This window comes from Dendrobates tinctorius, unplaced genomic scaffold, assembly GCF_039654945.1.
Source record: "Dendrobates tinctorius isolate UK_male_01 unplaced genomic scaffold, ASM3965494v1 ptg000189l, whole genome shotgun sequence".
NCBI classification, from domain to species: domain Eukaryota; kingdom Metazoa; phylum Chordata; class Amphibia; order Anura; family Dendrobatidae; genus Dendrobates; species Dendrobates tinctorius.
In genome coordinates, this window is record NW_027361856.1 from 7,246,512 (window position 1) to 7,317,295 (window position 70,784).

The window sequence follows — 70,784 nt, forward strand, 5'->3', positions numbered from 1 at the left end:
CCTCACCCCCATTCCTGACCTGTATACTCTGCTGTATCTTTCCCTCACACCCCGGTCCTGTCCTGTATACAACGCCTTGTCTTCCCCTCACCCCCGTTCCTGTCCTGTATACTCCGCTGTGTCTTTCCCTCACACCCTGGTCCTGTATACTCCACTGTGTCTTCCCCTCACACCCCCGGTCCGGTCCTGTATACTCCGCTGGTCTTCCCCTCACACCTGTTCCTGTCCTGTATACTCTGCTGGTCTTTCGCTCACACCCCGGTCCTGTATACTCAGCCTGTCTTCCTTTCACACCCCCGGTCCGGTCCTGTATATTCTGCTGTGTCTTCCCCTCACACCCCCGGTCCGGTCCTGTATACTCCGCTGTGTCTTCCCCTCACACCCCCGTTCCTGTCCTGTATACTCCGTTGGTCTTCCCCTCACACCCCGGTCCAGTCCTGTATCCTCCGCTGGTCTTCCCCTCACACCTTGCTCCTGTCCTGTATACTCCGCCGTGTCTTCCTCACACCCCGGTCCTGTCCTGTATACTCCACCATGTCTTCCCCTCACACTCTGATCCTTTCCTGTATACTCCACCATGTCTTCCCCTCACCCCCGTTCCTGTTCTGTATAGTCCGCTGGTCTTCCCCTCACAACCCCGGTCCTGTCCTGAATACTCCGCCATGTCTTCTCTCACCCCATTCCTGTCCTGTATACTACGCCGTGTCTTCCCCTCACACCACTGTTCCTGTCATGCATACTAAGCCAGTCTTCCCCTCATACCCCAGTCCTGTCCTGTATACTCCACCATGTCTTCCCCTCTGGGGAAGAGTCTTGATGAGATCATTTGCATATTCCCAGTGCCTTCTGGGATAAGTGAAGAGTCTCCGCGAGCTCAACGATCACTGGCTTTTGGCCGTTGCAGCTGAAAAGAGGAAATCGGAAAACCAGGGGAAGAGTCTTGAGGAGATCATTTGCATATTCCCAGTGCCTTCTGGGATAAGTGAAGAGTCTCCGCGAGCTCAACGATCACTGGGTTTTGACCGTTGCAGCTGAAAAGAGGAAATCGGAAAAACCGCGCGCCGAATTTTGGCTCATCTTTCATCGTTTTTAAGAAATCTCAAGATGGAAGAGGCCAGGAGCCATTTGGTGAGCTGCATTTCTTGCTACATGTTCACAGATTTACCAGTGGAAAAGCCAAACTTCACATGCCACAAATGCAAGCTTGTGTCCCTGTTGGAGGAAAAGTTGCAAAATCTCGAAGAGAGGTTAGCTACGTTGAAGATCATTAAGGAAGGTGAAGAGTTCTTGGACAGAGCAGAATTATCTCTTCATGTTACAGAAAGAGAAGAAATTCGAAGTGCACCTGAAGAAACAGAGGAATGGAGACATGTGACCCAGAGAAGCAGGAGGATCAGGAGGCAGTCAGCACCCATACTGCTCAGGAACCAGTACCAGGCTCTCACGCAGGAAAACGATGAAGAAATACATCAGGATAAGACTTTGCCAACAAACAGCAACCTTGTCCGCCTTCAGAGTCCTCCTGGATGGAGAAAGAAAAATGTTGTGAAGAAGAAACGGAGAGTGGTGGTCAGGGGGGATTCCCTGTTGAGAGGAACAGAGGCCGCTATCTGCAGACCGGATATAACTTCAAGAGAAATGTGCTGTCTTCCAGGTGCAAAAATTAAAGATGTGTCTGACAGGATATCAGGACTCTTCAGACCTACAGATGACTACCCATTCCTGCTACTACATGTGGGGACAAATGACACCGCAAGAAACGACCTGGAAACCATCTGCAGAGACTTTGAAGACTTAGGCAAGAAAGTGAAAGAACTGGGAGCGCAGGTGGTCTTCTCTTCCATCCTCCCAGTGGATGGCCATGGAACAAGGAGGTGGAATAAGATTCTGCAGGTGAACAACTGGCTACGTCGATGGTGCCGTCAGCAACGATTTGGATTTCTGGATCACGGAGTGAACTACTTATACGATGGACTACTTGCTAGAGATGGGGTGCACCTGACGAAGACTGGAAAGCAGGTATTTGGAAGTCGCCTTGCTACACTTGTAAGGAGAGCTTTAAACTAGAACAACATGGGAAGGGAAGCAAAAGACCAGAAAAAGCCATACACCTGACAAATGCTATTGAGAACTCTGCTATTAGAAGTGGAAAGGAAGAACAAAGACGAAAGAATCTAATTAATAAAAATATTGGAGAAAGAGAAACCAATCACAAACTAAGATGTTTCTATACTAATGCACAAAGCAAGGGGCAACAAACAAGGAGAATTGGAACTACTAACACAGGAAAAGAAATATGATGTCTTTGGAATCACTGAAACTTGGTGGGACAATACACATGATTGGAATACAAGACTAGAAGGATACAACTTATTTGCAAGAAACAGACTTGATAAACGAGGAGGAGGTGTCGCATTGTATGTTAGAAACGCGTATATCTGCACAGAGATTGAAGCTTCAGTGACTGGGAGTTCTGTGGAAATTGTTTGGGTAAGAATACAAGGACAGAACAATGGAAAGGACACCATTGTAGGCATTTACTACAGGCCACCTGTGCAAGCTGAAGATATGGATGAACTCTTTATGCATCAAATGGCCAAGTTCTCCAAAAAATATGACATAGTTGTCATGGGAGATTTCAACTATCCAGACATTTGTTGGGAATCTCTCTCAGGCAAAACTAACAGGTCAAGGAAATTCTTATCCTCTCTTGCTGACAACTTTATCTTCCAAAAGGTAAGGGAGAAAACAAGGGGAACTGCTACCTTGGATCTAATCCTTATAAACAGGGAGGAAATGGTTGAGGAGGTAAAAGTGGCTGGGACCCTAGGAGGTAGCGACCATGCTATTTTAGAATTTTGGATAACTAGAGGCGGAAGACCTGTGAAGACTCAGACGTCAAGGTTAGATTTCAGAAAGGCAGATTTTAAGGGATTCCGAAAGAGAATTGGAGGGATCCAATGGCTGGATATCCTTAAAGACAAAAATGTCCAGGAAGGATGGGAAATCTTGAAAAATGAAATTCTCAAAGCACAGTTGTTAACAATTCCGAAAAGAGGGAAGAATAGGAAGCATTTAAGGAAACCAGGATGGATGAACACAGAACTTAAGCACATGCTAAAAAGGAAGAAAAAAATGTTTATAAAATGGAAAGAGGGAGGCATATCTAAAGAAGAATATAATGCTGTCTGCAGAACCTGCAGGGCACAAATCAGATTATGTAAAGCTGAAAATGAATTGAGGCTTGCAAGAGATGTCAAAAGCAATAATAAAGGATTTTGGGGATATGTCAAAAGTAAAAGAAAAGTCAAAGATGCTATAGGATTTTTACAGGATGAAAATGATGAAATGGTAAGACAGGATGTTGAGAAGGCTGAACTTTTAAATTCCTATTTTGCATCTGTTTTCTCTCAGAAAGGAAATGTAACATCAACTTTTATTCACTGTCCTATTAAGGGAATAGAAGAATCCAGGATATCTATAAACAGAAAGATAGTGAGGAAACACTTAGCTAACCTAAATGAATTCAAGTCTCCAGGTCCAGATGAATTACACCCCAGAGTACTGAAGGAGATAGCAGAAGACATTTTTGAACCCCTCTCCATAATCTTTGAAAATTCTTGGAGAACAGGAGAAGTGCCAGAAGACTGGAGAAGAGCAAATGTTGTTCCTATCTTCAAAAAGGGGAAGAAGGTGGACCCAGGCAACTATAGGCCGGTGAGTCTGACTTCTATACCAGGAAAGATCTTTGAACAAATTATTAAACAACATGTATGTCAATACCTGGATAAGAATGAAGTGATTAAACAGAGTCAGCATGGGTTTGTAACTAATAAGTCATGTCAGACTAATTTAATTTCCTTCTATGACGGTATTACTGATTGGGTGGATCAAGGAAATGCTGTAGATATAGTATGTCTTGACTTCAGCAAAGCATTTGACAAAGTCTCTCATACAATCCTTATTGAAAAAAAAGTATGGAATGGACAAGGCAACTGTTAGGTGGATTCATAACTGGCTTAGTGATCGGACCCAAAGAGTGGTCGTAAATGGCTGCACATCCAGTTGGAAGAATGTCTCAAGTGGGGTACCACAGGGCTCTGTCCTGGGCCCTGTATTGTTCAACATCTTTATCAACGATTTAGATGAAGGAATTGAGGGTAAACTGATTAAATTTGCTGATGACACAAAGCTAGGAGGGCTAGCTAATACTAGAGAAGAGAGGATTCAAAAAGATTTAAATAAACTGGAGAAGTGGGCAGCAACTAACAGAATGGTTTTTAACAGGGAGAAATGCAAAGTACTACATCTGGGCAATAAAAATGAAAAAAGCATATATAGAATGGGAGGAATAGGGCTAAGTGACAGCACATGTGAAAAAGACTTGGGTATACTAATAGATCACAGACTGAATATGAGTCAACAGTGTGATGCAGCAGCAAAAAAGGCAAATGCAATACTAGGATGTATTAACAGAAGCATACAGTCTAGATCACGTGAAGTAATTAATTCCCTCTACTCCTCTTTGGTCAGACCTCATCTGGAATATTGTGTCCAGTTTTGGGCACCACATTTTAAAAAAGACATCAACAAACTGGAGCAAGTTCAGAAAAGAGCGACCAGAATGGTGACCGGTCTGCAAACCCTGTCTTATGAGGAAAGGTTGCAGGATTTGGGAATGTTTAGTTTGCAAAAGAGAAGACTGAGAGGAGACTTAATAGCTGTCTACAAATATTTAAAGGGCTGTCACATTGTAGAAGGATCAACTTTATTCTCATTTGCACAAGGAAAGACTAGAAGCAATGGGATGAAACTGAATGGGAGGAGACACAGATTAGATATTAGAAAAAACTTTTTGACAGTTAGAGTGATCAATGAGTGGAACAGGCTGCCACGAGAAGTGGTGAGTTCTCCTTCAATGGAAGTCTTCAAACAGAGGCTGGACAGACATCTGACTGGAATGATTTAGCGAATCCTGCTTTGAGCAGGGGGTTGGATCAGATGGCCCAGGAGGTCCCTTCCAACTCTACGATTCTATGATTCTCACCCCCCGTTCCTCTCCTGTATACTCCACCATGTCTTCCTCTCACCCCTGTTTCTGTCCTGTATACTCCGCTGTGTCTTCCCCTCACACCCCCAATCCTGTATACTCCGCCTTGTCTTCCCCTCACCCTCGTTCCTGTCCTGTATACTCCGCTGTCTTTCCCTCACACCCCGGTCCTGCATGCTCAGCCTGTCTTCCCCTCACACTCCCGGTCCGGTCCTTTATACACCCCTGGTCTTCCCCTCACACCCCGGTCCTGTCCTGTATGCTCCGCCTTGTCTTTCCTTCACCCTTGTTCCTGTCCTGTATACTCCGCTGCGTCTTTCCCTCACACCCCGGTCCTGTATACTCAACCTGTCTTCCCCTCACACCCCCGGTCCGGTCCTGTATTGTTGTGAACACTCTTAACCTGACTTCTGAGATTGGGCTCCCTCTGGTGGTGGCTGCGGGTAGTGGAGCTGGCCGGTGTTGACAGAAGTCCATCACCTGAAGACGATGAGTGGAAGTCAGGTGTTGCAGACTGGGAAGATTTAAGTGAGCAAGCTTCCCTCAGTTGCTGCTGACTTGTTTTTCTTCCTGTACATCTTGAAGTCCGCTTGTCCCCTGCTTGGTCCTGCATTGTTCAGATAAGTTATTTGTTTGCTGGAATCTTTTTGCATTTCATCCAGTTTTGTCTTTCTCTGCTTTCTGCTTTGCTGTGTGGGTTCAGCATTGTTCCCTGCTGGGACCGATGCTGGGACCCCGCTCCATATGCCACAGCTTATGTCAGTGTGTTCAGTATTGCTAATCCCGTTATAGCAGTGTCTTTGGTTTTGCTTCCAGTTGACACCCGAATGCTGATCTAGTGGGGGAGAGGTCGTGTGTCCTCAGTATTTTTGCAGATCAGACGTGTTGGATTTTTTAGGGTTTTCGCATGATTGCAAACAGTATCTTTTCTGTCCTGTGCTATCTAGACAGTTTGGGCCCCATCATTTGCTTACTCTATTTTCTGCCTATGTTTGTGCCTCATCTTGTCTCACCGGCAATATATGTTTGGGGGCTATCTGTTCCTTTGGGGTTCTGCTCCGGGGCAGTTTAGCTTCCCCCTTTCTTGCTTTAGGCTTAGTTAACTCTTTGGCTCTGCCGAGGCGTCTAGGGCATCGTAGGTACATCCCACGGCTAATTCTAGTTGTGTTGTTAGGTTTAGGGGTCTGCAATCCGCTAAGTTGCCAACCTTTCTGGTGTTCTGGTTGCCTAGCTTATTTCCCGGTTATCCTCCTCGGTGACCTAATCATAACAGAATCACCAGCCTAAACTGTAAATTCTAGGGTGCTCTAAAGAAGGGAAAAATTGTAAAAAAAGAAAAAAAGTGTCTTAATTTTTCTTATATATTTTTTCTTCTATTTCTCTGGGGGCCGTACGAGGATTTTTTCTTTAATGGAGACTAAGCAATTGTCCGATTGTGTTGAGCAGCTTGCTGCTGAAGTTCGGGGAATTTCTGCCTATCTCGCTCAATCGTCTGCTGTAGAACCAAAAATCCCTATTCCTGAAGTATTTTCTGGGGATCGGTCTAAATTTTTGAACTTTAAGAATAATTGTAAACTGTTTTTTCCCTCGACACCTAATTCCTCGGGGAACTTGGTGCAGCAGGTTAAAATTGTCATCTCCCTGCTGCGTGGCGACCCCCAGCACTGGGCCTTTTCTCTGACACCTGGGGATCCTATTCTGACTGTTACGCCCCCGGGCTTCACTTACCCGGCGGCGCGCACTTCCCTGCGCGCTCCTACTCTCTGGCGCGTCCCCGCGCCCGTCCTCCGGTTCTCCCGGTGGCAGGCACCTGCGCACTGCCTCCCTCCAGGCGGGCAGCCCCCTGGGTAACATGACGCGCTGGCCCCGCCTCCAACATGGCGGCGCCCAGCGCTACTTATGGCCGGCGTCTGGACAGGTAAGACGCCTGTTCTTCTAACGCGGTGACGCTGTCTTTGCGGCACTCTCCGTGTTCCAGGCCCTATTAACCTGCCTCTGTTTGCGCTGTGCTCCTGTCCTTGCACCCTTATTCTTTCCCCTGCCTTCTCTGCCTTTGTCAGTTCCCCCTCTGCTCTCGTGCATCCTCAGTTGTTCCTTCCCGGTCCTGCTCCTCACATCCTTCCGCTTTTTGTTTCTTCTTTTGCAGCCTCCAGCCATTCGCACCCGCTACGCTCCGGTCCTGAGCTCTGCCTGATCCTTACGCTCTCTGTGCTCCCCTGTGCTCACTGTACGGATACGCCTGTGCCTCCACTCCTGCCTAGTCCTAGTCGCCCCTTTGGTTCCGGCTGTCACGGTTCCATCCCCTGGGGGTCTGCCCCTAACACTCCCTGTATAGGGGGTGGTCCTCACCTGGGCGCTTGCCCTCGGGGGCTCTGGAGCCGTGACCCAGAGGGTCCACTTCCGGGTTGCCTCTCCCGCTACAGCAACCATAACAGTAAGAACAGGCCATGGACCCCGCTGGAGCCACAGCTGCCCAAAAGGAGTTGGTTTTCCTCCGGGAGAACCAGACGCGCATGAAGTGCTTTATGAAAACACTGGACTCGCGTCTTTCCGCACTCCAATCGTCTGACCCTGGTAACGCCGCTCAGTTGGCGGGCTTACAACAAGAATTGGCGCAGCAGCGTGATACCCAGTCCCATATCCTCAGCTATATGGCTTCGGTGGACGGTCGGTTGCTCGCTTTGCACTCGGCCGCCTCTGCCTCTCCTGCTGCAGGTTCCCATCCTCCTCCACGGCTGGCCAAACCACCCCGGTATAGCGGTGACGCTAAATTATGTCGGGATTTTTTAAATTAGTGCCGCCTTCATTTTGAATTAATGCCCCAGCAGTACCCCACTGTCCGAGCCAAAGTGGCCTTCATCATCTCGCACCTAGAGGGAGATGCTCTGGCTTGGGTCAATCCCCTCTGGGAGCGTGATGACCCGGTGGTTACCCAGTTATCCGTTTTTATGGACACTTTTCGTCGGGTTTTTGACGAACCAGGTCGGTTAGCTTCCACCACCGAGGCTCTATTCAGCCTCTGCCAAGGTTCACTAACCGTGGGCCAGTACGCCATACAGTTCAGGACCTTGTCCGCCGACTTAGGTTGGAATAACGAGGCGTTGGTGGGCGCCTTCTGGCGAGGTCTCTCGAGTCGTTTTAAAGATGAGCTCGCTGGTCGAGATACCCCTACAGCTTTGGAGGATTTGATTTCCCTGGCCACACGGATAGATCTCCGGTTTCAGGAACGGGCCAGGGAGAGAAGGGCCTCTCGTCCTTTATCTTCTCTTCGCAGACCACTCAGTCCCTGACCCAGGATTCTCTCCTCAGCCTCCACCCCTGAACCTATGCAGGTGGACCGCCTGAAGCTCTCTGACCAGCGTCGCAGGGAGAGAACCCTCCAGGGCCTTTGGTTCTACTGCGGCAGCAGCTCCCATTTGCTCCGAACCTGTCCTGACCGTCCGGAAAACTTCTCCGCCTAGGCCAGGTAAGAGAGGCCTTCCTGGGCGTTTTTGATACTTCTCAACCGCTCATTTGTCTGTCCTTTTGCATGTTGAAGGAAACGGGCTTCTCTGGTGGCCTATGTGGACTCGGGTGCCGCCGAAAATTTTATTAGGCTTGAGGTCAACAAATTTTCTGTTCCTGTGAAACCCTTAGTGAACCCCCTAAGCCTCGCTTCCGTAGATGGTCGACCCCTGCTAGAGACAGTTACTCATGTCACTTATGAGATAGAGTTGCAGGTAGGAGCCCTACACAGGGAGAAAATTACGTTTTTTGTCTTGGCAGGTATTTCCCATCCAATCCTACTCAGTCTTCCTTGGTTACGACTTCACGAGCCCACCTTAGACTGGCATAGCGGCAACGTTTTGCGCTGGGGGAGTCTTGTCGGGCTCGGTGTCTGCTGCCGATGCGTCCTGTGGGTACCCCCCTTCCCTCTCCTGTTCTCTCCGGATTACCGTCTGCCTACAGTGCCTTTGTGGATGTTTTCGTTAAGAAAGAGGCCGAAACTCTACCACCGCACCGACCCTATGACTGCCCCATTGAGCTCGCTCCCGGCACCACTCCACCTCGGGGTAGGATTTATCCTCTCTCCTCGGCGGAGACCCAAGCCATGTCTGAATACATCCATGACAACCTGGCCAGGGGCTTCATTCGCAAGTCATCGTCCCCTGCAGGAGCGGGCTTCTTTTTTGTAAAGAAGAAGGATGGATCGTTGCGTCCCTGCATCGATTACCGTGGCCTGAATCACATCACCGTGAAGAACAAATATCCACTGCCACTCATCTCTGAGCTCTTTGATCGGCTGAAAGGAGCACGTGTGTTTACAAAGCTTGACCTACGAGGGGCCTATAATCTGGTTCGCATACGTGCTGGAGATGAGTGGAAGACGGCGTTCAACACACGTGACGGGCACTACGAGTATTTGGTTATGCCCTTTGGGCTCTGCAACGCACCTGCAATATTCCAGGAACTTGTTAATGATGTCTTTCGAGATCTTCTCTACTCCTGTGCTGTAGTCTACCTGGACGACATCTTAGTCTTCTCTCCAGATCTGGCCACACATCGCCGAGACGTTCGCCAAGTCCTCCAACGTCTTAGGGAGAACCATCTTTTTGCCAAGTTGGAGAAGTGCCTCTTTGAGCAGACTTTGTTGCCGTTTCTTGGTTACATCGTCTCGAACTCAGGGTTAGAGATGGACCCTGAGAAAGTCTCGGCAGTTCTCAAGTGGCCGCATCCCCTCGGACTAAAGGATATCCAGCGGTTTTTGGGGTTTGCCAATTATTACCGGCAGTTTATCCCCCACTTTTCTTCGTTGACTAAACCCATCTCGGCTCTTGTTCGCAAAGGGGCCGATCCCAATCATTGGCCCTCTGATGCTGAAGCTGCCTTTGAAACCTTGAAGCAGGAGTTTGCGAAGACTCCGGTACTCCATCGTCCAGATACCAGCCGACCATTCATTTTAGAGGTTGACGCCTCTTCGGTGGGAGCAGGAGCAGTCCTTCTGCAGAAGACCTCCTCCGGGCGTACTCTCACCTGCGGATTCTTTTCAAAGGCTTTCTCCGCTCTCGAACGTAACTATGCTGTTGGAGAACTTTTGGCCATAAAGATGGCTCTTGAAGAATGGCGCCATCTTCTCGAGGGTGCTCTCCATCCGTTCATCATTTTTACGGATCACAAAAATTTGGCCTATCTTCAGTCCGCCCAAAGGCTCAATCCTCGGCAGGCCAGATGGCCCTTGTTCTTCGAACGCTTTGACTTCGAACTCCACGACTTCGAACTCCACTTCTTCGAACTCCACTTCCGACCCGGGAATAAGAATATCAAGGCAGATGCTCTGTCACGGTCGCTCCAGCCAGTGGATAAGGAGGAGGGTCCAGCACATCTCATCGACCCTGCCAAAATCCTTACCGTGGCCCCTCTAAGCCTAGTCTCCCCACCATCTGGTAAAACCTTTGTTCGGAGTGGAGATAGACTCAAGGTTCTTCATTGGAGCCACTCGTCAAAATTTTCAGGACATTCTGGAGTTAAGAAGACTCTCTCGCTTGCCTCCCGCCATTTTTGGTGGCCTTCGCTTCGCAGGGACGTCCAGGATTTCATCGCCTCCTGCCCTTTGTGTGTCCGGAACAAGGTACCACGACATCGTCCTTCGGGACTCCTACATCCGTTACCTGTACCTACCAATCCATGGACTCATATTGCTATGGATTTCATCACCGATTTGCCCTCCTCTTCCAAATGTACGGTTATTTTGGTAGTCCTGGACCGAGTTTCCAAAATGGCTCACTTTATCGCTCTACCTGGTCTTCCTACAGCTTCTGAGTTGGCAAGGATCTTCCTGCTCCATGTCTTTCACCTCCATGGTTTTCCACAGCATATTGTCTCGGATCGAGGAGTCCAGTTTACCTCGTTTTTGGCGAGCCCTCTGCGGGTTGCTGAAGATCACTTTGGATTTTTCCTCTGCCTACCACCCCCAGTATAATGGTCAAGTCGAGCGAGTCAACCAGGCTCTAACATCCTATCTCCGGCATTTTTCCAATGCGCACCAGGATGATTGGGTTTCACTTCTTCCTTGGGCTGAATTTGCATATAGTAACCATCCAAGTGAAGCCTCCTCCAAATCTCCCTTTTTTGTGGTTTTTGGTCAGCACTCCGGCATTCCCCTTCCTGTGTCCCCTACCTCGGGTGTACCGGCAGCGGACTCTTTGTCTGTGGACTTCTCTCAGATCTGGAGGGAGACCAAAGTAGCCCTCAAGGGTGCCAGCCTAAGGATGAAGAGGTATGCTGACAAGAGTCGGCTAGACGCACCTCCGTATCGCCCAGGGGATAGAGTTTGGTTGTCTTCTCGGCATGTCAGGTTGAAGATTCCCTCCTATAAATTAGGTCATTACATTGGCCCCTTTGAGATCTTAAGTCGCATCAACGACGTGGCCTACAAATTGAAATTGCCCGCCTCACTAAGGATTCCCAATACCTTTCACGTATCTCTCCTCAAACCTGCAGTATTTAACCAGTATCACTCCGTGCCTTCCCAAATTTCCCAACATTGTAGCTCGGATAACACCTTTGAGGTTCGGGATATATTGGCTATGAAGACAGTTAAGGGAAAGACCCTGTTTTTAGTGGATTGGAAGGGTTTCGGTCCTGAGGAGAGATCATGGGAACCCCAGGAGAATATTGATGCCCCTCGCATTATAAGACGATTTCTCTCCAGCGTGAGGAGAGGGGGGACGTAAAGGGGGGGTACTGTTATGCCTCCGAGCTTCACTTACCAGGCGGCGCGCACTTCCCTGCGTGCTCCTGCTCTCCGGCGTGTCCCCGCACCCGGCCACCGGCTCTCCCGGTGGCAGGCGCCTGCGCACTGCCTCCCTCCAGGCACGCAGCCCCCTGGGTAACATGACGCGATGGCCCCGCCTCCAACATGGCGGTGCCCAGCGCTACTTATGGCCGGCGTCTGGACAGGTAAGACGCCTGTTCTAACGCGGTGACGCTGTCTTTGCGGCACTCTCCGTGTTCCAGACCCTATTATCCTGCCTCTGTTTGCGATGTGCTCCTGTCCTTGCACCCTTATTCTTTCCCCTGCCTTCTCTGCCTTTGTCAGTTCCCCCTCTGCTCTCCTGCTGTACTGTCTCCTCAGTTGTTCCTTCCCGGTCCTGCTCCTCACATCCTTCCGCTTTTTGTTTCTTCTTTTGCAGCCTCCAGCCATTCGCACCCGCTACACTCCGGTCCTGCGCTCTGCCTGATCCCTACGCTCTCTGTGCTTCCCTGTGCTCACTGTATGGATACGTCTGTGCCTCCACTCCTGCCTAGTCCTAGTCGCCCCTTTGGTTCCGGCTGTCGCGGTTCCATCCCCTGGGGGTCTGCCCCTAACACTCCCTGTATAGGGGGTGGTCCTCACCTGGGCGGTCCACTTCCGGGTTGCCTCTCCGTACCTTCCCGCTACAGCAACCGTAACACTGACTAATGTGGATGTGTTTTTTCAAGTCCTGGGGTTGTTGTATGATGAACCTAATGCCATTGATCAAGCTGAGAAAACTTTATTGGCATTGAACCAGGGTCAGGAAGCGGCAGAGTTATATTGTCAAAAATTCCAAAAGTGGGCGGTCTTTACTAAATGGAACGATGACGCCCTAGCAGCTCTTTTTCGGAAAGGTCTGGCAGAAACCGTAAAAGATGTTATGGTGGGATTTCAGGTCCCCTCTGGTCTTAACGACTCTGTCATTAGCCATTCAAATTGATCGACGTTTACGTGAACGTAAAACTATGCAAGAGGTGGTGTTGCCTTTCGAACAAACTTCTGAGCCCATGCAATGTGATAGGGTTTTGTGTAGGGCGCAACGTCAAGAGTTTAGAAGCCGTAATAATAAGTTATGCTTCTTTTGTGGGGACGTCTCTCATACTATTTCTGTCTGCCCTAAGCCGGAAAAACATTTTGCTCACTCATTTGCTGTGGGCAGTGTACAGCCTAAATTCCTTTTGGCGGTTTCCTTGATCTGCTCCTTATCTTCATTTTGTGTTAAGGCTTTAGTTGATTCAGGAGCAGCCCTGAACCTGATGGATTTTGACTTTGCCAAACGTTGTGGTTTTCCCATGGTACCCTTGCGGAATCCTATTCCTTTAAGGGGTATTGATGCTAATCCTTTGGCAGAGAATAAACCCCAGTTTTAGACCCAGGTGATAATGCGAGTTGCCCCGAACCACTAAGAGAATTGTAAATTTTTGGTGTTGCATAATTTACATGACATTATTGTACTGGGTTTTCCTTGGTTACAAACCCATAATCCTGTTTTGGAATGGAAATCTGTGTCTGTGGTGAGTTGGGGTTGTCAATGTGTTCTTAGTGACACGTTTTCTCCACCTCTCCCCAGTCTCATGATGTTCCTATTTGGGTGATTTTCTGATGTATTTAGTGAGAGTAAGTCCTCGTCTTTGCCTCCTCATAGGAGTTATGATTGTGCGATCGAGTTAGTACCCGGTTGTAAATTTGCTAAGGGTCGGTTTTTCAACTTATCTGTACCTGAACATGATGCTATGCGATCTTATATCAAGGAGTCATTGGAGAAGGGTCATATCAGACCATGCTCTTCACCTTTAGGTGCTGCTTTTTTTTTTGTGGCCAAGAAAGATGGCTCATTAAGGCCATGCATTGACTATCGCTTCCTTAATAAAATCACTGTTAAATATCAGTATCCGCTACCCCTGATTTCTGATTTATTTTCCAGAGTTAAAGGTGCTAGTTGGTTTACCAAGCTTTACCTTAGGGGGCGTATAATCTTATTCGCATCAAGCATGGTGATGAATGGAAGATGGCGTTTAAAACCCCTGAGGGACACTTATGCCCCTTCCGTCTTCCAATCTTTCATGAACGATATTTTCCGGGACTTTCTGGATAAGTTTTTGATTTTATTTGGACCATATCTTGATTTTTTCCAGTGATTGGGATTCTCATGTGGAACATGTTCGGACTGTGTTCCGGATTTTGATAGAAAATGCTTTGTACGTTAAGGGATCGAAATGTCTCTTTGGCATACAAAAGATTTCGTTTTTGGGATTCATTTTGTCCCCGTCTGCTATGGAAATGGACCCGGCCAAGGTCCAGGCCATTTATGATTGGGTTCAGCCCACTTCTTTGAAGGCTCTCCAGAAGTTTTTGGGTTTTGCTAATTTCTATCGTAAATTCATAAGTAATTTTTCTGGTATTGTTAAACCACTGACTGATTTGACCAAAAAGGGCGCTGATGTGGTGAATTGGTCTCCAGAAGCAGTCTCCGCGTTTCAGGAGCTTAAGCGGAGATTCACTGCTGCTCCAGTCTTACGGCAACCTGATGTTTCACTCCCATTTCAAGTGGAGATAGATGCTTCTGAGATTGGTGCAGGAGCCGTTTTGTCTCAAAGAGATCCGGTAACCTCTAAGATGAATCCCTGTGCCTTCTTTTCTTGAAAATTTTCCCCATCTGAACATAACTATGATGTGGGGAATCGGGAATTGTTGGCTAGGAAGTGGGCATTTGAAGAGTGGAGACATTGGTTGGAGGGAGCCAGACATCAAGTTGTGGTCCTCACAGACCATAAGAACTTGATCTATCTTGAAACAGCCAAGAGATTGAATCCTAAACAGGCTAGATGGGCCTTGTTTTTCACGCGTTTTAATTTTGTGGTCTCCTTTCTTCCGGGCACTAAGAATGTTAAGGCGGATGCCCTCTCTAGGAGTTTCTTTGCGGATTCTCTTGATGTGACCGATCCTACTACCATTCTAAATGAGAGTGTGGTTCTTTCCGCCATTTCTCCCGATTTGGGACTTGCCCTGGAGGAATTTCAGGAGGACAAACCTGAACGATGCCATATGGGGAAATTGTATGTCCCTGACCAGTGGAGGAAAAGAGTAATGTCTGAAATTCATTGCTCCACCTTAGCTGGTGATTCTGGCATTTTTGGTACCAGAGATTTGGTGAGTCGATCTTTTTTGGTGGCCTGCCTTATCTCGTGATGTCAGGAATTTTGTGCAGTACTGTGGGACTTGTTCTCGGTCCAAACCCTGTTCTTGTTCTAGTGTTTTGTTAATTCCCCTGCCGGTCCCCAGGAGGCCATGGACCCATATCTCAATGGATTTTATTTCTGATCTCCCTGTCTCTCAGGGAATGACTGTTATCTTTGTGATCTGTGATAGATTTTCTAAGATGCTCCATCTTGTACCACTCCCAAAGTTGCCATCTTCTTCTGAGTTGGTGCCCCGGTCTTTACAACAGGTGGATTGTTTGCACAGGATTCCTGAGAACATTGTGTATGACAGAGGAGTCCAGTTTGTTTCCAGATTTGAGAGCTTTATGTTCTAAACTGGAAATTCAGTTATCTTTCTCCACTGCATTTCACCCTCAGACCAATGGGCGAACTGAGAAAACAAACCAGTCTTTGGAAACCTATTTGAGATGTTTTATATCTGCCGATCAGGATAACTGGGTCTCATTTTTGCCCTTGGCCGAATTTGCTCTAAATAGGGCTAGTTCTGCCACTTTGATCTCTCTTTTTTCTGCAACTTTAGGTTTCATCCTCGATTTTCTTCAGGGCAGGTGGAGGCTTCAGCCTATCCAAGTGTGGATTCAGTGGTAGAGAGAATGCAGCAGATTTGGGATCAAGTAGTGGATGCGTTGTCTCAGGTGAAGGCCCAACGGTCTGTCAACTGGTATAGGACCATTGGTCCCCGGTTTAAAGTGGGTGACATGGTTTGGTTGTCCTCAAAAAATATTCCTGTGAAAGTTGTGTCTCCAAAATTCAAGTCAAGGTTCATTGGACCTTATAAGATTTTGGAAATCCTTAATCCTGTTTCTTTCCGTTTGGCTCTTCCCGGAACGTTTAAGATTCACAACATTTTTCATAAGCCTTTGTTGAAAAGGTTTGTGGAGCCAGTAGTTCCCATGGCTGTGCCCCCTGATCCTGTATTGGTTAAGGGTAATCTGGAGTATGAGGTAGAGAAGGTATTGGATTCTTGTCTGGCTAGACAGGAGACTCCAGTACTTGGTCAAGTGGAAAGGCTAGGGTCAGGAGGATAATTCTTGGGTGTCTGCTTCTGACATTCATGCAGAGAGATAGGTTCGCGCCTTTCACCGGGTCCATCCTGATCGGCCTGGCGGTATGAGGGTTCGGTGACCCCTCTTCAAGGGGGGGGGTACTGTTGTGAACACTCTTAACCTGACTTCTGAGATTGGGCTCCCTCTGGTGGTGGCTGCAGGTAGTGGAGCTGGCCGGGTTGACAGAAGTCCATCACCTGAATACGATGAGTGGAAGTCAGGTGTTACAGATGTAGGTAGGGTAACCGACAAGGGGGTGTTCCGCTTCTTGCCGCAGACAGACTCGAGACAGAGACAGGATCGTGTCCAACAGGTCTTCTTTATTAGCCATCGTCACGACGACCACAGCAACACACGACAGCAGTTTACACTCTTCGCACACAGGTCGGGGTACCTTCACTTCCTTCTGACGACCCCCGCGGATCTTTCACTGCAGTCGCCCTAGGCCTATCTACTGCAGCGCTCCACCAGTCCGAGTCCGTTCACCTTGTGGAACCCACAGGCTGTCTCTGTCTGCGGCTTCTGTAGTTTGGGCCACCCCCCGTGACCGTCTCAGCTGTCAGTCCCCTCCGGAACTTCTTTCCTGTCTTTTCTCCTCAGCAGGGCTTCCTGTCTCCTGTGCTCCTCTCGCTGACTGACTTTTCCAGAACCTTCTCTCCCTCTTTTATATCCGTCTCGTTTGGGTAACCCCGCCCCCCATGACTTGGCAGTTTCTTTAGCCAATGGCTGCTGTCTAGTCCTATGTTCACAACTCTCCACTGCCCTCTTGTGGTCAAACTCCAATATTACACTATACCTTTGCCTTCCTACTGCAGACGGTCCGTACATCAGTCCACCTTCCCTACACAGACTGGGAAGATTTAAATGAGCAAGCTGCCCTCAGTTGCTGCTGGTGATTTGTTTTTCTTCCTGTACATCTTGAAGTCCGCTTGTCCCCTGCATCGATCAGATAAGTTATTTCTTTGCTGCAATCTTTTTGCATTTCATCCAGTTTTGTCTTTCTCTGCTTTCTGCGTTGCTGTGTGGGTTCAGCATTGTTCCCTGCTGGGACCGATGCTGAACCCCACAGCTTATGTCGGTTTGTTCAGTATTGCTAATCCCGTTATAGCAGTGTCTTTGGTTTTGCTTCCAGTTGACACCAGAATGCCGATCTAGTGGGGGAGAGGTCGTGTGGCCTCAGTATTTTTGCATATCAGACGTGTTGGGTTTTTGCGTGATTGCAGATAGAATCTTTTCTGTCCTGTGCTATCTAGACAGTTTGGGCCCCATCATTTGCTTACTCTATTTCCTGCCTGTGTTTGTGCCTCATCTTGTCTCACCTGCAATATATGTTCAGGGGGCTATCTATTCCTTTGGGGTTCTGCTCCGGGGCAGTTTAGCTTTCCCTTTTCTTGTTTTAGGCTTAGTTAACTCTTTGGCTGTGCCGAGGTGTCTAGGGCCTGGGCATCGGAAGTACGTCCCACGTCTAATTCTACTTGTGTTGTTAGGTTTAGGCGTCTGCAATCCGCAAAATTGCCAACCTTTCTGGTGTTCTGGTTGCCTAGCTTACTTCCGGGCTATCCTCCTCGGTGACCTAATCATAACACTGTATACTCTGCTGGTCTTCCCCTCACACCCTTGTCCTGTCCTGTATACAACGCCTTGTCTTCCCCTCACCCCTGTTCCTGTCCTGTATACTCTGCTGTCTTTCCCTCACACCCCGGTCCTGTATACTCAGCCTGTCACCCCAGGTCGGGTCCTGTATACTCCTCTATGTCTTCCCATCACACCCTCGGTCCTGTATACTCCGCCTTGTCTTCCCCTCACACTCCGGTCCAGTCCTGTGTACTCCGCTGGTCTTCCCCTCACCCTGTTCCTGTCCTGTATACGCTGCTGTGTCTTCCTCTCACCCCCCCGGTCCTGTATACTCCTCTGTGTCTCCCCCTCACACCCCCAACCCAGTCCTGGCTGTATACTCCGCCTTGTTTTCCCCTCACACTCCGGTCCTGTCCTGTATACTCCGCTGGTCTTCCCCTCACACCCCCAGTCCTGTCCTGTATACTCCGCCGGTCTTCCCCTCACACCCCCAGTCCTGTCCTGTATATTCCGCCGGTCTTCCCCTCACACCCCCAGTCCTGTCCTGTATACTCCGCTGGTCTTCCCCTCACACCCCCAGTCCTGTCCTGTATACTCCGCCGGTCTTCCCCTCACACCCCCAGTCCTGTCCTGTATACTCCGCTGGTCTTCCCCACATCCCCAGCCCAGTCTTGGCTGTATACTCCGCTTTGTCTTCCCCTCACACCCCCAGTCCTGTCCTGTATACTCCGCCGGTCTTCCCCTCACACCCCCAGTCCTGTCCTGTATACTCCGCTGGTCTTCCCCTCACACCCCCAGTCCTGTCCTGTATACTCCGCCGGTCTTCCCCTCACACCCCCAGTCCTGTCCTGTATATTCCGCCGGTCTTCCCCTCACACCCCCAGTCCTGTCCTGTATACTCCGCCGGTCTTCCCCTCACACCCCCAGTCCTGTCCTGTATACTCCGCCGGTCTTCCCCTCACACCCCCAGTCCTGTCCTGTATACTCCGCCGGTCTTCCCCTCACACCCCCAGTCCTGTCCTGTATACTCCGCTGGTCTTCCCCTCACACCCCCAGCCCAGTCTTGGCTGTATACTCCGCTTTGTCTTCCCCTCACACCCCCAGTCCTGTCCAGTATACTCCGCCGGTCTTCCCCTCACACCCCCAGTCCTGTCCTGTATACTCCGCCGGTCTTCCCCTCACACCCCCAGTCCTGTCCTGTATACTCCGCTGGTCTTCCCCTCACACCCCCAGCCCAGTCTTGGCTGTATACTCCGCTTTGTCTTCCCCTCACACCCCCAGTCCTGCCCTGTATACTCCGCCGGTCTTCCCCTCACACCCCCAGCCCAGTCTTGGCTGTATACTCCGCTTTGTCTTCCCCTCACACCCCCAGTCCTGTCCTGTATACTCCGCTGGTCTTCCCCTCACACCCCCAGTCCTGTCCTGTATACTCCGCCGGTCTTCCCCTCACACCCCCAGCCCAGTCTTGGCTGTATACTCCGCTTTGTCTTCCCCTCACACCCCAGGCCCGGTCCTATATATTCCTTCGTGTCATGTCCTCTGCAGACTGCAGTCATTTCTCATTGTCAGCGGGTCGCGACTCGCTTTCGCGGCCGATTTTCAGTAAGCAGACTCAGGCTCCGCCCATCAGTCATTAGCACTGCCCCGTTTCCTCCCTCCGCTGCTCCCGTCCTGGTGGCCGGCCTCGCTGGCCTCACAAATGCCGGGCCGCTGACAGCGGAGGATGAGGGCCGGCTTCTGGCTGCTGATATACTGGCTGGTGGTGGGATATCCTGGCTGGACCCAAGGAAGGCCGACAGGTCAGTGATGGAGGCAATAAGTGTGACAAGTGTGTGTGTGAGATCTGTCACTGTGTGTGTGTGTGTGTGTGTGGGGAGAGGAGATCTGTCACTGTGTGTGTGGAGAGGAGATCTGTCACTGTGTGTGTGGAGAGAGGAGATCTGTCACTGTGTGTGTGTGTGGAGAGAGGAGATCTGTCACTGTGTGTGTGTGGAGAGAGGAGATCTGTCACTGTGTGTGTGTGGAGAGGAGATCTGTCACTGTGTGTGTGTGGAGAGGAGATCTGTCACTGTGTGTGTGTGTGGAGAGGAGATCTGTCACTGTGTGTGTGTGTGTGTGTGTGTGTGTGTGTGTGTGTGGAGAGGAGATCTGTCACTGTGTGTGTGGAGAGGAGATCTGTCACTGTGTGTGTGGGGAGAGGAGATCTGTCACTGTGTGTGTGTGGAGAGGAGATCTGTCACTGTGTGTGTGTGGAGAGGAGATCTGTCACTGTGTGTGTGTGGAGAGGAGATCTGTCACTGTGTGTGTGGAGAGGAGATCTGTCACTGTGTGTGTGTGTGGAGAGAGGAGATCTGTCACTGTGTGTGTGTGTGTGTGTGGAGAGGAGATCTGTCAGTGTGTGTGTGTGTGTGGAGAGGAGATCTGTCACTGTGTGTGTGTGTGTGTGTGATCTGTCACTGTGTGTGTGGAGAGGAGATCTGTCAGTGTGTGTGTGGAGAGGAGATCTGTCACTGTGTGTGTGTGTGGGGAGAGGAGATCTGTCACTGTGTGTGTGTGTGGAGAGGAGATCTGTCACTGTGTGTGTGTGTGGAGAGGAGATCTGTCACTGTGTGTGTGTGTGGAGAGGAGATCTGTCACTGTGTGTGTGTGTGGAGAGGAGATCTGTCACTGTGTGTGTGTGTGGAGAGGAGATCTGTCACTGTGTGTGTGGAGAGGAGATCTGTCTGTGTGTGTGGAGAGGAGATCTGTCACTGTGTGTGTGGAGAGGAGATGTGTCACTGTGTGTGTGGAGAGGAGATCTGGCACTGTGTGTGTGTGTGTGTGTGTGGAGAGGAGATCTGTCACTGTGTGTGTGTGTGGAGAGGAGATCTGTCACTGTGTGTGTGTGTGTGTGTGTGTGTGTGTGTGTGTGTGTGTGTGTGGAGAGGAGATCTGTCACTGTGTGTGTGTGTGGAGAGGAGATCTGTCACTGTGTGTGTGTGGAGAGGAGATCTGTCACTGTGTGTGTGGAGAGGAGATCTGTCAGTGTGTGGAGAGGAGATCTGTCAGTGTGTGGAGAGGAGATCTGTCACTGTGTGTGTGTGTGTGTGGAGAGGAGATCTGTCACTGTGTGGGTGGGGAGAGGAGATCTGTCACTGTGTGTGTGTGTGGGGAGAGGAGATCTGTCACTGTGTGTGTGGAGAGGAGATCTGTCACTGTGTGTGTGTGTGTGTGGAGAGGAGATCTGTCACTGTGTGTGTGGAGAGGAGATCTGTCACTGTGTGTGTGGAAAGGAGATCTGTCACTGTGTGTGTGGAAAGGAGATCTGTCACTGTGTGTGTGGGGGGTTAGGAGATCTGTCACTGTGTGTGTGTGGGGGGGTGATTAGATCTGTCACTATGTGAGTGGGGGGGTTAGGAGATCTGTCACTGTGTGTGTGTCTGGGGGGGTTAGGAGATCTGCCACTGTGTGTGTGGGGGGTTAGGAGATCTGCCACTGTGTGTGTGTGTGTGGGGGGGGGGGTTTAGAAGATCTGCCACTGTGTGTGTGTGTGGGGGGTTTAGGAGATCTGCCACTGTGTGTGTGTGTGTGGGGGGTTTAGGAGATCTGCCACTGTGTGTGGGGGGGGTTTAGGAGATCTGCCACTGTGTGTGTGTGTGTGTGTGGGGGGGGGGGGTTAGGAGATCTGTCACTGTGTGTGTGTGGGGGGGTTAGGAGATCTGTCACTGTGTGTGTGGGGGGGGTTAGGAGATCTGTCACTGTGTGTGTGGGGGGGTGATCTGTCTCTATGTGTGGGGAGGGGGATGAGGAGATCTGTCACTATGTGTGTGGGGAGGGGGGTTAGGAGATTTATCACTGTGTGTGTGGGGGTTAGGAGATCTGTCACTGTGTGTGTGTGGGGGGGGAGGTTAGGAGATCTGTCACTGTGTGTGTGGGGGTTAGGAGATCTGTCACTGTGTGTGTGGGGGTTAGGAGATCTGTCACTGTGTGTGTGGGGGGGTGAGGAGATCTGTCACTGTGTGTGGGGGGTGAGGAGATCTGTTGCAGTGTCTGTGTTGGTGCAGTCCTCTGTGTGTCTACGGATGCGGACCTATCGTGGTGGGTTGGTGCAGACCTGTGGTGGTGTGTGTGTTGGTGCAGTCCTCTGTGTGTTTACGGATGCGGACCTATCGTGGTGGGTTGGTGCAGACCTGTGGCGGTGTGTGTGTTTGTGCAGTCCTCTGTGTGTCTGTCGGTGCTGACCTGTCTTGGTATGTTGGTGCAGTCCTCTGTATGTATGCTGGTGTGTTGGTGCAGTCCACTGTGTATGTCGGTGTGGACTCTCCGTGGTGTGTTGGTGCAGTCCTCTGTGTGTGTGTGTGTGTGTGTGCTGGTGCAGTCCTCTGTATTTGACGGTGTGAACTTGTCACGGAGTGCTGGTGCAGTCCTCTGTGTGTGTGCCGGTGCTGACCTGTCATGGTATGTTGGTGTAGTCCTCTGTGTGTGTGCTGGTGTGGACCTGTTGCGGTGTGTTGGTGCAATCTTCTGTGTATGTCGGTGTGGACTCGTCGCAGTGTATTGGTGCAGTCCTCTGTGTGTGCTGGTGCGGACCTGTCGAGGTGTGTGTCTGCCGGTGCTGACCTGTCGCGGTGTGTTGGTGCAGTCCTCTGTGTGTATACTGGTATGGACCTTTTGCGGTGTGTTGGTGTAGTCCTCTGTGTGTATGCTGGTGTGGACCTGTTGCAGTGTGTTGGTGCAGTCCTCTGTGTGTATGCTAGTGTGGACCTGTTGCGGTGTGTTGGTGCAGTCCTCTGTGTGTATACTGGTATGGACCTGTTGCGGTGTGTTGGTGTAGTTCTCTGTGTGTATGCTGGTGTGGACCTGTTGCGGTGTGTTGGTGCAGTCCTCTGTGTGTATGTTGGTGTGGACCTGTTGCGGTGTGTTGGTGCAGTCCTCTGTGTATGCTAGTGTGGACCTGTTGCGGTGTGTTGGTGCAGTCCTCTGTGTGTATACTGGTATGGACCTGTTGCGGTGTGTTGGTGTAGTCCTCTGTGTGTATGCTGGTGTGGACCTGTTGCGGTGTGTTGGTGTAGTCCTCTGTGTGTATACTGGTATGGACCTGTTGCGGTGTGTTGGTGTAGTCCTCCGTGTGTATGCTGGTGTGGACCTGTTGCGGTGTGTTGGTGTAGTCCTCTGTGTGTATACTGGTATGGACCTGTTGCGGTGTGTTGGTGTAGTCCTCCGTGTGTATGCTGGTATGGACCTGTTGCGGTGTGTTGGTGTAGTCCTCTGTGTGTATACTGGTATGGACCTGTTGCGGTGTGTTGGTGTAGTCCTCTGTGTGTATGCTGGTGTGGACCTGTTGCGGTGTGTTGGTGTAGTCCTCTGTGTTTATACTGGTATGGACCTGTTGCGGTGTGTTGGTGTAGTCCTCCGTGTGTATACTGGTATGGACCTGTTGTGTTGTGTTGGTGTAGTCCTCTGTGTGTATACTGGTATGGACCTGTTGCGGTGTGTTGGTGCAGTCCTCTGTGTGTCTGCCGGTGCGGATCTGTCGCGGTGTCCTGGTGCTGTTTCTTTGTTCACACAGACATGCCTTCCTTATGCTCCAGATGTGACCGGTGTCGGGGGCGTTCGATGAGGGGATTTCTTCTATCCTTCTCTCGTTATGAGTCGGGGGGAACAGGTTTATGCTGTCAAGTGCAGCCAGTTATGAGGGGGCGCTGGGCGGGACCCTCAGTCTGGGTTTCCCAGGTCCCCATTAGCGCCGGATGTGGATGAGACAATCTGCTCCACCTAGTGATGTGCTCTCTCTGGTCTGTAACCCCTCCAGTGCTGGAGCAGAGGCCAAGCAGTAGTGCCGGGAGGAGTGGGGGTCCGTCTGCACCTGGGGAGCTAGATTTTATTTATATGTGGAGAGATACTGTACATAGTGGATATTTTTCAGTCCCGACCATTGTGGCCGACCATTGTGGGGACACAGCCCCCGACTCCAACATAACCCTGGTCCTTTTTGTTGTAGATGAGGACCCCTCTGCATCTCTTCAGACACCGTACTGGGAAGTGTACTTGGAGCTGAGCCTCGCCAGCCGCCCGCTGGCCCTGGAGGACGCTCTGCAGGTGGGCCCATCACATGTGTAGGTTGCTGCACTCACCTGTTTGTATGCGTTACAGGAGTGGTGCAGGTCAAGTGTGGCCCCTCGGGGGCGCTCTTCTGCCTCCTCTGGAAGGAATGAGGCACTTCCTCTATCAGTGACCATGGCTGTCAGAAATGTCCGCTGCCGGCTGACTTCATAGGGAGGGGTTCCTTCCTCTGCACCCTGGAACAATGATAACAGAAGAAAGGGGGAAGGGAGGCGCTCCACCCGTGGCATGTCCTATGATCACCCTCACTGCTGAGGCTGCCACTGGCCGTCTTGTACCTGTGGTGTATAGAGACTGTCCGCTGTACACAAATATGCCAGAAGCCAGCCTCGCGCGTCCGTCGCCGTGCCAGAAGGGCCAGTCTCGCGCGTCCGTCGCCGTGCCAGAAGGGCCATCCTCGCGCGTCCGTCGCCGTGCCAGAAGGGCCAGCCTGGTGTGCGCTGTACCACGTATGGGATAGCCTGCCATACATACCACTGCCTCCCATAGCCTGGTCATTTATATCTCCAGTGTAGATAGTGCGCTCTGTTGTCCTCTAGTGTGAGTCTCTGTAATCTTTTCTCCTTCAGGCTCTTCCTGATCTGCTGCAGCTGAGAATGGAAATAAATGGAAGCTCCATCGTCCTGGAACTGCAACGTAACCGGTGACTTGGGGACGTATATGTGGGGGAATGTGTCTGGGAATATGGGGGGGCCGGAGGTGGGGTGTCTGGGGATATTTGGGGGGCTGATCTGGGGATATGGGGGGGGGGGTTGGAATGTGGATGTACGCGTCTGGGTATGTTGTGGGGTATGAGGGGGAAGCAGTGTGGGTAGACATGTCTGGGGATATGGGGGACAGAGTCGGGGTGGATGTGTCTGTGGATATGAGGGAGACGGAGTGTGGGTGTACATATCTGGGGACAGAGTGTGGGGGGGATGTGTGGGGATATGAGTGAGACTGAGTGTGGGGGAGACGTGTCTGGGATATGAGGGGGAGGTAGTGTGGGTTGACGTGTCTGGGGATGTGGGCACGGAGTGTAGATGGACGTGTCTGGGTATGTTGGGGGATATAGGGGGCCGGAGGATGGGGGGACGTGTCTGGGGATATGGGGGAGACGGAGTGTGGGGGGACGTGTCTAGGGATATGGGGGGACGGAGTTTGAGGGGACGTGTCTGGGAATATGGGGGGGACGGAGTGTGGGTTGACGTGTCTAGGGATGTGGGGGTCGGTGAGTGGATGTGTCTGGGGATGTGGGGGGCATGGAGGGTGGGCGGACGCGTTTGAGGGCATTGGTGGGATATGTGAGGGCCGGAGGATGGGGAGGACATATCTGGGGATATTTGGGGGGGCGAAGTGTGGTGGACATGTCTGGGGTTATGGGGGTTGGTGGGTGGATGTGTCTGGGGATGTGGTGGGCACGGAGTGTAGGTGGACATGTCTGGGTATGTTGGAGGATATAGAGGGCCGGAGGATGGGGATATGGGGGGGACGGAGTGTGAGTGGACGTGTCTGTGGATATGGGGGGACTGAATGTGAGTGGACGTGTCTGGGGATATGGTGAACTGAGTGTGAGTGGACGTGTCTGGGGATATGGGGGGAACGGAGTGTGAGTGGACGTGTCTGGGGATACGGGAGGAACGGAGTGTGAGTGGACGTGTCTGGGGATATGGTGGGAACGGAGTGTGAGTGGACATGTCTGGGGATGTGGGGAGAATGGAGTGTGAGTGGAATTGTGTGGGGATATGGGGGGACTGAGTGTGAGTGGACGTGTTTGGGGATATGGGTAGACGGTGGGGCAATGGGGGTGCACTTGGCTCTATGCCGTAGGTGTAAGTTGGGTTCCAGGGATGCGGACAGCTTGGGTTGGGGGTCCAGACACAATGATGGGCGTTTCTACTTACTATGTGTCCCGGGCGTTGTGTTTCCTCTGCTCGCCCTTTGAGGAGGTTGGAGGCAGGGGGACTGAGGACCCTGTCCATAGGAAGCCGGCAGGAAGCCACTGCAGGCCGGATACTGGTGCCCAGCCTGTAAGCTGACCTCATGCTTTTCACAGCTATGGCTTTGTTACAGTGTGTCAGTCTGGGAGTTATAATGTGGAGACGAGGATGTAAGCTGCGGAGGACACAGCCAATTGTATCTATATATCTCTATGGCGGGTATATACTGTATAGTGCTGTACAGGGTCCACCACCACTCCATATTAACCCCTTCTTCTCTTTCAGACAGCTGGTCCCCGATGTCCACACACTAAGCTATTACCTTCCTGATGGGACGGGTGTGAGGGAGCAGAGGCTGCCAAAAGTGAGGGCTCATAGGTTACACCCAGGGCTTGGCCAGAGACATGTTACTCATCTGAGCAGCTTATCACCATACCAACCAGAGCTTGGCTTGGTGAGGGGCCAAAAGGCTGCGGGACCCCCGAATATGGGATGATTTCTCTCCTCTTCTTCCAGGTAAGCTGCTATTATCACGGAAGGCCGGCGGGAGGTGAGGGTCCCTGGAGCAGCCTCAGTCTGTGCTCCGGAATCAGGTATATAACCAATAGCAGTGAAGTAACATGCCGCTCCTCAGTGCACTTCATACGGGGGTGATGCTCCTCAGATGCAAGAAAATTAAATTGATCCAGCTCCTGATACGTTACAGATAAAATCCAAGATTTATTCTTGTTCATTTAAAAAAGAAATATCCAAAAACATCTGCTAAAACATATTTGGAAAAAAGGGGGGGGGGACATGGCAGGAAAAAAGGACATATATTCACCATACACGTTTCAAACAGGACATGTTCTTAGACTTGGTTTGAATGAACATCAAGTCTAAGAACATGTCCTCTTTGAACAGCGGCCCTCTATCTATGGGAACGATGCTGCTCCTCAGTGCACTCGGCCTTTTATATACGGGGGGATGCTGCTCCTCAGTGTGCGCTGGGCCCTCTATATACAGGGGCGGTGCTGCTCCTCATTGCTCTCGGCCCTCTATACACGGGGGCGATACTGCTCCTCAGTGCGCTCGGCTCTCTATATATGGGAAGGATGCTGCTCCTCAATGCGCTCGGCCTTTTATATACGGGGGGCGGTGCTGCTCCTCAGTGCGCTTGGCCCTCTATATTCAGGGGGTGATGCTGCTCCTCAGTGTGTTGTGCCCTCTATATACGGGGGCGGTGCTGCTCCTCAGTGTGTTGGGCCCTCTATATACGGGGGCGGTGCTGCTCCTCAGTGCGCTCGGCCCTCTATATACAGGGGGTGATGCTGCTCCTCAGTGCGCTGGGCCCTCTACATACGGGGGCGGTGCTGCTCCTCAGTGCTCTCGGCCCTCTATATACGGGGGGTTGCTGCACTTCAGTACGCTCGGCCCTCTATACACGGGGCGATGCTGCTCCTCAGTGCGCTCGGCCCTCTATATACAGGGGGTGATGCTGCTCCTCAGTGCGCTCGGCCCTCCATATACGGGAGGCGATGCTGCTCCTCAGTGCGCTCTGCCCTCTATATATGGGAAGGATGCTGCTCCTCAGTGCGCTCGGCCCTCTCTATATGCGGTAATGCTGCTCTACAGTGCGCTCGGCCCTCTATATACGGTGGTGATTCTGCTCCTCAGTGCACTCTGTCTTCTGCATACTGTGGTTGTGCTACTTTTCGGTGGTCTCAGCCCTTTGCATATGGAGGCGATACCGTTCCTCAGTGCTCTCCGCCCTTTGCATACAGGAGTGGTGCTGATCCTCATTGCTCTCGGCCCTTTGCATACAGGGGTGGTGCTGTTCCTTGGTGCTCTCAGCCCTTTGCATACAGGGGTGGTGCCGCTCTTCAGTGCTCTCAGTCCTCTATATATTGGGGTGGTGCCGCTCCTCAGTGCTCTTGGCCCTTTGCATACAGAGGTGGTGCCGCTCCTCGATGCACTCGACCCTTTGCATACAAGGGTGGTGCCGCTCCTCAGTGCTCTTGGCCCTCTATATATGAGGGTGATGCTGCTTCTCAGTGCACTCTGCCCTCTATATACGGTGGTGGTGCTGCTCCTCTGCGCATGGCCATCTATATACAGGGGCGGAGCAGCTCTTCAGTGCGCTAGGCCATTCTATATACAGGGGTGATGCTGCTCCTCAGTGCGCTAGTCCATCTATATACAGGGGCGGTGCTGCTCCTCAGTGTGCTGGGCCTTCAACAGTTGTGGCCAAAAGTATTGACACCCTTCAATTTTGTCAGATAATACTCAGTTTCTTCCTGAAAATGATTGCAATCACAAATTCTTTGGTATTATTATCTTCATTTAATTTGTCTTAAATGAAAAAACACAAAAGAGAATGAAGCAAAAAGCAAAACATTGATCATTTCACACAAAACTCCAAAAATGGGCCAGACAAAAGTATTGGCACCCTCAGCCTAATGCTTGGTTGCCCAACCTTTAGCCAAAATAACTGCGACCAACCGCTTCCGGTAACCATCAATGAGTTTCTTACAATGCTCTGCTGGAATTTTAGACCATTCTTCTTTGGCAAACTGCTCCAGGTCCCTGATATTAGAAGGGTGCCTTCTGCAAACTGCCATTTTTAGATCTCTCCACAGGTGTTCTATGGGATTCAGGTCTGGACTCATTGCTGGCCACCTTAGAAGTCTCCAGTGCTTTCTCTCAAACCATTTTCTAGCGCTTCTTGAAGTGTGTTTTGGGTCATTGTCCTGCTGGAAGACCCATGACCTCTGAGGGAGACCCAGCTTTCTCACACTGGGCCCTACATTATGCTGCAAAATTTGTTGGTAGTCTTCAGACTTCATAATGCCATGCACACGGTCAAGCAGTCCAGTGCCAGAGGCAGCAAAGCAACCCCAAAACATCAGGGAACCTCAGCCATGTTTGACTGTAGGGACCGTGTTTTTTTTCTTCGAATGCCTCTTTTTTTCTCCTGTAAACTCTATGTTGATGCCTTTGCCCAAAAAGCTCTACTTTTGTCTCATCTGACCAGAGAACATTCTTCCAAAATGTTTTAGGCTTTTTCAGGTAAGTTTTGGCAAACTCCAGCCTGGCTTTTTTTATGTCTCGGGGTAAGAAATGGGGTCTTCCTGGGTCTCCTACCATACAGTCCCTTTTCAGTCAGACGCCGACGGATAGTACGGGTTGACACTGTTGTACCCTCGGACTGCAGGGCAGCTTGAACTTGTTTGGATGTTAGTCGAGGTTCTTTATCCAACATCCGCACAATCTTGCGTTAAAATCTCTTGTCAATTTTTCTTTTCCGTCCACATCTAGGGAGGTTAGCCACAGTGCCATGGGCTTTAAACTTCTTGATGACACTGCGCACGGTAGACACAGGAACATTCAGGTCTTTGGAGATGGACTTGTAGCCTTGAGATTGCTCATGCTTCCTCACAATTTAGTTTCTCAAGTCCTCAGACAGTTCTTTGGTCTTCTTTACTCCATGCTCAATGTGGTACACACAAGGACACAGGACAGAGGTTGAGTCAACTTTAATCCATGTCAACTGGCTGCAAGTGTGATTTAGTTATTGCCAACAACTGTTAGGTACAACAGGTAAGTTACAGGTGCTGTTAATTACACAAATTAGAGAAGCATCACATGATTTTTCGAACAGTGCCAATACTTTTGTCCACCCTCTTTTTTTTTTTATGTTTGGTGTGGAATTATATCCAATTTGGCTTTAGGACAATTCTTTTTGTGTTTTTTCATTTAAGACAAATTAAATGAAGATAATAATAACAAAGAATTTGTGTTTGCAATAATTTTCAGGAAGAAACTGAGTATTATCTGACAAAATTGCAGGGGTGTCAATACTTTTGGCCACAACTGTATATACGGGTTCGGTGCTGCTCCTCAGTGCGCTCGGCCCTCTATATACGGGGTGGGTGATGCTGCTCTTCAGTGTGTGATGGTCAACGTGTGACTGGACACACCGCCTCCAGCAGGGCGAATTTCTATGGCACACGTGACCCTGGATACACTGCCTCCAGCAGGGCGAATTTAAATAATATAACGTGCAGCCGGATACACCGCCTCCAGCAGGCGAATTTCAGTAGTACACGTATGTCTGGATACACCGCCTCCAGCAAGCGAATTTCAGTAGTACACGTATGTCTGGATACACCGCCTCCAGCAGGGCGAATTTCAGAAAAAAGGGGAAAACCAGGAAAGCAATTACAATGGAGGGCTGTTGTGAGTTCATTCTCTGGTTCACCCGTTGTGAGTTCTCCTTCCAGACTCCCTCTGGTGGTAACAGGAGGTAGAGAGGCTGATTTGATCGGTGGAGATCTGCCACCTGAGAATGAGGATGACGATTGGATCTCAGGAGTCTCATATTGGATTTAAGACAGCTGACGCCCTATTCAGTTGCTGGTGATTCCTTCTGGCTTGTCAGCTCTTGGTTTTCAACTCTGTTCCAGTCATCTAAAGCTAAGTTTTTCTGCTAATGTTCACACTTGATTTTGTTGGTCTATTCAGTTTTTTGGTGTGGTCAGCCAGCCCCTGCTGGGGGCTGTGCTGAATTTCCACTCTAATTTTTCAGTATTTTGCCAATTGGCTTTTTGTCCCTTACTAGTTCGGTCTCTTTTTGCTCTGTCTCATAATATTTCAGAGTGCTGATAAAGTGGGAGAAGTCTAGTGACTTCAGGGTTAATTTTGCTATCAGAAGTGTTGGACATGATTTTGTAGGGTTTTTTGCAGGCTGCAGACTGTGTCTCTCCTTTCCTTTTCTGTCTAGTTAGTTTGGGCCCCATCATTTGCTCAGCCTATTTTCCTGCCTGTGTTTGTGCCTTCATCTTGTTTCACCGTCAATACATGTGTGGGGGCTATCTATTCCTTTGGGGTCTGCTCTGGGGTAGTTGGTTTTCCCTTTTCTTGCTTTAGGTTTATTTAGTCCTCCCGCCGTGACGAGGCATCTAGGAACATCGTAGGCACGCTCCACGGCTACTGCTAGTTGTGTGGTAAGATCAGGGATCTGCAATCTGCATAGTTACCAACCTCTCTGGTTTTCTGTGACTTAGCTTGTTTAGCTGTTTTCTCCTCGGTGACCCATTCTTAACAGAATCACCAGCCATACCGCAGATTCTAGGGTACTCAAAAGCAGGAAAAAGTTGTTAAAAAAAAAAAGGGTCAATTTTTTTTTTTTATATATTTTTTCCCTTTTTTTCTCTGGGGCCGTAGGAGAATTTTTTTTTTTCTTTTTCCTAATGGAGATTAAGCAATTGTCTGACCGTGGAGCAGCTGGCTGCTCAACTGCAGGGAATTTCCACCTACCTCATTCAGTCACATGCTGCTGAACCTAAGATCCCTACTCCTGATGTGTTTTCTGGGGATCGGTCTAAATTTCTGAATTTTAAGAATAATTGTAAATTATTTCTGGCCTTGAAGCCTAACTCATCGGGGAGCTCTGTGCAGCAGGTTAAAATTGTAATCTCCTTGCTGCTCGGCGATCCCCAGGATTGGGCTTTTTCTCTGACACCTGAAAATCCTATTCTGACTAATGTGGATGCATTTTTTCAAGCCTTGGGGTTGTTGGATGATGAACCTAATGCCGTTGGTCAAGCTGAGAGAACCCTGTTGGCATTAAACCAGGGTCAGGATTCTGCAGAGTTATACAGTCAAAAATTCCAAAAGTGGGCGGTCCTTACTACATGGAATGATAGTGCATTGGCAGCTCTCTTTCGGAAGGGTTTATCAAAGACCGTAAAAGATGTTATGGTGGGATTTCCTGTTCCCTCTGGTCTGGATGATTCTATGTCATTAGCCATTCAAGTTGATCGGCGTTTACTTGAACGTAAAACTACACGGGAGGCGCTGCCACCTTTTGAACAAACGTCTGAACCTATGCAATGTGATGGGGTTTTATCTAGGGCGCAACGTCAGGAGTTTAGAAGGCGTAATAAGCTGTGTTTTTTCTGTGGAGACGCCTCTCATATTATTTCTGTCTGCCCAAAATGAGAGAAACGTTTTGCACACACATTTGCTGTGGGCAGTATACAACCTAAGTTCCTTTTGGCAATTACTCTGATCTGCTCCTTATCCACGTTTTCCACGAAGGCTTTTGTGGATTCAGGAGCAGCGTTGAATCTGATGGATTTGGACTTTGATAAACGTTGTGGTTTTTCCATGACGCCGCTGTGGACGCCTATTCCTTTGAGGGGTATTGATGTGACTCCTTTGGCGGAAAATAAACCTCAGTTTTGGACCCAGGTGACAATGCGAGTTGCCCCAGACCACCAAGAAAATTGTAAATTTTTGGTGCTGCATAATCTGCATGATACTATTGTTCTGGGGTTTCCTTGGTTGCAAACTCATAATCCAGTTTTGGATTGGAAATCTGGGTCTGTGGTGAGTTGGGGTTGTCAGTGTGTTCTTAGGGACGCTCCTGTTTTCTCCACCTTTCCTCAGTCTCATGATATTCCTGATTAGCCGATTTTTCTGATGTATTTAGTGAGCGCAAGTCTGCGTCTTTGCCTCCTCATAGGAGTTGACTGTGCAATTGAGTTGATGCCTGGGTGTAAATTTCCCAAGGGTCGGCTTTTCAACTTATCAGTACCTGAACATGATGCTATGTGATCCTATATTAAGGAGTCATTGGAGAAGGGTCATATTAGACCATCCTCGTCACCTTTAGGTGCTGGGTTTTTTTTTTGTGGCCAAGAAAGATGGTTCATTAAGACCGTGTATTGATTATCGTTCCCTTAACAAGATGACTGTTATAAATATCAGTACCCGTTACCTCTGATGTCTGATTTATTCTCCAGAGTTAAGAGTGTCTGCTGGTTTACTAAGCTTGACCTCAGGGGGGGCGTATAATCTTATTCGCATCAAGCATGGGGATGAATGGAAGACGGCGTTTAATACTCCGGAGGGACATTTTGAGTACCTGGTGATGCCTTTTGGGCTCACTAATGCCCCTTCTGTCTTCCAGTCCTTTATGAATTATATTTTTCGAGACTTTGTAGATAAGTTTTTGATCATCTATCTGGATGATATTTTGATCTTTTCTAGTGATTGGGATTCTCATGTGGAATACGTCCGGACTGTATTCCGGATTTTGAGGGAGAATTCCCTGTTTGTTAAGGGATCGAAATGCCTCTTTGGTGTTCAGAGGATTTCATTTTTGGGATTTATCTTATCTCCATCGACTATTGAAATGGACCCAGCCAAGGTACAGGCCATTTATGATTGGGTTCAGCCTACTTTTTTGAAGGCCCTCCAGAAGTTTTTGGGTTTTGCTAATTTCTATCGTAAATTTATAGGTAATTTTTCTGGTATTGTCAAACCACTGACTGATCTGACCAAGAAGGGTGCTGATGTGCTGAATTGGTCTCCTGAGGCTATCTCAGCATTTCAGGCGCTTAAGCAGAGATTTACTTCAGCTCCAGTTTTACGGCAACCTGATGTCTCACTTCCATTTCAGGTGGAGGTAGATGCTTCTGAGATTGGTGCAGGAGCTGTTTTGTCCCAAAAAGACCCTGTGACTTCTAAGATGAATCCCTGTGCCTTCTTTTCTCGAAAGTTCTCCCCATCTGAACGCAACTATGACGTGGGGAATCAGGAATTGTTGGCCATGAAGTGGGCATTTGAGCAGTGGAGACATTGGTTGGAGGGAGCTAGACATCAAGTTGTGGTCCTCACCGATCACAAGAATTTGATTTATCTGGCGTCGGCCAAACGCTTGAATCCTAGACATGCTAGATGGGCTTTGTTTTTCACGCGTTTTAATTTTGTGGTCTCTTTTCTTCCGGGCACTAAGAATGTTAAGGCAGACGCCCTTTCTAGGAGTTTCTTTGCCTATTCTCTTAGTGTGACCGAGCCTACTACCATCCTAGGTGAGGGGGTAGTTCTTTCTGCTATTTCGCCCGATTTGAGACGCGCCCTGGAGAAATTTCAGGAAGATAAACCTGAGCGTTGCCCTATGGGAAAATTGTATGTTCCTGACCAGTGGAGAAAGAGAGTGATGTCTGAAATTCATTGCTCCGCATTGGCTGGTCATCCAGGTATTTTGGTACCAGAGATTTGGTGAGTCGGTCCTTTTGGTGGCCTGCCTTATCTCGTGACGTCAGGAACTTTGTACAGTCCTGTGGGACTTGTTCTCAGTCTAAACCCTGTTCTCGTTCTAGTGGGTTACTGATGCCCTTGCCGGTGCCCAAGAGGCCATGGACCCATATCTCAATGGATTTTATTTCTGATCTTCCTGTCTCTCAGAGAATGACTGTTATCTGGGTGATTTGTGATAGATTTTCGAAGATGGTCCATCTTGTACCACTCCCAAAGTTGCCATCTTCCGCCGACTTGGTGCCTTTGTTTTTACAACAGGTGGTTCGGTTACATGAGATTCCTGAGAATATTGTGTCCGACAGAGGAGTCCAGTTTGTTTCCAGATTCTGGAAAGCCTTTTGTTCCAATCTGGGAATTCAGTTATCCTTCTCCTCCGCGTTTCATCCCCAGACCAATGGACAGACTGAGAGAACAAGCCAGACCTTGGAGTCTTATTTGAGATGTTTTATATCTGCTGATCAGGATGATTGGGTCTCATTTTTGCCCTTGGCCGAATTTGCAATGAACAATAGCGCTAGTTCTGCCACTTTGATGTCACCCTTTTTCTGTAATTTTGAGTTTCATCCTCGATTCTCTTCAGGGCAAGTGGAATCTTCGTCCTGCCCAGGTGTGGACACTGTGGTTAAGAGAATGCAGCAGATATGGGACCAAGTGGTGGATAAGTTGTCACTCTCTTAGGAAAAGGCCCAGCGATTTTCCAACCGGCATAGGACCATTGGTCCCCGGTTTAAAGTGGGTGATATGGTTTGGTTATCGTCTAAGAATATTCCTATGAAGGTCGCATCTCCTAAATTTAAGCCAAGATTTATTGGTCCTTATAAGATTTTGGAAATTCTTAATCCTGTTTCGTTTCGATTGGCTCTTCCAGTTACGTTCAAGATCCATAACGTATTTCACAAATCTCTGTTGAAGAGGTTTGTTGAGCCAGTGGTTCCTATGGCAGCACCTCCTGACCCTGTGTTGGTTGAAGGCAATGTGGAATATGAGGTAGAGAAAATATTGGATTCTCGTTTGGTTAGACGGAGACTCCAGTATTTGGTCAAATGGAAGGGTTATGGTCAGGAGGATAATTCTTGGGTCTCTGCCTCCGATATTCATGCCAATAGATTGGTTCGTGCTTTTCACTGGGCCCATCCTGATCGTCCTGGTGGCGTGGATGAGGGTTCGGTGACCCCTTCTCCAGGGGGGGTACTGTTGTGAGTTCATTCTCTGGTTCACCAGTTGTGATTTCTTCTTCCAGACTCCCTCTGGTGGTAACAGGTGGTAGGGAGGCTGATTTGATCGGTGGAGATCAGCCACCTGAGAATGAGGATGACGATTGGATCTCAGGAGTCTCAGATTGGATTTAAGACAGCCGACGCCCTATTCAGTTGCTGGTGATTCCTTCTGGCTTGTCAGCTCTTGGTTTTCAACTCTGTTCCAGTCATCTAAAGCTAAGTTTTTCTGCTAATGTTCACGCTTGATTTTGTTGGTCTATTCAGTTTTTTGGTGTGGTCAGCCAGCCCCTGCTGGGGGCTGAGCTGAATTTCCACTCTTATTTATCAGTATTTTGCCAATTGGCCTTTTGTCCCTTACTAGTTTTGTCTCTTTTTGCTCTGTCTCAGAATATTTCAGAGTGCTGATATAGTGGGAGAAGTCTAGTTTCTTCAGGGTTAATTTTGCTATCAGAAGTGTTGGACATGATTTTGTAGGGTTTTTTGCAGGTTGCAGACAGTGTCTCTCCTTTCCTTTTCTGTCTAGTTAGTTTGGGCCCCATCATTTGCTCAGCCTATTTTCCTGCCTGTGTTTGTGCCTTCATCTTGTTTCACCGTCAATACATGTGTGGGGGCTATCTATTCCTTTGGGGTCTGCTCTGGGGCAGTTAGTTTTCCCTTTTCTTGCTTTAGGCTTATTTAGTCCTCCGGCCGTGACGAGGCATCTAGGAACATCGTAGGCACGCTCCACGGCTTCTGCTAGTTGTGTGGTAAGATCAGGGATCTGCAATCTACATAGTTACCAACCTCTCTGGTTTTCTGTGACTTAGCTTGTTTAGCTTTTTTCTCCTCGGTGACCCATTCACAACAGATGGCCCTGCGATAGGGAACGGGGACTTGGAGACCTCCTGCACTCCCCTGAGTCAGTGTCTCTACACTCCTAACATTCCCTAGGCCGGTTCCGCACCGAGCGCCGATCAGGAACCTAAAAATCCTAGCTCGCCCTGCACCTAGCCCTTTCTAGTGAAATGGACGGTGCAGAAGCTAATCCCACCACTGCACTGAAACACACCAAAGGAAAGTTACAAAACAGGGGTAACACCACTTAGCTTTGCTCTGTTGCTCTTGCTCCCAGCAACAGAGTCCACCACCAAAATGCAGCTTTACTCCAGAATAGCTGCTGCTTCACCAGCTTTGTCAGAGCTGCAAGGAACTCTCTCTAGCTCCTTCCACACCAGGGCTCTGACTGAGCTGCCAGGAACTCTCTCTAGATCCTTCCTCCACCAAGGATGGTTGAAATGAGCAATATCACCAACAGTGATTGCAACCACCTGATACTCTTTTATAGGTAAGAGCCAGCAATCACACCTGCTTCATCATCACGTGCACTAAACTAAAGTAACTAGAGTGCAATGACCCTAACGGCCACCGGGGGCAAAACTAGAACTGAAATCACCACAGTGCAATGACCCTAATGGCCACCGAGGGCAAAACTACCTTAAAGCCAAAGGCTTGAAGGAAGAAAAAAAGGTTACTAGTGCATTTATCTGTCATAATCCAACCTGGATCATGACACAGTGCTCTCGGCCCTTAATACAGGGGGTGATGCTGCTCCTCAGTGCACACGGCCCTCTATATATGGGGGTGATGCTGCTCGTCAGTGCGCTCGGCCCTCTATTTATGGGGGGTGATTCTGCTCCTCAGTGCGCTCGGCCCTCTGTATACGGGAGCAATGCTGCTCCTCAGTGTGCTCGGGCCTCTATATACGGGAGCGATGCTGCTCCTCAGTGCGTACAGGGTGGTGCCCCTCCTTGGTGCTTTTGGCCCTTTGCATGCGTGGTGGTGCCCCTCCTTGGTGCTCTTGGTCCTCAGTTTACAGGGGTGATGCCGCTCCTAGGTGCTCTTGGTCCTCTGCTTACAGGCAGGGTGCTGCTGATCGGTGCGCTCCTCTGCCCCAAACCAATACATCATAGCTGAATATTTAAAAACTAAAGATTTGGTCCTAGTGCCTGTATATACCTCATGTCACACCTCTCTCCAGGGGGACCATCGTTCTTGCAACAAAGCAAAGGTTCAAAATTGAGCCGGTTCTGGGCGATCCTCGGTACAAGCACATAGTGAGGCACATTGGGGAGTGGCAGAAAACGATGTGTGTAGTGGAAGATGAAGATCTGTCTGTGACCAGAAGGGCTGGGCGAGTGCTGCTTAGCCTAGGAGATGAGAAAACGGGCCCACAGCGGCAAGAGGCATCTTACAGGGTGAGAGGGTTGTGGAGTACATTGGGTTTACAGAGCAGATAAAGCACATGGCATGTTCTTGATGATAATGTCCTGTATCTGCAGATGGAGCGTGAGGTCAAGTATGTGGAGCTTGTGATGGTGGCGGATAACAGCGAGGTGAGTGTGACCCAGTGGCCTTACTAGTGTCAGCTACTTCCCCATGTCTTTAACGTCCGCTCCCACCTCACTGTTACACTGTTTCTGCTTCTCTACTAGTATAAGATGCTGCAGGAGGATCTGCGACGAATTCATGTTCGGATGCTGGAGATTGCTAACTGGATGGACGCAGTGAGTTTTGAAGCACTCCTTGGGGCCTGTCTCCCTTGTTTCCAGTTCTGTAACCTCACATGTCCCCCCAGTTTTATCGGGCTCTGAATGTCCGGGTGGTACTGGTCATGGTGGAGGTGTGGAGCCAGAAGGACCTGATTCCAGTCAGCGATGACCCTGCCGAGATGCTAAACTCATTCCTGTCCTGGAGAGAGAAGAACCTGATCAGCAGGGTGCCTCATGACAACGCACAGCTGCTGACGTGCGTTTTTCTCCATTTGTGATGTTGTCTGTGCCCTACTCTTATTACCCCTCTTGTCTCCCGATGTGTGACGTCGATTATCCCTTGTGTCTTCCTGTTTGTGACGTCATCTGCGCTCCTCTAATTATCCCTTGTGTCTCCCTGTGTGTGACGTTGTTCGTGTGCTCCTCTTATTATCCCTCGTGTCTCCCTGTGTGTGACATCCTCTGTGCACTCTTCTTATTAACCCTCTCGTCTCCACAGGGGTGTGACATTTAAACACTCATCCGTTGGGATGGCCACAGTGAACTCCATCTGCTCGGTGGATCGATCTGGCGGTGTGACGGTGGTAAGTGATGATTTGGGGGTTCTGGTGGTCCGCCATGGCTCTTCCTCACTTTCCTACCCCTCACAGGATCACTCGGTCAGCGTTCTGGCGGTGGCATCCACCATGGCACATGAGCTGGGTCACAATCTGGGCCTGAATCATGACGTTGCAGATGGGGCATGCGGACAGCCCAGGACGGGGAAGCAGTGGATAATGACCCAGTCCACGGGGTGAGTGTGGACCCCTGTAGCGTATGAGAGGCCTAGTTGACTGCAGCGCTCTATGTGATGTGCCTGTAATATTGGCAGGTTCATGCCAGGCCTGGAGTTCAGCAACTGCAGCCTGGAAAGCCTACTTCATAGTCTGCGCCAAGGGGGAGGAGCCTGTCTGTATAATGTGCCCAACCCAGGCCGTATGTACGGGAAGCCACTGTGTGGTAATCTGCTGGTAGAGAATGGCGAAGAGTGCGACTGTGGCCTGGTGCAGGTGAGAAGGGATCGCCTCATGGCTCATCTAAACCTCTGTGGGCTCTGCTTCTACCTTCTTCCTGGCTCCCTCTGTGGCCCTGCCTGTCCTTCCCTCTGTGGCCCTGCCTGTCCTTCCCTCTGTGGCCCTGCCTGTCCTTCCCTCTGTGGCCCTGCCTGTCCTTCCCTTCCTCCCTCCTTGTGGTCCCGGCCCCGTCCGCCCGTCCCTCCCTTCTTGTGGTCCCGGCCCCGTCCGCCCGTCCCTCCCTCCTTGTGGTCCCGGCCCCGTCCGCCCGTCCCTCCCTCCTTGTGGTCCCGACTCCGTCCGCCCGTCCCTCCCTCCTTGTGGTCCCGGCTCCGTCCGCCCGTCCCTCCCTCCTTGTGGTCCCGGCTCCGTCCGCCCGTCCCTCCCTCCTTGTGGTCCCGGCTCCGTCCGCCCGTCCCTCCCTCCTTGTGGTCCCGGCTCCGTCCGCCCGTCCCTCCCTCCTTGTGGTCCCGGCTCCGTCCTCCCGTCCCTCCCTCCTTGTGGTCCCGGCTCCGTCCGCCCGTCCCTCCCTCCTTGTGGTCCCGGCTCCGTCCGCCCGTCCCTCCCTCCTTGTGGTCCCGGCTCCGTCCGCCCCTCCTTGTGGTCCCGGCTCCGTCCGCCCGTCCCTCCCTCCTTGTGGTCCCGGCTCCGTCCGCCCGTCCCTCCCTCCTTGTGGTCCCGGCTCCGTCCGCCCGTCCCTCCCTCCTTGTGGTCCTGGCTCCGTCCCTCCAACCTTGTGGTCCGGCTCCGTCCGCCCATCCCTTCCTCCTTGTGGTCCCAGCTCCGTCCGCCCGTCCCTCCCTCCTTGTGGTCCCGGCCCCGTCCGCCCGTCCCTTCTTCCTTGTGGTCCTGGCCCCGTCCGCCCGTCCCTCCCTCCTTGTGGTCCTGGCTCCGTCCGCCCGTCCCTCCCTCCTTGTGGTCCCGGCTCCGTCCGCCCGTCCCTCCCTCCTTGTGGTCCCGGCTCCGTCCGCCCGTCCCTCCCTCCTTGTGGTCCCGGCTCCGTCCGCCCGTCCCTCCCTCCTTGTGGTCCCGGCCCCGTCCGCCCGTCCCTTCTTCCTTGTGGTCCCGGCCCCGTCCGCCCGTCCCTTCTTCCTTGTGGTCCCGGCCCCGTCCGCCCGTCCCTCCCTCCTTGTGGTCCCGGCCCCGTCCCTCCCTCCATCTGTACCCGGCCGTCCCTCCGTCCCTCCCTCCCTCCGTCTGTACCCGGCCCCGTCTGTACCTGGCTCCATCAGTCCCTCTCTCCGTCTGTACCCAGCCCCGTCCGTTCCACCCTCCCTCCGTCTGTACCCGGCCCCGTCCGTCGTTCCCGTCCTCCGTCCGTCTGTACCCAGGCCCGTCCGTCCCTCCCTCTGTCTGTCTGTACCCGGCCCCATCCGTCCCTCCGTCTGTACCCGGCCCCGTCCGTCCCTCCCTCCCTCTGTACCCAGCCTCGTCTGTCCGTCCCTACGTCTGTACCCGGCCTCGTCTGTCCGTCCCTCCCTCCGTCTGTACCCGACCCCGTCCGTCCCTCCCTCCTTCTGTACCCGGCCTCGTCGGTCCCTCCCTCCGTCTGTACCCGGACCCGTCCGCCCATCCGTCTGTACCCAACCCCATCCGTCCGTCCCTCCCTCCCTCCCTCCGTCTGTACCCGGCCCCGTCCGTCCCTCCCTTCGTCTGTACCCGGCCCCGTCCGTCCCTCCCTCCGTCTGTACCCGGCCCCGTCCGTCCCTCCCTCCCTCCGTCTCTACCCGGCCGCGTCCGTTCCTCCCTCCCTCCGTCTGTACCCGGCCGCGTCCGTTCCTCCCTCCCCTCTGTCTGTACCCGGGTCGGTCCCTCCCTCCCTCCGTCTGTACCCGGCCCCGTCCGTCCCTCCGTCTGTACCCGGCCCCGTCCGTCCCTCCGTCTGTTCCCGTCCTCGTCCGTCCCTCCGTCTGTTCCCGTCCTCGTCCGTCCCTCCGTCTGTTCCCGTCCTCGTCCGTCCCTCCGTCTGTTCCCGTCCTCGTCCGTCCCTCCGTCTGTTCCCGTCCTCGTCCGTCCCTCCGTCTGTTCCCGTCCTCGTCCGTCCCTCCTTCTGTTCCCGTCCTCATCCGTCCCTCTCTCCCTCTGTGGCCTTGTCCCTCCCATTCATCCTTTGTTGCTCTGTCCATCCCTTCCTCCTTCTTTTCTCAGCCCTGTCTGTTGCTCTCTCCCTCCTTTTGTTCCCGCCCTGTCTGTCCCTCCCTCTGTGGCCCTGTCTTTCCCTCCCTCTGTGGCCCTGTCCTTCCCTCCCTCTGTGGCCCTGTCCTTCCCTCCCTCTGTGGCCCTGTCCTTCCCTCCCTCTGTGGCCCTGTCCTTCCCTCCCTCTGTGGCCCTGTCCTTCCCTCCCTCTGTGGCCCTGTCCTTCCCTCCCTCTGTGGCCCTGTCCTTCCTTTCCTCTGTGGCCCTGTCCATCCTTCCCTCCCTCTGTGGCCCTGTCCATCCTTCCGTCCCTCCCTTTTTCATTGCCATGTCCCTCCCTCCCTCTGTGGCCCTGTCCCTCCCATCCATCCTTTGTTGTTCTGTCCATCCCTCCTTCCCTCCTTCTTTTATCGGCCCTGTCTGTCCCCCTCTCCCCCATTTTGTTCCTGTCCATCCCTCCCTCCTTCTGTTCCTAGCCCTGTCTGTCCTTTCCTCTGTGGCCCTGTCCCTTCATCCCTCCCTTTGTGGCAGCCCTGTCCCTTCTTCCTTGTGGTCCCGGCCCCGTCCGCCCGTCCCTCCCTCCTTGTGGTCCCGGCTCCGTCCGCCCGTCCCTCCCTCCTTGTGGTCCCGGCTCCGTCCGCCCGTCCCTCCCTCCTTGTGGTCCCGGCTCCGTCCGCCCGTCCCTCCCTCCTTGTGGTCCCGGCTCCGTCCGCCCGTCCCTCCCTCCTTGTGGTCCCGGCTCCGTCCGCCCGTCCCTCCCTCCTTGTGGTCCCGGCCCCGTCCGCCCGTCCCTTCTTCCTTGTGGTCCCGGCCCCGTCCGCCCGTCCCTTCTTCCTTGTGGTCCCGGCCCCGTCCGCCTGTCCCTCCCTCCTTGTGGTCCCGGCCCCGTCCCTCCCTCCATCTGTACCCGGCCGTCCCTCCGTCCCTCCCTCCCTCCGTCTGTACCCGGCCCCGTCTGTACCTGGCTCCATCAGTCCCTCTCTCCGTCTGTACCCAGCCCCGTCCGTTCCACCCTCCCTCCGTCTGTACCCGGCCCCGTCCGTCGTTCCCGTCCTCCGTCCGTCTGTACCCAGGCCCGTCCGTCCCTCCCTCTGTCTGTCTGTACCCGGCCCCATCCGTCCCTCCGTCTGTACCCAGCCCCGTCCGTCCCTCCCTCCCTCTGTACCCAGCCTCGTCTGTCCGTCCCTACGTCTGTACCCGGCCTCGTCTGTCCGTCCCTCCCTCCGTCTGTACCCGACCCCGTCCGTCCCTCCCTCCTTCTGTACCCGGCCTCGTCGGTCCCTCCCTCCGTCTGTACCCGGACCCGTCCGCCCATCCGTCTGTACCCAACCCCGTCCGTCCGTCCGTCCCTCCCTCCCTCCGTCTGTACCCGGCCCCGTCCGTCCCTCCCTTCGTCTGTACCCGGCCCCGTCCGTCCCTCCCTCCCTCCGTCTGTACCCGGCCCCGTCCGTCCCTCCCTCCCTCCGTCTCTACCCGGCCGCGTCCGTTCCTCCCTCCCTCCGTCTGTACCCGGCCGCGTCCGTTCCTCCCTCCCCTCTGTCTGTACCCGGGTCGGTCCCTCCCTCCCTCCGTCTGTACCCGGCCCCGTCCGTCCCTCCGTCTGTACCCGGCCCCGTCCGTCCCTCCGTCTGTTCCCGTCCTCGTCCGTCCCTCCGTCTGTTCCCGTCCTCGTCCGTCCCTCCGTCTGTTCCCGTCCTCGTCCGTCCCTCCGTCTGTTCCCGTCCTCGTCCGTCCCTCCGTCTGTTCCCGTCCTCGTCCGTCCCTCCGTCTGTTCCCGTCCTCGTCCGTCCCTCCTTCTGTTCCCGTCCTCATCCGTCCCTCTCTCCCTCTGTGGCCTTGTCCCTCCCATTCATCCTTTGTTGCTCTGTCCATCCCTTCCTCCTTCTTTTCTCAGCCCTGTCTGTTGCTCTCTCCCTCCTTTTGTTCCCGCCCTGTCTGTCCCTCCCTCTGTGGCCCTGTCTTTCCCTCCCTCTGTGGCCCTGTCCTTCCCTCCCTCTGTGGCCCTGTCCTTCCCTCCCTCTGTGGCCCTGTCCTTCCCTCCCTCTGTGGCCCTGTCCTTCCCTCCCTCTGTGGCCCTGTCCTTCCTTTCCTCTGTGGCCCTGTCCATCCTTCCCTCCCTCTGTGGCCCTGTCCATCCTTCCGTCCCTCCCTTTTTCATTGCCATGTCCCTCCCTCCCTCTGTGGCCCTGTCCCTCCCATCCATCCTTTGTTGTTCTGTCCATCCCTCCTTCCCTCCTTCTTTTATCGGCCCTGTCTGTCCCCCTCTCCCCCATTTTGTTCCTGTCCATCCCTCCCTCCTTCTGTTCCTAGCCCTGTCTGTCCTTTCCTCTGTGGCCCTGTCCCTTCATCCCTCCCTTTGTGGCAGCCCTGTCCCTCCCTCTATTTCCGTCCCGGTCCGTCTCTCTCTTCATCTGTATATCTGTCTGTCCGTCCCTCCTTTGTTCTGTTCCCGGCCCTGTCCTTCCCTCCCTCCCTCCTTTTGTACTCAGTCTTGTCCGTCGAGGGAGGCTTCTATGACCCTGTTTTTCCATCTTTCCCTTTGTGGCTGCCCCATCCCTCCTTACCTCTGTTACCGGCTCTGTCCTTCCTCTGTGGCCCTGGCCATCCTTCCCTCTGTCACCCTGTCCTTTCATCCCTTCCTTTGTGTCTGCCCTGTCCATCCCTCCCTCTGTTTCCGGACCGATCCGTCCCTCTCTTCCTCTGTGACCCTGTCCGTCCCTCCCTCTTTCTGTTCCCGACCCTGTTCCTCCCTCCCTCCTTCTGTTGCCAGCCTTGTACATCCCTCCCTCTGTGGCCCTGTCCGTCGCTCCCTCTGTGGCCCTGTCCATCCCTCCCTCCCTCTGTGGCCCTGTCCATCCTTCCGTCCATCTCTTTTTGATTGCCCCGTCCCTCCCTCTGTGGCCCTGTCCCTCCCATCCATCCTTTTGTTGCTCTGTCCATCCCTCCCTCCTTCTTTTCTCGGCCCTGTCTGTCCCCCTCTCCCTCATTTTGATCCCGCCCTGTCCGTCCCTCCCTCCTTCTGTTCCTGGCCCTGTCTGTCCTTCCCTCTGTGGCCCTGTCCCTTCATCCCTCCCTTTGTGGCTGCCCTGTCCCACCCTCCATTTCCGTCGCGGTCTGTCCCTCTCTTCCCGTCCCGGTCCGTCCCTCTCTTCGTCTGTATATCTGTCCGTCCCTCCCTTGTTCTGTTCTCCGCCCTATCCTTCCCTCCCTCCCTCCTTTTGTTCTCAGCCTTGTCCGTCTCTCCCTCTGTGGCCCTGTTTTTCCATCTTTCCCTTTGTGGCTGCCACGTCCCTCCCTCCCTCTGTTCCCGGCTCTGTACTTCAGTCTCTTCCTCTGTGGCCCTGTCCGTCCTTCCCTCTGTCTCCTTGTCCTTTCATCCCTTCCTCTGTGTCTGCCCAGTCCATCCCTCCTTTTATGTCTACCCTGTTCATCCCTTCCTATCCCTCCCTCTGTTTCCAGACCGGACCATTCCTCTGTGACCCTGTCCGTTCCTCCCTCCTTCTGTTCCTGACCCTATTCGTCCCTCCCTCCTTCTGTTGGCAGCCTTGTCCATCTATCCCTCTGTGGCCCTGTTTTTCCATCTCTCCCGTTTTGACAGTCCCATCCCTCTGTTCTTGGCTCTGTTCTTCCGTCTCTTCGTCTGTGGCCCTTGCTTCGACCTCCTCCCTAGCTCGCTCTGTGGACATCCCACACTGTCTGCTGTCCATAGCTTGTGATCGGTTCCCCTGTGCCCGCAGGAGTGCGTGGACCCGTGCTGTAATGCCAGCACCTGCCGGCTGATGCCCGGGGCTGAGTGCGCCTCGGACAGCCTGTGCTGCGAGCAGTGTAAGGTAAGCCGCCATCGTTCTACTCTGGGTTTAACATGTCTGTGCCCAGGCTCCGTTGATTAGTGTCATGTCACTGCCCTCTGCAGGTGAAGCCCCCTGGGACTCTGTGTCGGCAGGCATGGGGAGAGTGCGATCTCCCAGAGTACTGCAATGGCGCATCTCCCCACTGCCCCGCCAATGTCTACCTGCAGGATGGGGAGCCCTGTGCCACTAGAGGGGCACACTGCTACCAGGGGGAGTGCCAAAGTCTCCACAAACAATGCCAGGATCTGTGGGGCGCAGGTAAGAATGAGTAGTATTGGGGAGTCACGGCAGGAGGGCTGTGGAGAATAATGGGGTGCTCTTCCTGTTTCTGCAGGGTCATCTCCAGCATCTGCTTCCTGCTTTGCTTTAGTGAATGTGAGAGGAGATAAATATGGAAATTGTGGCCAGACATCAAACGGCTCCTACCTGCCCTGTGCCTCCAGGTATGCTGGCCTGATGCAGGTCTCCACAGAGCCTGACAGCAGGTGATCGCCCCTAGCTAATCTGTCCATCTCTGTAGGAACGTCCTCTGTGGCAGCATTCAGTGTGTTGGCGGCAGACAACGCCCCCTGCTGGGTGCCAGTGTGGAGATCATTCCCATAAAGCTCTCAGTGAATGGGACGGAGATCTCCTGTCAGGGCACCTACGTTAATCTGGGGGATGATGTGTGGGACTCTGTTCTGGTGAAATCTGGCACAGTCTGCGGCCCGGGGAGGGTAAGTACAGACTGGTGCACCACAGTGGGAAATGCCAGCTACAAAGGATAGGGGAGACCAGACCAGAGGGTGGTCCGTGGGGTCCTTATTGCACCCCCCCGTGATGTCCGTTCTGCCGGTCCTCGCATCACTGTCCTCCCGTTGCTCCTCTAGGTTTGTGTCAATCAGCAGTGCCGAGATTCTGCAGAACTCAAGGTCCAGGCATGCCGGAGCCGATGTGGTGGACATGGGGTGAGTGGTGGCGGGCCCTTTATGTTTTACCTTCTGTCCCTGGCCACAGTCATCTCCCCCCTCGCCATCTGTCGCAGGCTGCCCTCATAACTTATCCCCCTCCCCATGTTCCCGTATATTCTCCCCTTGTTACCTCCTGGCTTTACCCTCCCTTGTCACCTTCCGCCATCATCTTTCTTCCCCGTGTTGACTTCAGCCCTTGTCAGTCCTCCCTTTGTTGCTTGCTGCTCTCGTCCATTATCCTCGTATCACCATCCACCCTTGTCCGTCCTCCCCATGTCGCTTTCCGCCCTCATCCTCGCCGCGTCACCGTCACTTCCCCTCTTTTTCACCTCTTGTCTTAGGCCACCCTTGTCAATCCTCTCTCCCTCCCACGTCCTGAATCAACTTCAGTCTCCCCCCGTGTCGCCGAGCGCCCTCGCCAGTCTCCCCGTGTCGCCGAGCACCCTCGCCAGTCTCCCCCGTGTCGCCGAGCGCCCTCTTGTCACTTTGTCCCTCTTGTCCCTCCTTTTGGCCACCCTCATCCGTTCCCCCCCGTGTCACCTTCCGTCACTCCCTCCGGCCGCTCTCTTACCTTCCTCTTGTCTCCATTTGCCCACATCTGTCCCCCTCATTTCGCCCTCTGTCCCTCCAATCAGGTGCCATTCTCCTCACGCCAGCTCTGATTTCAGGTGTGCAACAGTAATGGGAACTGTCACTGCTCCCCTGGCTGGGCTCCTCCGCTGTGCGGCTCGTCTGGCCATGGTGGCAGTGTGGACAGTGGTCCAGTGGCCCTGGAGGATGGTAAGATTCTGTCTGTTCTTTGACCAGTGTGTCCTCCATTATTATCAGGGTCTGTATTTATGCTTTCTGTCTCCAGCCCGCAGCTCAGTTGCCGGCACAGTGGTCCTCGTTATCCTGGTCATCCTCCTCCTCGCTCTCCTCCTATTCTGTTACTGGAAGCGTGGACTTTTACAGAGGAGGCTTGGGAATATCTTCACCCAGAGCGGGAAATGTCAGTACAGGTGAGGACGCCATATAAACATATACTCTGTATGTGTGCCAGGGTGCAACCCCCCTGATCTGTATCTCCTTCTCTCCAGGGTGACCCTGACGAGCGCCCAGCCCCGACCACAGCGCCCGCCGCCGCCTCACAGGACGCAGACTACAGAGCTGCAGCTGATATCCGCGGGGTCCCAGGTGAGGAGGAGAAGACGCTGCTCTATCCTGTAGGGATGGGAGGAGCAGAGGGGAACAACTCTCATGATCTACGTCCTTCCCGGGGGTCTCGGTCATAGTAATCACACTCCTGTCCATGCATTTACTTGGCGTGTCCTATATGTGTTCACCCTGACTATCGACTAACCTGGCGCGATATTAATGTCTGACTGTTCTCTTCTCTACCTCCATCCGATCTGTCGCCTCTGTGTTCTCCCATCCTGTTCATCTGTCTCCATGTATTGCTCAGTCTGATAATGACATCCTAGAGTGGCCCGATCCTCCATCCAAGCCTCTGCCGCCCGACCCTGTGCAGAAGCATTGCCAGGTAATGTAGGGGAGTGCGGTGTGTCCTGGTAGCCCGGTCCTCTGCAGAGCTTCTGTACCTGCATGCTGCTGCTGCTTCTGTATAATCCCCGACTACGGCACATAAGTGCTGCTCATTGCCCGGCTCAGACTCTCTGCATGGCTTTTAAGTCATTCTCACCACTTTCTTCATCCAGGCTGTTGCTGCTCAGGACAGGCCGCCTGTCCCAACTCGGCCCCTTCCTGAGGACCCTCTCCCACATCGGGCCCAGGTAACAGGCAGGGCGCTGTGTACACCTGTGTAGGGGAACCTGGGAATGGGAGGCTTAATGCGTATCCAGTCTAAGAGGCAGATAATACACAGGACGTATGGTCAGAGATGTTGGGGTGAACGCATATCATGTATATAGAGAAGATGTGGCAGATAACTGCAAGAGAACAAAGAGAACAGGGCCACGTGCTAACCGATTAGCGAGCGGGAAGACGAGACTATATAAATGAAGACAAGTACCCCAAGATCCACATACCATGGAGACCACCAAGTTCTAAAATCATCATTAGCCTAATGGATTTCCAACAGCAACTAATCTTCACAAGTCTTATGTGATCGTGGCTCTATATAATCCTCACACGTCTCCTCTCCATATCATCACGGCTCTATATAAATCTCACACGTCTCTTCATGTAATCACGGCTCTATATAATCCTCACACGTCTCTCCTTCATGTGATCGCGGCTCTATATAATCCTCACACGTCTCTTCTTCGTGTGATCGTGCCTCTATATAATCCTCACACGTCTCTTCTTCGTGTGATCGTGCCCCTATATAATCCTCACACGTCTCTTCTTCATGTTATTGCGACTCTAGATAATCCATACACGTCTTTTCCTTGTGATAGCGGCTCTATATAATCCTCACACGTCTCTTCTCCATGTGATTGTGACCCTGTATAGTCCTCACACGTTTCTTCTTCGTGATCGCGGCTCCATATAATCCTCACACGTCTCTTCTTCATGTGATGCTTGCTTCATATAATCCAAACACGTCTCTTCTTCATGTGATGCTGGCTTCATATAATCCTCACACGTCTCTTCTTCATGTGATGCTGGCTTCATATAATCCTCACACGTCTCTTCTTCATGTGGTTGCAGCCCTATATAATCCTTACACGTCTCTTCTTCATGTGATCGCGACTCTATATAATCCTCACATGTCTCTTCTCCATGTGATTATGACCCTATATAGTCCTCACACATTTCTTCCTCATTTGATCACGGCTCTATGTAATCCTCACACGTCTTTTCATGTGATGTTGGCTTCATATAATCCTCACACGTCTCGTCTTCATGTGATAGCGGCTCTATATAATCCTCACGCATCTCTTCTTCATGTGATCGCGGCCCTATATAATCCTCACACGTCTCTTCTTCCTTGTGATTGTGGCTCTATATGATCCTCAAACGACTCTTCTTCACGGCCATATATAATTGTCAGGAAAATATGAGTAATTCCTAAATAACCGAAGTACCCATTGTCATGAACCAGGGGTGTCTGGCTGCCCCAGTTCATCAGGGATTTATATTTTCCCGTCTCCCATGACGGCACACCTGAGAGAGGGGATCCGCCCAGTCAGGACAGGAACCCTACTGAAGATAAAAGGGCGGTACCTCTCCCTCGCTTCAGTTGGGTTTCCTGTCCTGACAGGGACCCGTGTGCTGAAGACAGCGTGTCAAGATGTCTGTACCTGTCTACCCCGTGCCAGCGTGGAAGATCAGGCAGAGCCTGTGCGCTGGGCGTCGGGGGTGGAAGCGCCGTCCGCGGGTCCCCCGGGGGCTAAGCGTCCGAGCGGGTGACAGCGCAGCACGGTCAGGGGTCCAGGGGCTCTTCCGTGGCTGCCGCACCGCCCTCCCCCCACTGCCGATGTCCAGGAGCTCCAGAAGGGGCGGCCGCTTCCGGGTCACGCCCCTCTGGCGTCACGCGCAAGGCACGCTGGGAATGGGCGTGGCCGTGTGACGTCGGGGGCGGCACCGGATCCAAGATGGCAGCGCCCATGGGAAAAACCGCCGGCCGGCAATCATTCCGGCAGGGGGTGGAGGGACTGTAAAAGGGCACTGGAGGAAGCAGAGAGTGCAGTGGAACCCTCTTAAAAGAGGGCTGACCACAGAAGATGCACTTATGCCCAATACTTCACAATGGAAGTGGGGCAAGAAGGGCAGCAGCAGCAGGAACTCTCGCCAGATGCCTTGCCGAGCCGCCAGCATACCAGGAGCAGCCGCTCGAGTGGTGGGAGCGGCAGTCATAAACACGACCGGCATGACTCTGAGACGTCCAGAAAAAACGTCACGAGTGCATCTGAGGAGCCTCCGAGATCAGTACCCTTGATCGACAGCGGTGGTAAGTGATCTACGTGAATGTCACCCTTATTGTAACAGGGTTCCATTTTTCTGCTTGATCACTAGGGGTCGAATGCGCCCTATGTAAAAACCCGCTGGTAGTTCAGTGGCAGAAAAACCTCTGCGCTGACTGTATAAATTAAACCATACGGGATGAGACCCCTGATTTTGTAACTAGCCTTAGGACTGTAATACAAGAGGAGGTGAAAAGACTCCCTAAAGACAGCCCTTAAAAAGACAGATAAAAGAAGCCGCAAAAGGAATTCTGATTCAGAGGCCTCGCTAGTGCAGAAAGGTCGTGAAAGATCCCTGTCCCTCTCCACCTCCTCTTCCTCTGCTCAGTCCTCCGAATCCTCTTCGGACAGCGATATAGGGGGCCGTCCCTGTTTCCCAACAAAGGACGTGGAAAAGCTGGTCAAAGCTGTCAGGTCTACAATGGGCCTTAAGGAGGAAAAGACTCCTAAATCATTGAAGGATGTTATGTTTGGAGGACTGGAGGAAAGGAAAAACGCACCTTCCCTGTAAATGATAAGATAAAGGCCTTAATTGACAGGGAATGGAAAAGACCTGAGAGGTCGGGTGCCTTACCTTCTACATCGAAAAAGAAGTACCCATTTGAACAAAAAGACTCAGAAACCTGGTAAAAAGTCCCAAAAATTGATGGTGCCGTAGCCAAATCCTCAAAAAGGTATCTCTACCATTAGAGGACTCTGGCGTGTTGAAAGACCCGCTTGATAAAAAGCAGATGGTTTCCTGAAACATATCTGGGAAGCCCCGGCAGGTGGATTAAAACCTTCAATAGCTGGTACTTGTACCGCTCGTGCCCTCATGGTCTGGCTACAGCAAATAGAGGACCAGATCAGGGACAAAGTTCCTAGGGACGAAATACCGTCTAAACTGACACTGGTACATGGAGCAGCGGCTTTCCTAGCGGATACCTCAGCAGATTCCGTGAGATTAACAGCTAGAGCGGCAAGCTTGTCAAATGCGGCAAGACGAGCCCTGTGGCTTAAAGGGTGTCTGGGGGTTTTGCCATCGAAACATAGACTGTGTTCCATTCCATGTGACGGCCAATTCCTCTTCTGGAAGAAACTAGAGGAAATTTTGGAGCATACGGGGGATAGGAAGAAAGGTTTTCCCCAATTTCCGGGAAAACCCAAAAAGCAGCCCTTTCGTAGGAGAAGATTTAACAGGGGTCGTCCCCCCGGGAGATAGGAACAATTGGGACTTTAAAGAAAGGAGATGATCGGGCAATATGTTTAAAGGGCCCTCTACTTCCTCCAAAAAATCTCCCCAATGACATCAGGTCGGAGGTAGCGGGAAGGCTTTCTCTCTTCCTTTCCGCCTGGGCAAATATCTCCCCCAGTACATGGGTCCTAAGCATAATCAAGGACGGTTTAAAAATAAAATTCACCCGTCCGCCCAGGCAAACCTTTATAATGACACCCCGAAGGAAAGCCCAAGAGCAACAACTGGCCCTGGAGAAGGAAGTCTTGGGACTAGTGCAAAAACAAGTCCTACATGAAGTCCTAGTTCAAGAAGAAGGAAAGGAGTTTTACTCCCCCCTCTTTTTAATACAAAAACCAGACGGCTCTTGGAGGACCATAGTCAATCTGAGGAGGCTCAATCAGTAGGTAGACAATTGCTCCTTCAAAATGGAGTCAATCAATACGGCCACAAAAATCCTGTTCCAGCACTGCCTCATGGCAGTGATAGACTTAAAAGATGCCTACTATTATATCCCAATCCATCGGGAGTATCAAAAGTACTTGAGAGTAGCGCTCTATGTCCAAGGTCAGGTCAAACACTACCAATACGCAGCCCTTCTGTTCGGCCAGTCTACAGCCCCCAGAGTTTTCACCAAGGTGATGGCCGAAGTAATGTCATTTCTTCGTTCCAGGGACATAGTGATCGTCCCATACCTGGACGACTTTCTTGTCGTAGGGAGGTCGGAGACCCATTGCACACACCAAGTGAAGGAACTTTAATAGGGCTAGGATGGATAGTAAACGTCCCCAAGTCGAGATTAACACCAGTAAAGGTGCAATCCTTCCTAGGGTTAGTACTGGACTCCAAGCGACAGCGCTGCCTCCTACCAGAGAACAAAGTGACCAAGATAAGGGGCCTAGCTCGCACAGCAATACAAAGGCCAGCTATGACACTGAGGAACGCAATGTCCCTTTTAGGCTCGTTGACATCATGCATACCCGCGGTAGCATGGGCACAGTACCACTTAAGACAACTGCAGTGGGAAGTTCTTTCAGCGCAGAAACAATTGAAAGGGCGAACTATGTCTCTGCAGGGAGGTAAGAGATTCCCTACTTATTCTACAAAAGACTCTCAGGTGTGTCATCATGGGAGACGGGAAAACACCAAGGTTACTCACCGGTAGGCGGTTTTTCCAGAGCCCATGACGACACCTGTATATTCCGCCCTTTATCACTCCTTTGGGTGTGCACTATAGTTTGGGTGCTTGTTTAGTTAAATATAATTTTGTGAGAGTTTTACCATGTGTACTAACCCGGGGGGCCTCTCATGCTCTGTAAACCAACTGAAGCGAGGGAGAGGTACCGCCCTTTTATCTTCAGTAGGGTTCCTGTCCTGCCTGGGCGGATCCCCTCTCTCAGGTGTGCCGTCATGGGCTCCGGAAAAACCGGCTACCAGTAAGTAACCTTGGTGTATCCTACTTTCCAGTTCCGGTTTGGAACTTGCAGCTCTCTGGTGCACCCCTTACCCTCAGGTCAGTCTGAAAACTACACCCAGGATAAGTAGTCGCCAGACTGTTGCCTGGTTATGTACTGGCTATAGGGCACTCTCCAGGGAGGGCTTTATGTATGTCCTCAGTCTCAGGCAGGTAATACCTACATAAAACCTCTGTTCTGTCACTAGCAGAGTCTCTCCAAATCCCCAGAACAATCAGTGCCACCCGCTCCTAGTTTTATATTAATATTGGGTCAAGAGCCAACCCACTAGGTAGCGTGAATTTAGCACGGAGATGTGGCGATAAGTTTATGGAGCACGGAAAACGGAACTAGTAAATGTTATAGATTTTACTCCAAAAAGAATAGGCAGTGTTTACAAAAGTATAAAAGATGTTACAAAGAGAGACAGATACAATTTATACAGGCAATTACAAAATAAAGGTGGATTAAGATATGGAACTTAAAGTTATCAGTCAATGGCACGCCATGTGGAGATGGGGGGAGGGGAAATATCCCAAATCATCCGGTCAAAGTGCACAGACTCTCATAGCTGATACCCCAGGCAAGAAGACAACTTCCTAATTGGGCTTCATAGCCTTATACTCTGTCCCATGACCTCACTGGGTGGGCGGAGCTAGGGAATGCCCTCACCTTTTGGAAGTTACTAGAAAATATACAAGTACCAGAACTCTGGCTTCAAGGTTCGTAGAGTGGCGGCAGGGCTATCATCTTTCTTATTATGAAATTACCTAAATTACCTTTCTATTGCTACCAAACATGAACTATCTGCTGGCTAGGGGAACACAGGAACCCTTTTCTTAACTCCTGATGCGTGCATGTTAATACGGCTCTCTATAATCCTCACATTTTTTCTTCATGCGATGTTGGCTTTATATAATCCTCACACATCTCCTCTCGATGTGTTAGTGACTCTATGTAAACCTCAAATGGCTCCCCTTCATGTGGTCACTGCTCTATATAATCCTCACATGTCACTTCTTCACGTGATCGTGGCTCTATATAATCCTTACAAATCTCTTCTTCATGTGATTGCTGCCCTATATAATCTTCACTCATGTCTTCATGTGATCGCGGATCTATATAATCCTCACACATCTCTTCCTTAGGTGATCGCGGCTCTATATAATCCTCACATATCTCTTCTTAATGTGATCGCATCTCTTTATAATCCTAACACGTCTCTTCATGTGATTGCGGCCCTATATAATCTTCACACGTGTCTTCATGTGATCGCGTATCTACAGTATATAATCCTCACACATCTCTTCTTTAGGTGATCGCGGCCCTTTATAATCTTCACACATCTCTTCTTAATGTGGTTGCAGCTCTTTATAGTCCTCACATATCTGTTTTTCATGTGATTGTGACTCTATGTAATCCTCACACATCTCTTCTTCTTCATGTGGTCATGGCCCTATATAATCCTCACACATGTCCTCTTCATATGATTGCTGCTCTATATGATCCTCACAAGTCTCTGCTTCATGTGATCGCGGCTCTATATAATCCTCACACGTCTCTTCTTCATATGATCGCGGCTCTATATGATCCTCACACGTCTCTTCTTCATATGATCGCGGCTCCATATAATCCTCACACGTCTCTTCTTCATGTGATCGCGGCTCCATATAATCCTCACACGTCTCTTCTTCATGTGATGGCGGCTCTATATAATCCTCACTTGTCTCTTCCTGATATGATTTCTGCTCTATTTAATCCTCACACATCTTTTCATGTGATCGCTTCTCTATATAATCTTCACAAGTCTATTCTTCATGTGATTATGGCTTCATATAATCCTCAATCGTCTCTTCATGTGATCGCGGCCCTATATAATCCTCCCACGTCTTTTTCATGTGATTGCGGCTCTATATAATCCTCCCACGCCTCTTTTTCATGTGATTGTGGCTCTATATAATCCTCACACGTCTCTTCTTCATGTGATCGCGGCTCTATATAATCCTCATACATCTCTTTCTCATGTGATCACACCACTATATAATACTCGCACATCTCTTCATCTTGCGATGGCGGCTTTATATAATGCTTACAGGACTTTTCTTCATGTGTTCGTGGTTCTATGTAATCCTCACACGACTCTTCTTCATGTGATCGTGGCTCTATATAATCCTCACATGTCCCTTCTTCATGAAATCTTGGCTCTACATAATTCTTGCATGTATTTTCTCCTTGTGATTGCGGCTCCATATAATCCTCAGACGTCTCTTCTTCATTTGATGTCGGCCCTGTACAATCCTCACACATCTCTTTTTCATGTAATCGCGGCTCTGTATGATCCTCACGTCTCTTCATCAAGTGATTGAGGCTTTCTATAATCCTCATGTGTCTCCTCTTCATGTGATCAAAGCTCTACATTATATAATCCTCACAATTCTTCATGTGATCGCGGCTCTATATAATCCTCACACATCTCTCTATGTAATCGTGGCTCTATATAATCCTCACACTTCTCTTCTTCATGTGATCATAGCCCAATATATGTATTTTTCGGACTCTAAGACGCACCGGACCATGACACACACCTCAAGTTTTCAGAAGGAAAATAGGGAAAAAATTAATGCGTCAAATGGGGGTCCGAATTCAGCTTACTGGGAGAAATCGGTAGCACTAGTGGAGCGTGGTCACAGGGAGTGTTCGGTGGTCCAGCGATGATATGACTCCCATCCCAGACTGGTGCGACAGCTTCTGCGGTGCTCTTGGTGCGGGGGCTCCGCTGACATTTTCTGAAAGCCCGGAGCCCCTGCAGATACATTGCTGTGAAGCTGTGGCCTCCAGGAAATCCCATCCCAGGTTGGTGCAGCAGGTTCGTCGGTGCTCAGTGGGGCTCCATCATCCTTTTGTGAAAACCCGGAGCCCCGCACATCCCCAGGCCTCTAGGAAAATAGCCACCGGGTCGGTGCATGCGCAGATTGAGATATCGGCACCGAGGTCTCGTCTCCGGAGATCTGTCTGCGCATGCGCCTCTTCCGGAGGCCACCCATCACAGCAATGGAAGTGCGGGAGCTCCAGGCTTTCAGAAAATGTTGCCGGAACCCCGCACCACTGCACACCGGTGAATACTACCGCACTAGCCTGAGAAGGGAGTGTGATGATCGCCCTGCAGCGTCGGACCGCCGCAGAATTGCCCGACTCCTGCTTCCACCACACTAGTAAGTATATTCCGACTATAATCTGCAACCTGATTTTCCCTCAAAATTCTCTTCATGTGATCGCAGCTCTATATAATCCTCACTATTCTCTTCTTTATGTGATTATAATTCTATATAATCCTCACACGTCTCTTCTTCATGCGATTTATGCTTCTATATAATCCTCACGTCTTGTGATTGCGGCTCTATATAATCCTCACACCTCTTATTCATGTGATCGCGGCTCTATATAATCCTCACTCGTCTTTTCTCCATGTGATCGTGGCTCTATATAATCCTCACACCTCTCTTGTTCATGTGATCTTGGCCCTATGTAATCCTACCATGTCTCTTCTTCATATGATCGCGGCTCCATATAATCCTCACACGTCTCTTCTTCATGTGATCGCGGCTCTATATAATCCCCACACATCTCTTCTTCATGTGATCATGGCTCTATATAATCCCCACACATCTCTTCCTCATGTGATCGTGGCTCTATATAACCCTCACACATCTCTTCCTCATGTGATTGTGGCTCTATATAATCCCCACACATCTCTTCCTCATGTGATCGTGGCTCTATATAACCCTCACACATCTCTTCCTCATGTGATCGCGGCTCTATATAATCCCCACACATCTCTTCTTCATGTGATCGTGTCTCTATTTAATCTTCACTTGTGTCTTTACCTTCATGTGATCACGGTCCTATATAATCCTCACACGTTTTCACGTTTATGTGATCGCCGCTGTATATTATCCTCCTACGTTTCTTCTTCATGTGATTACGCTTCTATATAATCCTCACAAGTCTCTTCTTCATGTGATCGCAGCTCTATATAATCCCCACACGTCTCTACTCCATGTAATCACAGCTCTATATAATCCTCACTCGTCTCTTCTTCATGTGATCGCAGCTCTATATAATCCCCACACGTCTCTACTCCATGTAATCACAGCTCTATATAATCCTCACTCGTCTCTTCTTCATGTGATTGTGGCTCTATCTAATCCTCACACGTCTCTTCCTCATGTGATCGCTGCTCTATATAATCCTCACACGTGTCTGCCTCATGTGATCGCGACTGTATATAGCCCTCACATGTCTCTTCATGTGATCAAGGCCCTATATAATCCACACACGTCTTCTCCATGTAATCGCGGCCCTATATAATTCTTACATGTCTCTTCTTCATGTGGTCGCGGCTCTATATAATCAACATACGTCTCTTGTTCATTTAATCGTGGCCCTATATAATCCTCACACGTCTCTACGTCATGTGATCGCGGCTCTATATAATCCTCACATGTTTCTTCATTTGATTGCGGTTCTATATAATCCTCACGTCACTTCATGTTATCGCGGCTGTATATAATCCTCACACTTCTCTTCTTCATGTAATCGCGGCCCTATTTAATCCACACACATCTCTTCTTCATGTGATCGCGGCTGTATATAATCCTCACACGGCTCCATGTGATCACGGCTGTATATAATCCTCACACGTCACTTCTTCATGTGATCCCGGCCCTATTTAGTTCTCACCTGTCTCTCCTTCATGTGATCTCGGCTCTATATAATCCTCACACGTCACTTCTTCATGTGATCCCGGCCCTATTTAGTTCTCACCTGTCTCTTCTTCAAGTGATCACGGCTCTATATAATCCTCACACGTCTCTTCTTCATGTGATCACGGTTCTATATAATCCTCACACGTCTCTTCTTCATGTGATCGCGGCTCTATATAATCCTCATACATCTCTTCTTCATGTGATCGCGGCCCTATATAATCCTCACCTGTCTCTTCTTCGTGTGGTCGCGGCCCTATATAATCCTCACACATCTCTTCTTCATGTGATCGCGGCTGTATATAATCCTCACACGGCTCCATGTGATCACGGCTGTATATAATCCTCACACGTCACTTCTTCATGTGATCCCGGCCCTATTTAGTTCTCACCTGTCTCTCCTTCATGTGATCTCGGCTCTATATAATCCTCACACGTCACTTCTTCATGTGATCCCGGCCCTATTTAGTTCTCACCTGTCTCTTCTTCAAGTGATCACGGCTCTATATAATCCTCACACGTCTCTTCTTCATGTGATCACGGTTCTATATAATCCTCACACGTCTCTTCTTCATGTGATCGCGGCTCTATATAATCCTCATACATCTCTTCTTCATGTGATCGCGGCCCTATATAATCCTCACCTGTCTCTTCTTCGTGTGGTCGCGGCCCTATATAATCCTCACACATCTCTTCTTCATGTGATCACGGCCCTATATAATCCTCACACTTCTCTTCTTCATGTGATCACGGTTCTATATAATCCTCACACGTCACTTCATGTGATCGCGGCTGTATATAATCCTCACACTTCTCTTCTTCATGTAATCGCGGCCCTATTTAATCCACACACATCTCTTCTTCATGTGATCGCGGCTGTATATAATCCTCACACGGCTCCATGTGATCACGGCTGTATATAATCCTCACACGTCACTTCTTCATGTGATCCCGGCCCTATTTAGTTCTCACCTGTCTCTCCTTCATGTGATCTCGGCTCTATATAATCCTCACACGTCACTTCTTCATGTGATCCCGGCCCTATTTAGTTCTCACCTGTCTCTTCTTCATGTGATCACGGCTCTATATAATCCTCACACGTCTCTTCTTCATGTGATCACGGTTCTATATAATCCTCACACGTCTCTTCTTCATGTGATCGTGGCCCTATATAATCCTCACCTGTCTCTTCTTCGTGTGGTCGCGGCCCTATATAATCCTCACACGTCTCTTCTTCATGTGATCACGGCCCTATATAATCCTCACACTTCTCTTCTTCATGTGATCACGGTTCTATATAATCCTCACACGTCTCTTCTTCATGTGATCGCAGCACTATATAATCCTCGCACGTGTCCCCTTCATTTTATCTCGGCTCTATATAACCCTCACGTCTCTTCTTCATGTGATCTCGGCTTTTTATAACCTGATACGTCTCTCCTCAGAGGTGTTGTTTCCTCCGCAGGTTTCGTATTTCTGTAAGCCGCCTCCTCCTAAGAAGCCGCTCCCTTTGGTCCCCAAGCAACAGTGCCAGGACCCACTGCTGGCTGTACCACAGTACCCGGAGTGCCTCTCAGCTGTACCTGCACGGTATGACCATTTCCGGTGCTCCACCTGACTCCTCATCTTGGGGTTCAGTAATGATTGTTGTTTTTGTGTTATAACTTTTTTTAGGGCTTGGGAAGGTGATATTTTCCTTTGCACCGTGACTACCTGTCTACAGGAGCTGCCATTTAACCTGATGTGATTTTCCTCTGTTGTTTCTAGGCTTGCGCCTCAACCTCCTCGACCCTCATACACACGACAGACCCCTAAACTGTAACCTCCGGAGGCACCTCGGGATCTGAAATCTCATGAATATTGTGTGCATGACACAGGAGAAGTGTGCCTCATACATGCATATGCAATAAATGGGGGGTCTCGGGGGTGAGCGACACAGGACGTTGCCTTTTTTTATGTCTACATGAAGGCTCCTATTTATTGCAACTGGTATTGTGTGATGGTGATGTGGCTTGGACTGAGCAGATGATCAAATGACCCTTCATTCCTTTATTGTTGAGGAACTGTGGCGTAACTCCTGGTAGATTCTGCGGTCGGTCCGCAGGTGTTGCTGGTGCGCCTGGGACTGGTTAGGTGGACATGGTAAAGGGCTACTCACGAGTCTTCCCAGGATCGGTCGGCAGGAGAAGGGACGTCCGAGATCTACATGGTATCAGTCTGCAGGGGCCAGCTTGTGGATTCTTCCCCAGATCGGTCAACACTTGACGGCTTTTCCCGTAGTCAGCCAACAGGAGGCAGCATTTTGAGGTTGCAGACTGTGCAGGTTTTGTATATGTGGATTGTATATAATATAAATGATAAAGAGTCGATGTGTGATGTTGTCATTGTATGCCAACTGCCCACTGTACCGTGTCTCACACAGAATTAAATCTAGCAGATGGTATCACATAAGGTTAGATACAATGGCTCATCTGCACGCTCTGTGATGGTGGATGGCGAGAGTACGGCCACCTCTCCCTGGTGCGGAGCTGTACAAGACTGTTACCGAGGTGGTAGCTCGCCTTAGGGTACCGTTACACTAAGCGACGCACCAGCTATCCCGACAACGATGCGACCAGGTAAAGATCGCTGATGCTTTGCTAAATGATCGCTAGTAAACTGTCAAACAGACAGATCTACTCAACGACGCAGCGACCATCCAGTGATCCGTATAACGACCTCGGCGGTCGTTGGGACCTTGTCACACAGCTGTGATTCTGACGACTCACGCCTGTGTCCCTGAGTTCTGCGTCGCCAACGAGATCGCTCGTCGGCGTCAAACACAGCGATGCATGCTGGCCAGCGGGACGCCAATGATCAGAAAATGGCCTGGGACATTCGAGCAAGATCAGCGATATCCAGCGGGGGGGGGTCGCCGCTATGTGTCACACGTAGCGAGATCGCTGTTGCATCACAAAATCGGTGACGCAACAGCGATCTCGCTAACTATCTCGATATGTGAGACGGGGCCTTTAGGCTGAGTCTCAAGATCAGAATCAGCTCTGCCTCTGTTCTGGAATGTGGCTCCAGACCGACTACCTGAGGCCATTGTAGCTGTCTTGTCAGTGTCCATGTGACCTATAACCTCAGATTCCTCCCTGTTTGGCTATATGAACTGAGTCCAGGGCTGGGCACATGGAGAACGTGCAAGCAAGATTATCAAGCCCAGTGCCTTGAGCCTGCTGAGCGCTGCCACCCACCGGATTGTGCTAGAAGAGAAGGAGCAAGTGCAATGAAAAGAAATGAGAGTGGATTGGACTAAAAAAAAATTTGGGTTAAGTGGATCTTTTTCAGTGAACAAAGGAGGTGAAAGCAGAAGGTTCACAATAACAAGATGTACTGACCAGATCTTGCTCACTAAGGCCTTTTTCACATTTCTGTTTTTTGACGTCAGTGTAAATTCGCCAGAATGTGAAAAACAGATCCATTTCCGTTGTGGCACAAACGGAGGCCACCGGATCCGTTTTTTTGACGGATCCGCATTATCAGCTAGTGGTGGAAAATTAAAGGAACAGGAGCCGAGAGAGTGAGATGTTTTCTGCCGCCAAAACGGAATTTGGGGTTAAATTTCTGGCAAGGAAATTCTTCCGGGCATGCTCAGTGTCAAAAAGCGGATCTGTTGCCGGATTCCGTCAAAAAAACGGTTGGCAACGGATCCGCCGCCCATAGGCGACCATTATAACGAATGGCGGATAGCGGCGGATCCGTTGCTATCCGCTATTTTGACGCTCACAAAAAACGTTTCATTGTCCATCCACTGAAGTCAGCGGACGCCAAAATTTTGGCGGATCCGTCAAAAAACGGATCCAACGGATGACCATGCGTCAAAATCCGCCGCTAATGCAAGTCAATGGGAAAAAACGGATCTGCCAAAAAAAATGGATCCGCCAAAAAAAATGGCGGATCCGTTTTTTTTTTTGCATAACAGCGGATTTTGACTGATGGCAACAAACGGAAATGTGAAACCAGCCTAAGACCGGATCTTGCACAGAAAACGAGGGGGTGAGAGTGGATTCTGCACATCAACAAGAGGTACTAACCAGATCCTGGTCGCATCAACAGGATCCTGCATATTGAGAAGAGATGACGAGTAGATCCTGTATACCAAAAGGACAGGGTAAGCATATAAGCATATCCTTCCACTCTAGGGCTGTGATAAGAGGAGGCGACCGGATCCTGCACAGTGTAAAGGGGGCAAGGGCAGATCCTCTGTACTAAGAAGAGGGTCGGACAAGATCCTGCACCCTAAGGCTATGTGCACACGTAGTTTTCGGTGGTGCGGATTTTTCCGCGTGGATTTTGGAAAAACCGCAGGTCAAAAAGACCTGCAGTTTCACACCTCTACAATGGAGGAGATGTGAAACCGCAGCGGAAATCCGCAGCATGTGCACAGCGTTTTTGGTTTTACCACTGGAAACAATAGTACTGTACAACGCAGCAGAAACTGCTGCGGACCCGCAGGGCCAGAAACGCTGCGGATCCGCAGCAGAATCCGCACCATGTGCACATAGCCTAAGACCAAGTCATGTGCTTTGTGTAGAGGGGCTTGTCATATGCTGCTCATAAAGACTCGAAAAAAGAGCCAGTGGATCTACACATCTAAAACTCTGGGTGAACCAATTGAGAAAGGTGAGCGGATTCTGTACTGTAAAAAGACGGGGCAAGAGCGAAGTTTACATACTGAGAAGAGGGGCTGACGGTCCTGTCCAGCCCTAAGACTGGATCATATGCTCTACAAATAGGAAGCAAGCGGAAAGTGAGCGAATCCCATCCAGTGAAATGAGGTGCAACTGGACCCTTTTTGGTGAAGGTAAGAGGCCAGAAGAACCTGCACCAGTGACAAACGGAGGGGGGGGGATCCTGTGCACTGAGGATAGGGCATGATTGGATCCTGTGCACTAAGAAGAGTGGGTGAGGGGATCCTGTGCACTAATGAGAGGGGGAGAGGTGACCCTGTGCACTTAAGAGAGGAAGGCGTGCGGACGCTGTGCACTGCGGGCAGGGGGCTAGGGTTAGGGGGGACAGGGATCTGGGAAAGGAGGAGCAGATGGGGGCGGGGGGTGGCAAAGGGATCTGGGGGAGGAAGGACAGAGGAATCTGGGAAGTGGAGATGTGGCGCCCCTGAGGCTTCAATCGCCACAGAGGTACTGCACCTTCTCCTAAGGTGTAGTGCCCCACCATCCAGGTAAGGTGGGAACTCCTGACCACGCTCCACACCTGCACCCCACACACAGGATAGTTCAGCAGGGACCCATCCATGCTTTATGCTGGAAAGGTCATAGGGTGCCTTTTGTGGTCCCGGGCTTCGTAACACGAGAGGTGCTGAGGAGGCAGGTGGAGTTAGATATAAAAGAGAGGGAAGGTGTAGGATTTCTGGTCAGTCAGACGAGGGTCTGAGAGAGAGAGAGCAGGCTGACAGCAGGTCAATCTGAGAGGAGCTCAAGGCGGAGGAAGGCAGTCAGTCAGGAGAGGCTGAGGACTGGTCTTAGTGGAACGAGCTCCTCAGGGAAGGAAGAGCAGGAGAAAGAGACGTAGACTGAAGACTACAGATTCCATAAGAGAGAGATAGAATGGAACGAAGGAGAATAGAAGGATGGAGGGAAGCAGGTTGAGAAAGAGAACCCTTCCAGTCCAGAGAGCGCAAAGGCCGGGGCCCGGTCCCCGAGGTTGATTGGAACTTTATGTCTGGCAACAGACACCAGAGGAGTAGTGAGCCACTAATGCCTTGCTTCCATCATAGACTTGGGACACAACAGCAACTGAATAGAGAGCCGGGACGTAGTGAGGAGTCCCCGAGCAGGCTACAGCTGTCTGTCATGCAAGTAAAGACTAGGAACACCTAGAGCGAGGCATTCCAGGGTAACTAAGTACTGGAGTGCTTCGCACCTAAAGGCGCATTGGAGGAGTCGTTCAGTAAGGTACATGTTGGCGGAGTGTGGATGGGAAAATCCTATCCTGCCTGGAGGTTGGCTGGAGCCCTGATATGGAGAACACAGTACGGACGCAGGCAGTTGTGTGAACTGCAAACAGTGAGTAAAGCTTTGGAACCGCATACTCTGGTGTCCTCCAGTTATTCCAGCAGCACTACACCTGGGCACCAGCCTCCATACCATTCTGCGCCTCTCCTCATCCATTGCACCTACACTACCCTGGGACTACAGCTCCACCTGTGGGGAGCTATACCATCTCTGCTGCACCACACCATCAGTCCCAGCGGATCTGCATGCAGTGTTGGCTTACCACCTTACTTGCCAAACACCACGGGTGGCGTCACAAACTATTCATATAAACTTTAACACCATTAACATCACCGCCATTGATATTGGGCACCCAGGGCCACGGACCGGGTCACCGCTGCTGTGACACGTTCCCGCCTCGACACCGGCCCGGTACCGAGTACCCCGCTGCCCTGGGTGTGCGAGGGCGACCCAATTTTGGCGTCATGAACAGGATGACGAGACCCGATGCCATCGGGTTCTGTGTGCCTTGGATTTACAACTTTTGAAAATGTGCAGAAGACCAAATTTAATAGACTGTAAAATGGACATTAGAAATGGCCGCTGGCGCGGAAAAGGGCGTGAAGAGATGGAGGTTCTAAGAAAAGACCGCAAAGAGTCTTGGGCCGTCCCTGCCTGAATTTCTATGTGACTGATGCAGGGGTGGATTAAGGGTAGCCAGGGCCCGGGGCAGTTCAGACTCTGTGGGCCCCCCTCATCACGTGACGGGGGTCACGATATACCTGAAATAGATTATTCCAGAAAAATTGTTGCTGAGTGAAGCTATAACCTGTCAAACATCCATTGATCTAGTTAATTTACCCTTCATTTAGGAAGAGAAAAAAAATAAAAAATTTAAGCCATAGTATTGAACAGTCCAATTTTAATCTGTAAACAAGATTGACAATTTTCACAGGTTTCTCATCAAAAGTGCAACTTAAACAGTGGAAAATACATTGAAATTGTCACATTCCTATTACAATACAGTCATATCAATGACAAAAGTGTCAAATGCATAACTTATATAAATATTACTTATACACACACATTTACCAGAAACTATATATTCAAGTATCCTCTGAAAATATCTAAAATCAAGCACAGCACCATTAGTTTCAGGTACATCAGTACTACGCCATGTTCCAAATTATTATGCAAGTGTTCTTTTTCAGTGTCATAGGGGTTTTTTTTTTGGCAATGAAATCCATTGATGGTATATATTAAGTGACTGTTATTACACTGACTGTCATTTGCAACGACCATTTAGGAAAATCAGAGAAAAAGAACATTTGCATAATAATTTGGAACATGGTGTAATACAGTACACAAAATACCATATACCAAACACTAGATAAAGTCTTTGATACAAGTAAAAGTAATTCACAAAGTCTGATGAAAGTCAGTATACAAATATATTATCAGGATGCTTTTCCCACAGTAAACATTCCCCCTCCCTCATTATTTCTATATGCATTATAATCATCTCTTCCTGCTTTGGGTAACATAACGCTTTTAATTTATGTGTCATCGGAATGTAAAACCCTCAATAAGCCTTTTTTTAGCCTAAATTAACACAATTTTTTCCTGCATTTCTTTGCGCTGTATTCATCAATTATTTTGGATACGTCAAGGGTTTTCAAAAGTTTGCATTCAATGCTTAAAAGAGAAAGGTGGTTTAACCGCTCTTGGCCCATTTGGCTCCTTAGCTCATTTTTTATTCTTTTGAGTTTGGAAAAAGACCTTTCGCTAGTACAGTTTGACACCATCATACTCAAATATATCCTGAGTATAATTTCAGTGTTACAAAATGTCTGAGTTAAATTATGTTCGTGTAGAAGTAGGAACAAATTCAGTTCAGACAATTCGTTTTTTCCTGTCTTCTCTCTTATAAAGGAGGTGGATAAAAATTTTGAAAACTGAACTAGCTCTGTTTCGGTTGCACCAGGCATTAGGTCTTCAGGATATGAACAAACAAGATTGCTTCCAGCCTCTTTAATCTCCAATGGAGAAAGTTTTGACAATTTAGACAAAAAGCCAAATTTGGAGCAAACATCTGAATATGCTCCAAGACGTTGGCACAGATTGTCTATGAGACCAAAAAAAACTTCAGTTTTGAATTTATCCCTTGGGGATAACAATTGCTTCGGAGTTACCATCATCATACTGACGATTTCTCTTCCGAAATCGATGTACCGAAGAATTATACATATTCTGGCCACAAATGTTGACAGCCTCATTTTCATATTTATCAAACTCTTCTCTCAGAGTCTTGACAAAGTCTAACAAAGACTGAAGTAAAGCCACAACAGTATTTAAATTTAAACCTGCCTCTTGAAGGGACAAATTGGTTTTATGAAACCGATCCAAAATTGCATGCCATACCACGAGAATAAAGGTTGAATCAAGTTCACTTAACTTCTTACCCAAAGCCTCTGCCTCATTTTTACATGAACTGAAGTCTGGATCTGTAATCATGCTGTGTAAAAGATTACATATTGGCTCGTAACCTTTGTACAAAGCCAAAACTGCCTCATATCTTGCGGACCACCTTATGGCAGAAAGCTGTTTTACAACTGGTAGCCCAAGGGGTTTTAATTTGTCTACCAGCACTCTCCATCTCCCAGTAGATGACGAAAAAAAGACATAAAGATGTTCCAAAACATTGAAAAATCTGAAAATTTCTGGAATACTTTCAGCACAATTTTTCCCTACCAGGTTAAGGGAATGGGCCGCACAAGGAATGAATGTGGCATAAGGACATACATTCCTGACATGTGTTTGGACCCCATTGTATTTTCCACTCATATTGGCAGCATTATCATAGGACTGGCCACGGCAATCTTTAATATTGATATCATTTTTAGATAGAATACCAACAATCAACTCTGCTATTTGTTGGCCAGTGTGACCAATAACAGGAATAAATTCTAAAAATCTTTCAACAGGTCCAGAAGGCAAAACCTAACGGACAATAAATGTTAGTTGGTCACAGTGAGAAACATCTGGTGTAGAATCCACAGACACTGAAAAAAAATTAGCTTTCTTCAATTCCTGCACAATAAGTGAGAGGACATTGGTTCCTAAAATCTGTATCGGTTCCTCACACACAGTCGAAGACAAGTAAGATGTATGCCCCCTGCCTTTATTTGCATGTAGCTTTATATGTTCATCTAGGAATTCATCCACATTCGCCATTACTTCCATGAACCCAAGATAGTTCCCATTGTGAGAAGAACCAATTGTTTCATTTTTCCCCCTAAAAGGAAGCCCTCTTTCAGCAAGGAACATTATAACTGAAAGGGATCTCTTTAAGACTTTACGCCAGTATATTTTTTCGCTTTCCATTTGCAAAAGCACCTGACTGTCTAACCAAGATGTTGTCTGTTGTCTGCTCACTACTGACAGGACAGCTTGTTTGTGGATCTCACTACATTCATGCCTAACTAGCCTGTCCTCACCATGTTTCCAATCATTAAAACCATATGTAAATGCACAACGCCTGCTAGAAAACAGTTTACATGGAAAACAGAACAATTTGCCTTGAGATGGTGAATAGCATAGCCAATTTCGTGATGAAATTTCATTAGTTTTGGGGTTTACATGTGTGAAGCATTTTTTATTACAGTACCCATGATGGTTACCAGTGGTAAGCACAGCAGAGTTGTGCAAGTCTGCCTCAGAATTTTGGAAAAAAGTAGCTCCTTTAGCAATACAATATTCTTGCATTTCTTTTGAAATGTGTTCACCCCACAGCCCAATATCTGATGCACACTCTGAAACATCCTCCACCCCTTCCTGAGCATGCTCAATTTCATCCATTACATTTTCTGTCTCTCCATCAGGTTTTTGGGGCAATGTAATTAAAGAATTTGTGTCATCAGATGAGTGACATGGAGTCGGAGATGTATATTTATCACAGCTGTTGTTATTTACATCAATTTGACTTGGCTCGTCAGATTCTGTAGATTTCCTTTTAAAGAAAGTCTCTAACTTAGGAAATTTGGAAATCTCTTCGTGCATTTGTTGAGTTCTCTGTCGTAGCTCTTTTCGTTTCTGAGCACCCGATTTGTGTAAAGAATGCATCTAGGGGCATAGGATGACACAGTGTAAGAGAAGGAATCATTTAGTAAACTAAACATGGCTGTGTCAGCCTGTGTGTGTTTTTTGTGAAGAACTTACAGTTTGGCTGGTACTTTCCAGAGGAAGCGCACAATGGTATGTACTTGAGTATTGAATACCTAAAAGAAATAAAGCAAGAACTATAAGGCCAGTTTCACATCACGATTTTGTGGCTGTCCGTGGGGATCTGAGGTTTTGCAAGATCCCACAAACAGCCACAGATCCACACGGATCCCTGCATTCAGATGGCAAATAGCCACCTGTATCCGAGTCTATGCAGGTTCCATGTGGATCCTGTGGTCCCTGTCTCTCCCTGCTCCTGCCTCCTCCATCTTCTTCCCTCCTCTCCTTTATCCTCTTCCCTGTTCTATTCCCTATCCTGTCATCTGTTTTCTCCCTCCGTGTGTTAAAAAAAAAAAAATCTCCTCCTGGAGGATACATCACCTTCCGCCGACTCCGGGGATGCCACAGTCTCTATCGAGGCTAAAGGACCTCTGGTGATGTCACAGAGCCGATCACATGACAGGTCAGCTGATCGCCCCTGTGACATCACCAGAGGTTCTTCTCCCCTGATGGTGACAGTTGCATCCCCGGAGCCGGCGGGAAGGTGATGTACCCTCCAGGAGGAGATTTTTTTTTTTTTTAAACAAAAAGAGGGGAGAGAACACGGGACAGGATAGGGAATAGAACAGGGAAGAGTAGCGGGGTGACAGAATAGAATAGCAGGGGGGGGGAGCAGAATAGAGGAGATGGAGGAAGGAGAACAGGGAGGACACGGACAGACAGGGCTCACGGAGCCGACATCAGATCTGAGGTAAACTCTGATTTGATGTCCATAGGCTCACATTTTATCGGTGGTCGGATCGGCACGGATCCGATGCTGTCCAATTTGAGGCACGGACACCAAATCGCAGCAGGCTACGATTTTGTGTCCGTGACTAAATCGGACAGGATCGGATGGTGCAAAAATTGGATGCCAAAAGGCACACATCCTATCTGATCTCCATAGGGGTACATGGGAGCCGAATTCAGATCCGAGTGTATCCGATTTGAAACGGATACACTTGGAAGCTCAGAAATCATGATTTGAAACTGGCCTAAGTTTCTAATATCTGTATACACCTAATGGCTTTGGTGTGTGTACGTGGTATGAGCATACACTTACTAGAAAGTTGCTGGGTCTCTGTTCCTCTTTAGCTTTGTCTTTATCCAGCAGCTTCGTTCTTTGTCTTGCCTCCTGACCCCTTTCCCTTCATTATTCAAGTCATGAGAAAAGTTCCTGTAGATAAAAGACCCCAAAAAGATAACGTTAGTGGAAGAACGAGAGACTCAAAAAAATAGACATCACAAAACAATACGCGACGCTCACACAGTGTGCATTTCCCGCGATTTTGTGGGCATGCGTTTTGCGGCCGCGCTCATTAGCACAGTTAACAAAAGTGTGGCACCCCTATGGTGAGGCGCCACAGGGGGGTACTGCACCCCAAGTTGAAGGTGCAGTGCCTCTCTAGTCACAGGTGGAGGGAATGGCAGAGTCTGGAATACAAGGGGAACATTAGCTCAGCAGTATACACCTTTTGTATCTGGGACTGGTTATACAGTAGGTCCTGGGGGCGTGGACCTTAGCTGAGTGGGTGACGTGACACTGGGTGGACCAATGTGCAAGCAAGAATTTTGGACCGGTAACAGGTTAGAATACAGGGCACTAGATTTTTACAAGTTATTTATTCTGTGTACAGGAGCATTCAGGGCATAATAGCCTGCGTCTTATAATGCAGCATCAGCGTGTGCACGAGGCCTTACAAATACTGAGGTAACAACTCACCAAATACTCAGCGTGTGCACGAGGCCTTACAGATACTGAGGTAACAACTCACCAAATACTCAGCGTGTGCACGAGGCCTTACAGATACTGAGGTAACAACTCACCAAATACTCAGCGTGTGCACGAGGCCTTACAAATACTGAGGTATCAACTCACCAAATACTCAGCGTGTGCACGAGGCCTTACAGATACTGAGATAAAAGCTCACCAAATACTCAGCATGTGCACGAGACCTTACAGATACTGAGGTAACAACTCACCAAATACTCAGCGTGTGCACGAGGCCTTACAGATACTGAGGTAACATCTCACCAAATACTCAGCGTGTGCACGAGGCCTTACAAATACTGAGGGACAAACTGACCAAATACTGAACATCTGCACAAGACCTTACAAATAATAAGTTACAAACTCACCAAATACACAACGTGCACACCCACTACCCCTCCATCCTTGTATAGACATGTGAAATACCTCTACATGCTGAATGTGCCCCACTATGTGGATATTTTGCTTGACTAATGTATGTATGTATGGACTCCATGCATACATGATCCAAGGAAGATGGCCACTTAAGAGTGGCACATGATACAGCATGTACAGCAATTTCACATGCTTTTGTGTTATCCAAGAGGGGGGGCACAGTTTACATGGGGTACATTTGCCCCATGTAGTTTCACGACAGACAGTCCTCTGTCCCGTATTGTCTCCTCACCCTCCCTCACCACTCCACTGATTAAGGGGCCTTTCACATCAGCGGTTTAGCTTATGTGTGGCCATTCCAGCAGGTGGCGCCAGTTCATCCGCCTAACGGCCGACTTGCAGCCCAGATGCGGCAAGCCCCATGCATTGTCTATGGGGCTTGTGGTCTGGTGCAGCAAGTGCAGTTCTGTCGGGTGCGGCAGATCTGGCACTTACGGCCGCGAAAAAAAAACACAGCTTACAGCGTTTTTTTTTCGCGTCCGCAAGTGCCGGATCTGCCCAGTTAGGCGGACGATCCAGCACATGTGGTGTCACCTGCCGGATCGGCCGCAAACATCAGCTAAACGCTGATGTGAAAGCAGCCTTAGTTAAGCCTCTTTAACATCAATGATTCTTTCAAATTGCGGCAGATCCAGCAGATTTACCACATCTGCTGCCTAACGGCTGCACTTGCCGCACACATGTGGCAAGCCCCATGCATTGTCTATGGGGCTTGTGGTCGGGTGCGGCAAGTGCGGTTCTGCCAGATGCGGCAGATCCGGCACTTGCGTTCGTGAAAATCAACGTGGTCAGCAGCAGTTTTCCTTCACTGTTGCAAGTGCTGGATCTGCCGCATCCGGCAGAATTAAACTTGCCACACCCGACCGCAAGCCCTATAGACAATGCATGGGGCTTGGCACAAGTGCGCCGGAAGTGCGGCCGTTAGGCAGCAGATGTGGTGAATCTGCCGCAATTCGAAAAAAATTCAGATGTGAAAGGGCCGTAAAGGATCCGTCACACACAGCGATATCGCTGGCGACATTGCTCCTGCGTCACGGCTTGAGCGACATTGCCAGTGCATCGCTGCGTGTAACAGGTCGATTTCAACCCTGATAAATTGGTGGTCGGAGTTGACAGGTTTCTGTGCATGTTGGGGATCCTGGCGATATCAACTCCAGCAACCTGGCGCATCACTGCGTGTGACACCGCAATAGTGATCTAAGAGGCAACTCTGCAGAGGAAGTGCCATGATAAAGATAGCTACCGGAATCGCCCGCAGGATCGCTGGATCACTGAACGCAGCTCTGTGCGCAACATCGCAGGAGAGTCTTCAGCAACTTCTCCTCAGCGATGTTGCAGCGATGTGCGCGTTCATGAGATCTCCAGCAACATTGCGGCGTGTAACGGGGCCTTTAAGCTGGGTTCACACTTGCAGACGCTCCACAGCGTTCTGTGGAGGGCATCTGCAAGATGTCCGCAAGCCAACCGCAGGCCC

General features: G+C 50.3%; 1 protein-coding gene across 4 annotated transcripts; it reads left to right on the plus strand.

Moving 5' to 3' along the window:
* Window positions 1-19,258: 19,258 nt before the first annotated feature.
* Window positions 19,259-59,217, plus strand: ADAM15 (ADAM metallopeptidase domain 15). Of its 4 annotated transcripts, XM_073552349.1 has the most exons (24): window positions 19,260-19,466; window positions 23,648-23,745; window positions 24,339-24,412; window positions 25,974-26,052; window positions 26,205-26,281; window positions 37,011-37,227; window positions 37,312-37,365; window positions 37,465-37,536; window positions 37,608-37,777; window positions 38,021-38,105; window positions 38,172-38,314; window positions 38,393-38,570; window positions 44,447-44,539; window positions 44,623-44,818; window positions 44,895-45,003; window positions 45,081-45,276; window positions 45,430-45,507; window positions 46,179-46,290; window positions 46,367-46,511; window positions 46,590-46,686; window positions 46,955-47,032; window positions 47,208-47,282; window positions 58,314-58,438; window positions 58,616-59,217. In XM_073552349.1, the coding sequence occupies exons 1-24, from the start codon at window positions 19,391-19,393 to the stop codon at window positions 58,668-58,670; spliced, it is 2,682 nt and encodes an 893-aa protein (XP_073408450.1). In that variant the 5' UTR covers window positions 19,260-19,390; the 3' UTR covers window positions 58,671-59,217. The 4 variants fall into 4 exon arrangements, with proteins under 4 accessions (XP_073408451.1, XP_073408452.1, XP_073408450.1 ...); XM_073552350.1 differs by lacking the exon at window positions 47,208-47,282 and having other exon boundaries at window positions 19,259-19,466; XM_073552351.1 differs by lacking the exon at window positions 46,955-47,032 and having other exon boundaries at window positions 19,259-19,466.
* Window positions 59,218-70,784: the final 11,567 nt, after the last annotated feature.

Bases quoted from the DNA above. Each gene is read 5' to 3' on its own strand.
- ADAM15 (XM_073552349.1), top strand. From the start codon at position 19,391: ATGAGGGCCGGCTTCTGGCTGCTGATATACTGGCTGGTGGTGGGATAT. The intron at 38,315-38,392 runs GTGAGTGTGGAC...TAATATTGGCAG, and splicing joins ATAATGACCCAGTCCACGGG to GTTCATGCCAGGCCTGGAGT. The intron at 58,439-58,615 runs GTATGACCATTT...TGTTGTTTCTAG, and splicing joins CTCTCAGCTGTACCTGCACG to GCTTGCGCCTCAACCTCCTC.